At 39.7% G+C, this 72,089-nt stretch overlaps 1 protein-coding gene across 1 annotated transcript; it reads left to right on the forward strand.

Annotated features, from left to right (window-relative positions):
* Positions 1-2,587: 2,587 nt before the first annotated feature.
* On the forward strand, positions 2,588-48,623 carry CLVS2 (clavesin 2). Its single transcript, XM_070739651.1, has 5 exons — positions 2,588-3,033; positions 9,730-9,904; positions 41,596-41,706; positions 42,908-43,128; positions 48,353-48,623. The coding sequence occupies exons 1-5, from the start codon at positions 2,645-2,647 to the stop codon at positions 48,438-48,440; spliced, it is 984 nt and encodes a 327-aa protein (XP_070595752.1). The 5' UTR covers positions 2,588-2,644; the 3' UTR covers positions 48,441-48,623.
* Positions 48,624-72,089: the final 23,466 nt, after the last annotated feature.

Here is a 72,089-nt window from a genome sequence, read left to right on the forward strand (position 1 = left end):
GGTTGAAGCTGAAGTAGTCATTGACAGGAAGGACGATAGGGATAGATAGATAGATAGATAGATAGATAGATAGATAGATAGGTAGGTAGGTAGGTAGGTAGGTAGGTAGGTAGGAAGGTAGGAAGGTAGGAAGGTAGGAAGGTAGGTAGGTAGGAAGGTCAGTAGGTAGGTAAGTGGGTAGGTAGAGGTAGGTAGACAGAGAGAGAGAAAGAGAGAGTGTGTATGTGTGTGTGTGTGTGAGAGAGAGAGAGAGGGCTGAAGGGGACAAGGGCAAAGTAGATTTGGCTTCATTGTGATGGCAGTATGTAAGCTTTGCCCCAGATACCATTTCTGAAAGATTAAAAACAAGATGCTGTCAATGACAGTTTCCCTTGTCATTTTTCCACATGCGTGGCTGGTTGGAATCGGGACAAACAATATACCTTCACAATATTGAATCGTGTGTAGTGGGGGGTGGAAGGGGGAGGGAGACTCGCTTTTTCTTATTAGAAACGGCACGATAAGATTAATCGACCAGGCCTCGTTTCACCCAATGCCCCCCAAACAGCCTTTAGCAACTATATTAGATCTCTGGCAGTCAGGGCATCACAAACAAATGGGCGGCGGGGGTGCGGGGGGGGGCGTGAGAGACGGGGGGGAGGACGGGGAGGGGAGAAAGGGGTTGAGACTGGAGGAATGGGTTAATAGTAAGATAGACAAGCCCTCCGCTGCTTGAGTAAGAAGTGCCGGAGAAAATCAATGCGGTGGAAGGCCAAGCTGTGGTGGGACTTGGGGCGGCGGGCGGGAGGTTGTCTATTATTGGGAAACTGCTCTTCTCGCCTCCCGCGCAGTTCCGCCGAGGCTATCCCCACCCAGCCCCGTACCCACAAACCCAGCCTCCGGAGCCAGAGAGGAAAAGAGCGGGCGGGGGATTTGATCTGAAGTAAACTTGCCCCGGCGGCTGCCGCCCAGGGAGTCTTGATTGACGTTAGACCTGCTGGAAGCGGCGCATCCATCACCAGGCTGAGAGCCACAGCAGAAGTCGCCGGCCGCTCCTCTGCAAAGGAACACAAAGGCGGGCGGGTAAGCGGGGAGGCTCTCAGCTGCCCCCCCCCACCCCCCGCCGGCCGCCCAGCTTCACCTCTCCTCCGGCAAGTAGGCTCCGCATCCCCCCACGCACACCCCCGCCCGGAAGAGAGACCGGCGAGGAGGACACGCCGCCTCCACGCCCTGATGCCTGGACCACCATTGCGCAAAGGGGAGCGGACGGCAGAGACGAGCTGGGGAGCGCTCAGCCCACAGGCCCGTCCTTGATTCGGATCGGCTGCTGCTCCTTTCTGGACCGCCGCTGCTTCTTCTGCATCCCCATCCGAAGGAGTTGCCAGCTTCGGCTGATGGATGCCGGAGAAGTGCCGCATTGCCTGGCGTGTGTGTTTGTTGGCTGGTAGGCACCGCTTGGATGTCCCTTTTTGTCTCCGAATGCCTTTCTTTCCGGCGGGTGGCTGGGATCCCCGCCAGGCGACCAGACCGGCTCACCATCAGTGAGTGAAAAGGACCCTGATTTCACCCCACCATCACGACCTCTCCCCGTTCTTTCCCGCCCCCCCTCCTTTGCTAGAGGCGACGGAGAGGGACAGACGGCAAGCCTGGTTGATACTAGATGAGGTCACTGTGTAAGTGGACGAGGGGGTGGAAAGACGTGGTAGAGGAATCCGGAGATTAAAAGGCTTGGGGTGGGTGGGTGTATCTGAAGAAACAGCTAATTGATTAAAAACAATAATCCAACTTATCCGGCTGATCAGCACATGCTTCTTGAACCCTACCACCCATTGATTTTTAAATGCTAGACTGGAATGGCTCAGAGAGAGAGAGAGAGAGAAAGAGAGAGAGAGAGAGGGAGGCAGGGGGAAAAATCACCTTTCCTGAAGGCTCCGAATTAGATTTTAATTTATTGAAATTGCAGTTCTTTAGCTCTTTCAGCAAGCAGCAAGGTGACGATCTCTAATTTGCAGGTAGAAGTGGGTGGGAAACATTAGTGTGTGCCTGTGGTGGAGGGATTAATTATCTCAACCTCTTCTGCACTCCAGGCAAAGTCACTGTTAGGGCTGTTTGGCCTTGTTCTGGCCGGCATCTGTATCTGCTGATCAAGGCTTTTTTTTTTTAATGGGTGGTGGTGGTTTTTCTTTTGCTCACTCGATTGTTTAAACCACTGTTGAATGGGAAGGAGGACGCTCCATTCTCTTTGCTTGGGCCCTGTCAGAGCCATTTATTTCTAGTCATCAACAGGCAATTGCTGTAGAAGGAGAGTAATTGAGTTCCATTATATTTGAGTTATAGTTTTGCTGCAGCTTCAAGCTGTGGACAGATGTTGGAAGGGTGGGATTTGGGACAGAGAAAGGAGAGTAGAGCAACGGTATAATGTGTGTGTAGTTAATTGGGAGACGGAAAGGATAAATTGGAATTGAAGCACATATATTAATTGAATCGTATTAGGCAATAGTGTTGGAGAGGTTGGTAGCAAAGAAATACCTAACTTTTATACTAGAAATGGAAGGGAGGGTTTCATAAAATCGAAACAAGAGACTGAATTTCAGGCTTCCTGGCAGTTCGGAGGTTCCACCCCTTCTTCTGTACTAGAAGAACCACTATCGGACCAAGTGGCACGATGACTCATTTGCAGGCAGGTTTGTCTCCAGAGACCTTAGAGAAGGCCCGATTGGAACTGAACGAGAACCCAGACACTCTGCACCAAGACATTCAAGAAGTTCGGGACATGGTGATCACCCGACCGGACATTGGCTTCCTTCGCACAGACGATGCCTTTATTCTTCGCTTCTTGCGGGCCAGAAAGTTTCAGCATTTTGAAGCGTTTCGCTTGTTGGCCCAATACTTTGAGTATCGTCAACAGAACCTTGACATGTTCAAGAGCTTCAAAGCCACTGATCCAGGCATCAAGCAAGCACTCAAGGATGGCTTCCCAGGAGGGTTGGCTAACCTCGATCATTATGGCCGGAAGATCCTGGTGCTGTTTGCTGCCAACTGGGACCAAAGCAGGTAAAAGTTTTAACTTATGGGGGGAAGGTGGGGTAGGCTAAGATGCTCATTTGAATCCACCATAGTGCTGCAGTCTATATGTTTGACTTCAACATAATGGGTTCATATTGCCTTTGATGTCAATGATACTGCATTACAAAGTTACAATAGGATTGGCATAAAAACCTTTATTTGATTTTAATGTGCAGGAGTCAAACTACTATTGTTGTAATCTAATTCAGGGGAAGGAACTAGATTAATTTTAAGAAAGTTCTCCCCAAACTTGAAATTCTGGCAAAAAACAACATGCATAGATCAGTTGTGCCTATGGAGATTCAATCATAAGATGATGGTGAAAACAATAAATGGAAATTGATTTTAATAGAACCTTTCATCTATAACCTTGGTTTCTCGTCAGTGAGATGTTCATTCTCAATGAGTTAGATGTTCCTCAGACCTGAACAGCAGGTACTAATGCAGTTAGCAATTTGTCCCCTGACCTGATTTGCCAACTATTTATGTATTCAAAAAATTTTCTAACCTGCCCTAGATCCAACTGATATTAGTCAATAACAGCAACAGTAAAATATTGAAACAAAAGTACAAGTGTCAAAAATAATGGCAATGGCAAATTAAGGATAAAGTTGGCAAGCAATCTAAGACAGTACACGACAATCCTTGAAACTTAATTTTAATTTAAAGTTGTAATACTGGTGCCAGTTGGGTATCTCTGAGAAGTTCATTCTTGAATTATTCATTTCTTGATGTATCATATTTAGAACTGTCCATCTCCTTCATAGTGACTCTTGGTGGTGTATAAATAATCCCAAAAATATAAAAACCTATATATAAGCAATGAAAGTTAAAAATAAGAATGAAATAATTAAAATTCAAAAGGGAAGGGAAAGACTTCAGATTGCTAACCAGCCCTATGGCTGCGTGCTTCTCTGTTATCCTTAGCAGAGCCAACTTTTCAAGAATTTCCAAAAGGCCAAGAGAATGGGGAAGCCCTCGTCTCTGGGGGAGAATATTCCAAAGGGCAGAGAAGGCTTTCCTCCTGCCAGTTGAAAATTTTTAACTGGTGGAATATGTAGCCTACCTTCCCTGCTTGACAGAGTAGGATGGTCCAATATAATAGGCCATAGATCACTTGTCAGGTGATCTAGCTTGTAGGACTTTAAAGATCATAACCAACATCTTGAAGTGGATCTGGAAGCAAACTGGCACGCAATGCAGCTTGCACAGCAGAAGTCTTACATGCACCATCTTTGGGACGCCCAATATTGCTCATGTGACCATAATCTGTACCAACTAAATTCTCCAGGTACTTTTCAAGAGAAGTAACTAGTGGAATATGTAGCCTACCTTTCAAGACCACATTGCAGTATTCCACATGGGAATTAATCAGGGTGTGAGCGACAGAGCAAAGGATCCACTTGTTGAGGAAGGGCCATAAAAGATGAACAAGGTGCAGTTGAGCAAATGTCCTTCAAGCCACAATGTGCCACCTGCTCTTCAGGCAAGAGCATTGAGTCCAGGAGGACCCTGAGATTATGCACCAGGTCTGCCTGGATAGTTCAATCCCATCAAAGACCAAAAATGATAAACTCCCAGATGTAGAGGGGCTTCACACCCACAGCCACTCCATCTTACCAAGTCTCTGGTTCCCTGTCCAGGCCCCCATAGCTTCCAGGCATCCCAATTTAGGCCTCAGTCATTGAGGCAAGAATAATGTGAGAGAAATAATGTCTTGACAAAGTTGTTACCCATGTTGCTGTTTTGTACTTTTCCAAATGAGCTAGGTTCCCCAATGTTCAGCAACACTTATAAAATTTAAAGGAAAATTTTACATTTCTTCTTTCTTGGCAGATTCAGTATCATCTTCTTTAGCAGAAACATGTATACAAGGGCTTATCTATGAAACAGAGAAGTGATACACTTAAACCTGCTTTGGCAAAATTTCTATTAATTTTAATGTCCCTCCAATTTATCCTAGCAAAATGATGCATTTTGTGAATGTCACACAGCCTGAGGTTTGTCCACTTTTGAGTTAAAGAGTTCTGATTCATGAACAAGACTATACTCACTTCTCATCGATATATTTTACTTTACTTTCATTTATACTTCCTTGAAGGCGTTCAAGGCAGGATACATCTTTTATATTTTACAATAGTGTCTTGAAGTGGTTAAGCACTTGAGGTTGGCTCAAGGTAGCTTGCCACTTGAAATGAAATGGTAAGTGTCATCTTTTCCCACTCCCATACTTGCTTTCCCTCAAGGATCACAATACACCAGAATGATTGAATTAATTGGGCATTTGTGGGCCATAATGCTTGTTTCTTTCTTCTGAGAAGTCAATACTGTATAATCATAATAAATTAAATTTGTTAGCAGTAGCTAACAAATAATACACTGTCTTTCCTATCAAAAAAGCCATTACCAGAAAGGATTTCATGGAGTATCTACAGTAGATACAGAGTCCATTCCGGAAGACTGAAAAAAAAATGAATGTCTCATTTATAGAGGTTTCATTTTTGGATAGAGAAGCAAGGAAAGTTGCAATGCAGTGAGATAACCCACCCCTTTTAGACTATGTTGTGATGTCACATGCACAGACAGTAAGGGTGGAGCTCATTGCACAATGCCATGATGTTGCTGTCATCATTCTGACACCTTTTGGCCTCATATCAGTAAAGAAAGTTTTATCATTCTAGTGAAAACATCAAGCTCCAGTGGGTGTGGCTGTGATTGGAGTAGTGATTTGAAACCAGCATATTATAGACCAGGACTGTCAAACTCCCAGCCCACAAGCCGGATGTGTGATGCACTGGTCACATCCATGCCCAGTTTAGCAAAGGGGGATGGGAAATGTGTCAAGTGATGATCCGTGATGACATGAGTTTGACACTTCTGTTCTAGACTGATCTTCTAGTATTTACACTGATCTTATAGCAGTGCTTACACTGCTCAAATTAAAATTTCTGTTGTATCTGCACACAACCCAGATGTTTCTTCATAGAACAATTGTTCTTTTCTTTTGACCATGCCTAACTTTATATTGGCATAGCATGGCTTCCAGGTGACCTAAATAGTGTAGGAGTTCAAAAATAGGGTTTCACCTCGTTTGAAGTTGGAATCAGAATTAATTACCCAGAGTGTTGCCCAATGTCAGATGCTGCAATTCCTACATGGGGTGTTGGTAACAGGGTAAAACACATGGTATAAAAATAACCGTTGAATTGAACCTTTTCTTAATAATCATCATTTTGCTCAGGGGAATATGATTGGGCTGCTATTGTATGAAGGGCAAGAAACCATTGTTGACAAAACACTAGTAGTTTGCACAAGGGTCACACTCACTTTTGATCTAGTTTCTTGTAAAATCAAGAACCATGTCTCAGAGCCACAGAGTCTGCCAATGAAATATCTCAAAACTGATTATGTGCCATCAAGTTGGAGTTGACTCTTAGTGACCATATAAGTCATCCATTATGATCTGTCCCAGGCCTGGTTTTTCATATCTTTCAATGATGTACGCATTGCAGCTGTAATTATCTTAAAATATATTGATGCATTTCCAATAACACAGTCTGCTAAAACGTTCTTTAGTCATGAGCAGGAGAAAGCTGATGAATTAAAAACAGAATGAAAAACAAAATCAAATAAATAAAAACTCATAGCAGGAAACTGAACTATCAACTCCAAGTAATGCCATTAGAATTCTGTAATCCTGACAAGATTAGTCTGCTTTCTACTGCATTTAGATGTCTCCCTCATGCTGATCCTATATCTGTCTTGCAATATTAGATGAGTGAAATTAGAGAATGTATCATATTGGCTTATTCCTCTGGAATGTCTCCTTTGCTGTGGATGGATCTGCCTTAGCGATGCATTTTCAAAGAGAAAGTCAGGTCTACATATGTTAGGGCTTTGCCCTCTTATCTTGCCTGACATCTCTCTCCTTTTTTTCCATGCATAAGGTGGAATAGCTCAGATGTTTCTGTTCCATCAGTTAACTTTTTCCACTCTTTTCAAGTCTAAGATAAAAGAAATGTGCTTGTCTGTAAATTTATTATGCATGCATAATTGTCTGTTGGGTCATAATTACAGTGAAGTGACAGTTGATTGTAAAAGGAATAAGAACCATGATATAGACAATCTGTTGCTGCCACTATCAGCTTCTCATTTAAATAAGTCCAGTTAGCAAATTCCTTTTCAAATTAAGTTGGAAATAGATTTTGTAGAACACTCATGTCTCTTATACATCCATACATAAATTGCAGATCATGTCCTCATGCTAAACATTTAAAATTCAGGTTGAGTGGTAGGAATAAAAAACTATCTTTGACATGGAAATCCATAAAAATGACATGAGAAATAGAATTCAGCAGATTCTGTTTTTCTCATCAATATACAGCATCTCTATGCTTTAAAAGCACAGCAGGTTATCTTCTTGGCAAGGGGTAGGCAAAGTTGGCTCTTCTAGGTCTTGTGGACTTCAACTCCCAGAATTCCTGAGCCAATCATGCTAGCTCAGGAATTCTGGGAGTTGAAGTCCACATGTCATAGAAGAGCCAACTTTGCCTAACCCTGTTCTAGGCTAAACAAAAATCTCAGAGAACTCTAAGGTAGAGTACTTGGTGCTTTCTGAGCTTCGGTTGTTTGCTTGTAGATGTTTTCATAACCCAATGATGTAACATCATCAGCACTGATGATATTATATAGTCGGGTAATAAAATATCTGCAAGCAAATAATGAAGCTCATAAAGAACTCCATAGTTCAACAGTGAGCTACATATAGTTTCTTCTAAAGATATTTTAAGTATTAATCCTCACTTACCTAGATTTATGTGTATAATAGTCAAACAGCAGTGCTGTGCTAAGCTTTGAAAAGATGCTTTGCTCTAATTGAGACACTCTGTAAGGTTATCATTACATTCTTCCTTGTAACTAGCAGGCCTGAGCAATCCCACTGCTTCGGCTGCCGGAATGATCATGAGCTAGGCAGGCAGTTCAGGCAGGACAGGCCTGCCTTGAGATTTCTCACTAAGGGGTCAGATGAGTGTTATCTATGCCAGTGTTTCCCAACCTTGGCATCTTGAAGAGATTTGGACTTGTAATTTTCTTAAATTTAAATATGTGGAAAGCTTGCTTAAGAAAACTCCATAACAGGCAGGCATTTCAAGTCCTTAAAGCCTGCTTTAAAATATGTATATGTTGTGGTTCCATGTTCAGTCGGAAAAAAATATAATGAAATCTGTCAGATGTGGCGGAACTTCAATTTTCAATTCAATTTAAATTCAATTCAATTTTCAATTTATTAGATTTGTATGCCACCCCTCTCTGAAGACATGGGGTGGCTCACAACAATAATAAAAACAATATTCCAGAGAAAACAAATCTAATATTAAAAAGCACATAAAACCCTATCATATTTAAAAAAGCAAACAACATATACATACCCAAACATAAATATAAAAAAGCCTGGGGGAAAGGTGTCTCAACTCCCCCATGCCTGGCGGTATAGATGGGTCTTGAGTAATTTATGAAAGACAAGGAGTGTGGGGACAGTTCTAATCTCCGGGGGGAGTTGATTCCAGAGGGCCGGGGCTGCCACAGAGAAGGCTCTTCCCCTGGGGCCCGCCAAACGACATTGTTTGGTCGACGGGACCCAGAGAAGGCCAACTCTGTGGGACCTTATCGGTTGCTGGGATTTGTGCGGTAACAGGCGGTTCCAGAGGTACTCTGGTCCAATGCCGTGCAGGGCTTTAAAGGTCATAACCAACACTTTATATCTGCCTCTCCATCAGCACCACTGTCCCTGTGCTGTCACCATAAATAACAATAAGGATCATTGGTTTCACCCATCCAGGTCAATAAATGTTGCATATTACAGATCTACAATGAATATGAGATAACCTTTTTTTTTTGTAAATAGTTCATCACTGGGCAAAGATTTTAATGCAACTACTTTCATCATAATTTATTCTGTGCTGTTATTTTTATAACAAAATTGACCATTGCAGTTCAAAGGTGTCTACCATAACCACCAAACGTTTTTCAGGAAGTAAAACTATTGGGGGGGGGGGATTGTTATCCAATGCAAATGGTACCAACATTTCTGATGTTACACTGAATCGCTGTTTTATGACAAATTCTGATGTGGATTACTTTTTTTCAATGCATAGAGAAATCTTGTTTACTTTTAAAGAACACTTTCCCTCTCTTCATCTTCCTCCCAGCAATGACTGATCTGATTATTCAAAGGCTGATTCATACAACCATTGAAAATGTGGTTTGTCACATTTTGGAGATTCCACAGGTTTTGTGTTAGCATGTTCAGTGATGCTGAAGGTAACATAAAGACATTCTAGATGAATATTGATTCAGTTTATTGAACAAAATGTAATGTAGTTTGAAAGAAAGAGATATTGAGTAGCTCAAATGATATTAGAGCTGGACCATCTGGAACAATTACTGTTATGGTATGGTCTCATCTGAATAGCTGCTGTTTAACTTTCCCAATCTTAACACTATTAAACCTAAAGAAATATTATATGTGTATAGTTACAGTAGCTACAGTAATCGTATTTCATGAAATCTTTATCACTTGAAATATTGAAATGTTGCCTAGTGATAGCAAAATAATGGCTTATCTTCTGTCCTCTGAATATTATTGGTTAGCTGAAGGCCATCTTTGCTTTTATCTGTTGACAGATATACACTGGTGGATATTTTACGTGCCATCCTTCTTTCGTTAGAAGCTATGATCGAGGACCCAGAACTTCAAGTAAATGGATTTGTTTTGATTATAGACTGGAGTAATTTCACTTTCAAACAGGCTTCTAAGCTGACACCAAGTATGCTTCGACTAGCCATAGAAGGCCTTCAGGTAAAATGGTTTTAAGCATTATTCATATTTCTTTTACTCTTCTTGCTCCAGGCATCTCTCCTCAGTTCTTCCTGTTTCTTGTCTTTAGTAATCTAACAAGCTTTTTTATTTTTTGCAGTCTAACAATTGAGATTTTAGATGTCTATGTATATTGTGGAATTTGAGAATGAATTATGAAGAATCAGTTTGATATCTAAGTAGTTCTTCAAACTTACAATGTTCAATAATTAAAGATCTTATTTGTTTTCTCAAATTTAAGAGCTCTAAATTGTTATTAAGAGTTGGAATATAACAAAACAGGTCAAGAAAGTAGATATACTACTAGGTTACATATCTTACGTTATTATTCTCAAGTGAGGTTCTTTGTACAGTGAGAGATGTCATCAAATGCTATACATATGGATATGTATTTATACATATTTATACATTGCTAGTAGTCCTATTCAGGGAATACATTCATGTATAGATCTAGAAATACAAGGATACAATACAAATACAAATACAAGATACAAGAATCAGCCTTTACTTTTTTTTCTTTTTTGAATAAAAATTAAAAAAATGAGGAAAAATGCAAAAAAAAGGTCAGAAATAATAATATAACTACAAGATAAATTATATGTGTTCATGTATAACTATGGACTTCATGTATATACACACAGACACATATATATATATGTAATTATATATACATATATTTATATATTTATTAGATTTGTATGCCGCTCCTCTTCGAAGACTCGGGGCGGCTCACAACAACAACAACAACAACAACAACACAATATACAGAATACAAATCCAATATTAGATAAAAGGCTGAATTTAAAACCCATAAATATTAAAATCAATCGTTACTTCACAATCACATCATTCTCATGTATTACAATCAGAAAAAAGGTGGTGGTGGGGGAAGAGATAGTTAGTCCCTCAATGCCTGGTGACATAGATAGCTCTTCAACATCTTGCGGAAGGCGGGAAGAGTGGGGGAAATTCAGGGGGAGTTTTATTCCAGAGGGCTGGGGCTGCCACAGAGAAGGCTCTTTCCCTGGGTCCCGCCAAATGGCATTGTTTAGTCGATGGGACCCAGAGAAGGACCCGGACATACAGTATATACAGTATTTACATATGAACACATTTTTTTATAATAGTTTCGATAAAAGATTACTACAAATATTTAGTTATTTAATATATATATAGGACCACCTGTAAATTTCTTAAGCAACTAACAGATAGTTGTTATCAATAAAGGAGAATATTTGTAGCTCATAATTCAAATGGTGGTCTTTGGGACTTTATGAGCTTGGTTGTTTTCTTGCAGATGTTTCATTACCCAAACTAGGTAATATCATCAGTGCTAGTAAGGGTTAATCAAACAAGTAAGAAAAGTACAGGATCACTTTCATCAACATTGACAGGGCAAACCACTAGAATGTAAATTGAGTGCAAACCCCATTCCTTACAGATGATGTTACCTACTTTAGGTAATGAAATGTCTGCAAGAATACAATCAATCTCCGAGACCATCAAGCACCCTTTAGATACTTGTTAACCATTTTTCATTGCAACTCACCATGCACTTTGTATGCAATATTGACTGATGTGCAAAGGAGTGGAAATGACCTTGAGTAAAAGCCACTCTCAAGTCAAACAGTGAAGGCATGCAGCCCTCCCCCAGCGGGTCTACCTCTAGGGAGGCACAGCATGCCATGATTGCCACATCAGAATGAAGCGACAGAGAAAGTTTTCTCGATGAGACGACCTCGAATGAATCAAGATCTCTCCTTTTATTGTATTTTACTCCTCCTGACATGTGGTACAGAATAACCAATTCGCGAACGCCACATACATTAAGCCATCCTCCAACTACTATTCACTCTTGCACCATATAAGGCAAACTTCTCCTGACTTCCCTATAGATAATTAACGGAAGCTCCATTCTTTGCCTTTTTCCTGGATTGGAATGAAAGTGAGGCATATATTTCCTTATATGGAAGTTAGCTATAGGTTTTGTTCATATTGCATACCAAGTTAAATGCTTTCCATACATGGTCATGAATTCTGCAGCTTGCTTACTCAGCCTGGACTTTGCTGCCTTTCCATAGAGGAAGAATTAAGGTTTTATTCAGCACACAATTAGGCTTAAAACATCACTCTCCAGTAATATTTTATTCCCAAATTTCAGTGCCTATAAACCTATGATTACAAGAAAACAGATTACATAAATTAAATATATATAAATGTACAAGTATTCTAGAAACAAATACTTTAAATAATAATAATAAACATTTTCCTCATCTATTGAACAACTGAAATAAACTGTCTCTAAGACATTGATGCACCATCAATGAGACAACGTGAACAACAATTAAGATACTGAATTCTTCTATTTTTCATCATTCATTAGTTATGTTTAATCTCCTGCCTCAAAAAATACTTCCAAACATAATTATGCCCTTTCATTTCCTATTATTTTTTAAAAATAATTTCCACTATAAAATATTAATGAATTCTTTCCAAAAAAAATTGTATTGATACCTACTAATCAGATGAATCCAACTGATTTCATTTATGATGTCTTCTCATTTACTAGCGTATTGTGAATCTATGACCTTATATCTTAAAAGTCACTTGCTGTATCTGAGCAAAACATTGATGACAGGCAGAAAACACAGGAAATGTTTTATGCTGTTCCTTTGACACAGTGTTCAACATGTACACCAGAAGCTTCTCTATCTCTATACCAGGGCATGCTAGAAAAATATTGCTGCATAAAACATAAATGTTATCTTGATAAATCCTCATATACTATTTCGTGAGTTAATTTGAATTTGATTTGCCTCACAAGACTTTGCAAAGCTCAAAATGGCTGGCTGCATACAAAATATACCATTCCCAGAAATTAATTGCTTTTATAGGAAAATAAAAAGGAAACAGAAATTGTAACAGACTTAGGATTATCAGAAAGAGGGAGAGATAGTTGTCTCCAGAGAAATTGCAGAGCGTGCAGAATAATTCAGACTGTTCAAGGGGTGGTACCAAAATATCTCAAAACTTCAGAGCAAAATTGCAATGTTTTAATGAAAGTATTGTGAACTGCCTAGAATCAGTATTTAAGATAGATGGCTTTATAGATCCTGTAAGTAACCATCAGACTCAAAAACAAAGAAAGACATGAGTTGATTCTTTCAAGCTCTTTATTGTTGCATACCTTTAGACAGAATCTTGCCAAACTGGAGCAGTCTGCTCTCTGCATCTACCATATAACATGTTTAAGAATCTGAACTACTAATGATTAAATCAAATTGGCGGTAGGTAAGAGATAATGGAATTCAAGGTAGGCTGGACTTCTTTTGTGGGTGCAAAGGGATTTGAGGTAGATGATGCACGTAACCCTTTCCTTGGACTTTGCCTGGTCATCACGTACATCTGGTTCCTTATTTTATTCATTCCTGTTTCAGAGCATGGTGCATGAAACTTGAAGAGAGGAGTTTTCCCTGACACAGGCAGAAGTTTTAAGTCCTCCCTTCTCTTAGTTATTTTTTTTCCCAGGGATCAAAAAGCTGCTTCATAGGTTTTACTGTTCCAGATTGAAAATATAGATGATCACACAACTTGAACCTCCCAAGTTCTTGGATGTCCTCCCTATATCAAGTAAGCAGAGATGGGGGGAAAGTGAATAGGGATGAAAAGGATGAATAGAATGAATATGAAAGACAGACGCAAGATGTGAAATGGTTGTTGGGCACAGGGAAGAGACAGATAAGGGGCTATACCAGCCATCCTAATAAGTTATTCAGCATGTGACCACAAAACCTGTTTTCAGCACTCCTGCTGAAGAATTAGTCATTTTTAATCACAACATAAAACAGTGATTTCTGGTTACTAAATTTTATTAGTCAATAGCTCAAATAAACTTTGCTTTTGTTATTGGACTTCTTTCTAAGCTGAATTGGTAGATGAACTAGGCAAATATTTATTTAATTTATTTATTTTATTTGTCAGTCAAGTATAGGATAGTAGTTTATATTGTAGAAGCATAACATAGAAAGTAATGATAAAAAAGACAATAGCATAGTAGACAGGGACGGTAGGCACAATGGTGCACTTATGCATGCCCCTTAGAAAAGGGGAGAGGTCAACTGTAGACAATCCAAGGTTGAAGATTTTGGGGTTAGGAGAAGAAACAACAGTCAGGTAGTGAATTCCAGGTGTTGATCACTCTATTGCTGAAGTCGTATTTTCTGCAGTCTAGTTTGTAGTGGTTTAAATTTAGTTTGAATATATTATGTGCTCATGTGTTGTTATGGTTGAAGGTGAAGTAGTCATTAACAGGAAAGACATTTTTGTATGTGATTTTGTGAATTATGGTTAGATCAGTTCAGAGGTGACGTAGTTATAAATTGTCTAATTTCAGAATTTCAAGTCTGGCAGAGTAAGGTATTTTGTTGCGGGAGGAGGAGTGGAGGACTCTTCTTGTGATATATTTCTGGACACTCTCAATTGTATTAATGTCTGATATATAATGTGGGTTCCATACAGGTGAGCTGTATTCTAGAATTGGTCTGACAAATGTTTTGTAAGTTCTGGTTAGCAGATTGATGTTACCAGAGAAGAAGCTATGTAAGATTAGATTGACAACTCTTAATGCTTTTTTGGCAATGTTGTTACAGTGGGCTCGAGGACTTGGCTTTAATAAGTTCCCCAGACCAGATGTTTAACACTTTTCATAACAACAGTCTTCTGAGAACATGTTAAGAGAACAAATACTCAGGTGACTGGTGGAACTTCAAAAAGTTCCCCTTATTACATTTATTTTGAGTACAAATTAAAGTGGCTGGAATTATGATTTTGCTCTGTGGGTAGCCCGAAAGACTGTATTTGTGAAATAAATAGTGATGTCAAAAGTCTCTCGCTGACACTGTTCTGCTAATGAAAAGACAAAGACACAAAGGAACATGGTGTGCAATTCTTTTTCAAACTGCCATCAAGAGCAAACACATCAGAAGAAGGGATGGGGAAGGGGAAGGAAAACAGCTGGGGACCAGCTTCTTTGTTTCTCTGTTCAAGAATAAAAAAAGCAACATACCAGAAATCTCAGGTCATATTGGGCTGCTTCAAGGCATTACAAGCTTCTCAGGTGTGAAACAAGATTTCCCCACCATCGACAACCAAAAGTGAATCCAAACCTCCCAGAAGCTTTGAGAATGCTGCAGTGTGTATTAAGAGCTGAGAAAGCCATAGCTTAGCTCTCCTGATTTAGGCTTGATTTGCCAAATTCTACTTTTTAAATTAAGTTTATATGATTACAGGCAAAGTAGAAACATTAATATGAATATATAATAAGTAGAAACATGGGTTTGACTACATGATATTTTTCGAATACATGGGGGCTCTAGAACAGGGACGGTAGGCATATTGCTGCGCTTATACACACCCCTTCCAGACCTCTTCGGAATGGGGTGATGTCACTGATAGACAGTTTAAGGTTAAAGATTTGGGGGTTTGGGGAAGAAACTACAGGGTTTGTATTAGAGGCATTGACCACACTGTTGCTGAAGTTGAATTTTTTGCAACCAGGTTTGGAGTGGTTTACACTAAAATTATGCGTCTGGTGGAAAAAGGTATTGTATTGTGAATGGAGGAGTGTAGTACTTGTCTTGTGAAATATCTCTGGGCAATCTCAATTGTATTACTGTAGTCCAATATGTAGTATAGATTCCAGACAGAAGAGCTGTATTCAAGAATTGGTTTAGCAAATGTTTTATATGCTCTAGTTAGAAGTACAATATTGCCAGACAAGAAGCTATGCAAGATTAGGTTTACCACTTTTAATGCCTTTTTAGTGATGCTGTTGCAGTGGGCTCGGCCATTTAGTTCATTAGAGATGAGTACTCCAAGGTCCTTTACTGAGTGAGAATCATCCACAAGGTCGTGATCATCTAGTTTGTGTCAATATATAAGACTGAACATTTAGTGATTGAGATTTGAAGTTGCCACTTGATTGATCATTCTGATAAATAGTCAAGGTCTTTTTGAAGGGTAGTAATATTGTCAGTGGTGTTGAATAGAGGAGAAAGAGTAGCTGCATCGAGGGAGGGGAAAGGAGAAAGAAAGAGAAAGAAGAGAATCAAACAAGGATAAAGATATTGTGAGAAGAAGTAAATTGGAGCAAGAAAGAATAAAAGAAGAAAGCTAAATTCAGCATGCAATCCACATCTCTATTACCTCCGAAAACCTCTATGCTTTTCATAAGCAGAATGTGCAAATCATTTCTATGCTGGTTTATTTGCTTACAACACCTTCTATTTAGTGAAGGTAAGATGAATTGTTCTTTCCCACCTACTCACACTTAATTTGGAGGTGGGGAGATGGGGATTTCATGCTCCTATCATGTAAAGACAGCATGGTTTGATTCTCAGAAAGTTCTGTTCCTGGTCATGTATATCCTTTCCTCATTGATGGTCAAAGCAGTCTAGAGATTTGAATATGCTCAAGTGCTTCAGCCTAAAGAAGCCAAGATGGGTCAGGGGATAGAACAGCCGGTGCAGTTCCCCAGATTTTGACTTGTTTTGATGAGCTTTTTCCTTGGGGCTAGACATATGTTGTCATGTCAGAGTTTGGAACAGAATCATCAATCAGCCTATAGGGCAGCTTTGGTGACAGTAGCAGTGTGGAGAGAAAAAAAAACATGGCCACCTGTGGAATGAAAATTAAATAAAAGTGTTTGTAATTTACTTCCATTTCTGCCAATTAAAGCAGTAAACTTTACATTCCTACCAAGGAATAGGTGTCACTCAGGATAGTAGGATTATCTTTTGGCTTTTTAAAAGTAGATTAAAATTATTCTACCTCACCACAGCAAAACAAAAAAACCCCCACAGATTCATCTCATTACAGGTAGTGCTCAATTTACAACAGTTCATTTTGTGACCAACGGAAGTTACAACACTGAGAAAAGTGATTAATGACCATTTTTCACACTTACGATCATTGTGGCATCCCCATGATCGTGGGATCAACATTCACATGCTCAAAATTGACCCATATTTATGACAGTTGCAGTATTCTGGGATCACATGATTACCTTTTCAGACATTCTGACAAACCAAGTCAATGGGGAACCCAGATTCATTTAACAGTCATGTTACTAGCTGAACCACTGCATTGATTCACTTAGCAAATATGGAAGGAAGGATTTGTATGCCGCCCCGAGTCTACAGAGAGGGGCGGCATACAAATCTAATAAATAAATAAAATGGGCCAAAATTCACTAAACTAATGTCTCACTTAGCAATGAAAGAATTGGGCTCTACTATGATCTTGAGTCGAGGACCTCCTGCACTATAAAGCAAAATAACTTGGATAAGCATTTGTATGTTGAATCCTCATTAGGAAAGTCAATACAGTATAGGAAAGATTTTATACCGATATGTGTACTCCATATTCATGTATCTTGCAATTTGTGGTTATGAGTTTATGGTTGCTTTCCTTTCAGAATAAACTGATCATACTCTGCACCATACTCAAGATAGTGCAGTATTTTGTGTTGTTGGATTTTTTGCATGTTTTTCAACTATTTTTCAGTTGTAAGGGGAGGAAATGCTGTTTTACTTCTCTGGGTGGCTACATTTTAAGTATATTTTCCTTCTCCCCTAGAAAATACTTATTTCTATTAGGCAGATTTCTATTTTAAGTTTAAATTTCAACGCATCTGATTTAATTATTTTTACAGATAATTGCCCATATATGAAGATTTTTTTTTCTTTTTAGGGATCTGCCCTTGCCACGAATTGATATTTCAGTTGACAGAAGTACTGTATAGGTCAGTGCCATCTTTTCATTTTGAAAGGAATTAAATTGGCTGAAGAAATTAAATCTACACCTCTGAATCTCAGATGCTGTAATTAGGAGTATCGTTTTCATGCATGCATAATTCTTACAAGTTGTTCATTCATCTATTATGTACTTAAGAAAAACGCAAGTTGACCAAAGTAACCCACCTGCTACTAAAATATTGATAACTATGTGGCGTACTTTGTTCTTTAATTTCTTCTGGAATTATTCAATCCATATTATATTATGTCAGGCTTTATTTTATGTGATCAGCTTTTGATCCCTGTGATCACTGATGTGCTTTATTTTATGCGATGAACTTTTGATCAACTTTTCCATCACTATGTGTGCGTGTGTGAGTGTGATGCACAGGTTTGGCCCAAGGGTGAATTCTACTTACCTTCGCCACCGGTTAATATCGCATACTCTTTTGCAATTTCGCTTCCATGTGTGCTCAGTTGCAGGATTCAGCCCCAAACATAGCTGAGAAGCTGATCAGCTGTGTTTCGGGCAAAGAAATAAAGGTCAGTATTAACCTGGGGATGGGCAGGAGGGCCCTTTTTCAAGCAGCAGAAGAGGAGAAGCCATCCAAACAGGGGAAAATTCACAATTTTTTTTTTAAAAAAGATGGTGGGGCCCTCAAACTGACATTGACCAAATAAGATCAATGACATCACCAGTGGGTTGCTACCTATTTGGGCAATCTGGTCCGAACTGGGAGGAACCCATCCCTGGTTTGGCCTAATAACTATATATGGTTACATATTTGTGTGTAGAGTATAGATGTATGAATATGAGTTGAACATTAGTTTAGTTTTAGTTTAATCAGATTTGTATGCCGCCCCTCTCCGCAGACTCGGGGCGGCTCACAGCAACAGCAATACAAGACATGTTTCTCTTTTTTTTTTTGTAAATATTTTTATTGATTTTTAAACAATTTTTATATCACACAACATAAAACAGTGCATAGTGAATTGTGCCCACCACCCCGACACACACACATTCCCCACCACCATTTAAAAATAGTATTGAATATTTATAAATATAAAAGACAATACAAAACAATATGTTGACAAAACAAGATGTTCATGTCATGTGCGTATAATCATCGTTTTCAGTAATATCGAACATGCCACATCAAACAGTAACACCAAACACCCCTCCCCCCCCCCCCCGCTGCCAGTTTGCAGCTATATTTTATTTTATTTTCCCGGTTTTTTGTATCAGCGAAATCTTATCTCTTTAAGTTTGTACAATTGTTAATCTCAGTTTTCCTTTTCTAAATATTGTGTTTGGTATTATAATTGTTATACAGTTATATTTGATTTTGGTCTGAGAAGGAGTCAGCGAATAAATAAAATATTGCAATTGTTAAATGATTATTTTTGTTCAGTTCTTTGTTTTTTTGTTCAGTCTTGTTTTTGTTTTTTATTTTATTTTATTTATTTTATTTTTTTTCCTTATCTCTCTCCCTTGCGTTGATCCAATTGTAGAACTTATCCCATGTGGCTATGTTTTTTATTTCCGTGTTATCTTTCAATTTTTGTGTTAAAGAGTCAAATTCGGCACAGTCTAATATTTTTTAATCAGGTCTCTGTCTGTTGGTACCTCTTCTCTTTTCCAATTTTGGGCTATTGTTATTCTGCTTGCTGTTATAATGTGTCTGAATTTTCAAGAGTTAAATATTAGCAACCAAAGTTAGACAGAGGACAAAGTTAAAATGTTTCAGAAGAATCCATCAATGCTGAAACTCCTGAAAAGTTTCCAACTTATTGTCTTCCTCCCACACTCTCTTCCGTCCTGCATCCTTTCACTCATCCTACCTACAAACTGTACATGCTGTTGGTTTATGACAGAAGGAGAAGAATCACTGCATATAGCCTTTGAACTTTCTGCGATTGCTCAATGGATGTAGTGTTGAATGAAATATTTAATGGGATGCAGAGACGGAATATCTGCTTCTCTTTCCAAACTAATCTTTGACAGTAGACTTTTAACTTGACATATCCCCATTCATCAGTCATTTCAAAGACTTCCCTATCTGGAATAGTGCTTTGGGAAGTCTACTGCTATTTATGCTTTTTGCCAGCTTTGAGGAATGAGCCCAGAAAAAAAATGAAAATTCATCCATGAAAGGCATAGCATACATCAAACTCAGCAACAAACTATCTTATACACTAAAGGGCTGACGATTTTAAAATGCTGCTGCTGAAAAGATTATAGAAGACAATTTTTGTAACCTCTAGCAGAGAAGGTCATGCTTGGGAAAAGCCATTCAAAGGGTTACACCTCTGACCAAATTAAGTTCCAAAGAGCTCAAAATGGTCCATAGCACATTTAGAATATCATTGCTTATATCATGTAATTAAGAAGGCACATGATAAAACTGGTTTTCAGATTTTTGGCTTAAGGGGGAAAAATAGAGGCCCTCAAGCTTGTTTTACATGCTGGTTTGGTAGACTAAGTTCCACCAATATAAAGTTCCACTTAGCCTGTTGTCAACAATTCATTATAGCAAATCAATAACAACTTTTGAGAGCTTAATTCCTCAGAGAATAACAACTGCCTTTTCTAATAACTGCATGTACAATACAGTACTTCTTAATGTGCCTTGGTTTTTGCTCCTTGTAAACCCATTGAAGGATAGACAGATGAACTGTGCAGAACAACCTCTTGTAAAAAATGATCTGTTTCTTCTGAGAGGAACATAATTGTATTTATTTTGTTTGGTTGGATGAAACATGATTTGAATACACTGAGCTAGTGAAAGCAAAATCAACACATCTATCAAAGTGAAGCACCAATGTTTTCAGCAAAGATAAATTTAATATCACATACCAAAAGACTAAACAGATGGAAGAAAATGATGCTCATCTATTACTATACTCATTATATTGGGGGGATTTTGAGGGGGGAGGTGCTTTCAAGTCAGTCATGATTCATGGTGACTGCCTGAATTAGTCCTGTAGTTTTCTCAGTAAGCTTATTCAGAAATGGTTTGCCTTGTTTGAGAGAGATTGGTCCAGGGTAATCCAACTGCTTTCCTGGTTAAGGCAGGTGTCAGGGTTCCAAATAGCATCCAAAATTAAATCAGAGTCTGAGGTAAAGCATTCCTCAAAGTTTAAATTTATTAGCAGAGCTATGTTGGCATATCTGGGAGACACCCAAATCTAAAGCTGCCGGGGGGGGGGGGGGGTTCCACCCAGTTTAAAGTTCATTCCCTTGTTTCCACACCCACAAGTCCATCACGTTGACCAGACTCCTTCTGCCAATGTGTCCGTTGCTCCCATCAGCTTCCGGACAGATGCTGAACAAAGGATGACCTTGAACATTTGAAAGGAATTTGTTATGGCTATATCTCTACATCCCTCATGCCGCAGCCCCTCCTAAATTCTCACAGCACGAATACAGTTTAATGCATAATATGTGGCAGGCCATAATATGTGGCAGACCAAAGTCAATGATGGCTTCAGCCTGACAGCGGGACTAGAACTTCAGTCTCTTCGTTTCTGATCTGGTGCTTAACCACTACACCAAACATGTTCTGTCTGTGTTGGATGACTAAACCTTTATTCCTGGCAGGGGAAAAAAGAAGTCACAGTCCTTTCACCTGGAGCATACCAAATAGGTGTAGGCCAATATATTCTGACCACATAGCTTACTTTAGAGAAAACACTGATACCGTTGATATGACATATGACATACATGATATATCAATTGACAGGTGGGGACGGAGTTTTTCACATTGAGAAAAGTGCTGCCAATGCAACACAACTCTCACTGCTCCTGATCATTATACTCAGTGTTGGGTTCCTACAGACACAGTCAGGTACACAGAACCGGTAGGAAAATTTTGATTTTTTTTTTCTTTTTCTCCCTTTTGGGCTCTGGGTATGTTTTCCTATCGCAGTAAATGAGGTTGAATGTGTATGATTTTAGAAGAGTTGTGCATGCGTGCATGTGTACATACACATACAGTTTATATAACAGATAATTTATATTTTTGTGTGCCTGTGTGTAATATGTGCACATATGGCATATATACATAGAATTAAATAGTATATTTTGGATGTTCAGTAATAGTAAATAGATAGGGAAATTGTATCTCTTTGAGGCAAGGAGAGGCCAGGCACCCTAACCCAAACCCTTGACGTGAATGACATCAGGTTGGCCACCGTTAAGCCAGTCCCGTGACTTTTAACCCACCCATGGTCACATGATCATCAAGTCATTCCCACATGGCTAGCAAACCACATCCACAAAACTTTTTGCATCCCTTCACTGATTATACTCCTAGTCAGACTAAAAATACAGTATATTATTAGAAAGACAACAAAGTCAATGTGTTTGTTGGAAAGAATAAATCAATGGAAAGATATATTTCATACTTTATATTCATGTTTGATTTTTACTTGCTAGATTTTTTTTTTTAAAAAAAAACTATATCTAAAATAAGTAATCTTGAAAAGACTAGCTGCTTCTTCACTCTGGTTCAAATGACAAGCTGTCATCCAACATATACTTCCTCAGGTTTCACATGCATTTCATGTCTACCGGATGGAAAAGTAAATAATCATTGTTCTTGACTGTGAAGAATTCACTGCTGGTGCTTGTTCCACATTCACAGCATGAGGGACCACAGTAAAGGCATCCACATCTGCAATTCAAGGCAGAACAGTTAATGATACTACTTTTAGGTACTAGAGAACAGGGATAAAAATTACATCAGACACATCCCTGAAAAACGGTGAGCTATCAATTTAATTTTCTATGTTCTTGAATGCAAACCAGTTCCTTAGTAATTTGACAATTACCCTGGCGAACCTGGTTTAGTTAATATGCAAGCATGCATTAAATTGTATAAAGACAGACAGATCTTAGATATTTATGTGAGGGGCAAGCAGAGACTGTGCCAAGAAGATTTCTTTTAATCTGTAATGATTTTGAAGAGCAGTAGGTAAGAGTCTTTAAATGTAATAAAAAGCATAAAAATGGAATCACCTGCAAAGCCTGCTTGTTTCCGGGCATTGAGCAGATTTAGCAGACCAGATTTTCATCAAGTAAGAAGTAGAATTCTTCTTTTGGTCAGCGGCTTCCATATTTCTGCACTAGTAGGGTTGAATTGTGGGGTCATTGCAGTGGTAGGATTATTATTATTTTTTTTAATTATCGGTTGTGTGGGCATGGCTTGATGGGCGTGGCAAGGGAAGGAAACTGTAAAATCTCTAAGACATCCTACAGAGCATCTGAACCTTTTTCCTTTTGCATTTCATAAATCTCAGGATGCATTTATTTATTATTTATTAATTAGATTTATAGGCCGCCCTTCTCCTTGCGGACTCGGGGTGGCTCCCAAGGGTAAAAATAAATATAATGGCAAAAATACAATTAAAACATGAAAAATACTAAAAACACACAATAAAAACAGACAATCATTCCTCTTTCATACAAGTGGACAGAACGAAGCTTTCGCTCACGGTCCCCAGGCCTGCCAGCATAGATGTGTTTTTAATGACTTTTGAAAGGCAAGGAGAGTGGGGGCAGTGCAGATCTCCGGGGGAAGGTGATTCCAGAGGTTGGGGCCACAACAGAGAAGGCTCTCCCCTGTGGACCAAACCGGTTGGCATTGTTCGGCCAACGAGGCCCAAAGGAGGCTGACTGATGAATGTGTGAGGATTTTTTGCATGGCTTTACCTCAATTTAAAATTCCCTTTTGAGAAATAATGTTCTAGCATCCTGTTCTGTGGCATGAGGATCTTTTTCCCCCCAGTCTATAATTGTTAGGACTAATTGCTTAGTCTTGGTTCTCTCTGGAACTTAGCTTCATTGGCAGATTTTTAAAGTGTATTTTAAATATACTTTTGAGACACTTATTTTAATTACTTTGGAATGTGATTAGAGCCCTTTTCCTTACTGTTAGCTGCATTGGTGATTTGTATGTATATTTCCATATGCCTAAGATACCTCATTTGATTTTGCTACTTTTTAGTTCTGTACTGCATCCGTTCATATTTGGAGTGAAGTTTCTCATGACCATAGCAGGTATTCCAATAATTTTGTGTCCGTCTCTGATACAGAAAAACTAGATTATAGAAACATAGAAGACTGATGGCAGAAAAAGACCTCATGATCCATCTAGTCTGTCCTTATACTATTTTTTGTATTTTATCTTAGGATGAATCTATGTTTTTCCCAGGCATGTTTAAATTCAGCTACTGTGGATTTACCAACCACATCTGCTGGAAGTTTGTTCCAAGGATCTACTACTCTTTCAGTAAAATAATATTTTCTCATGTTGCTTTTGATCTTTCCCCCAACTAACTTCAGATTGTGCCCCCTTGTTCTTGTGTTCACTTTCCTATTAAAAACATGCAAAGTGTCCAAAATATGTGCTGGATAATGCAGGCAACCGTAATGGTAATGTTGAGACACACAATAAGACCATTAACAGAAAATATCAATTAAATTTACTGATAAAAAATAATGATAAAATTTCCAGTAGTAATAAGGTGGCCTTGTCGTAGCAGTCTGACTTATGGCAAAAATGTTCCTAGCTAAAAGAGATTGCTAAGAAGAGACTATCTCACAAAACTGTGACATGTGTGTGTGTGTGTGTGTGTGTGAGTGAGTGAGTGAGTGAGTGAGTGAGTGAGACAGACAGACAGACAGACACAGACAGACAGACATGACAGAAACAGAGACAGAGAAGCATTTCAGACATAAACACTCTATAAAATGTCCAGAGATACTTTACTCCACTTACCACTCCACTCCTCCACTCGCAACCCTACGCAATCCTAGGTTTAAAAAGCTTAGAACTATGTTGCCTTAAACACGAACAAAGCATAGCCCATAAAATCATCTGCTACAACGTCCTTACTGTCAATGACTACTTCAGGTTCAACCACAACAACGCACGAGCACACAACAGATACCAACCTAAAGTAAACTGCTCCAAACTCGACTGCAGGAAATACGACTTTAGTAATTGAATAGTTAATGCATGGAACTCACTACCTGACTCTGTAGTATCATCACTGAACCCACAAAACTTTACCCTTAGACTATTGAATCCCTAGCGCCGCGTAATGCAGTGAGCTCCCGCTACTTGTCTCAGGTTCTGCCAACCTAGCAGTTCGAAAGCCTGTAAAAATGCAAGTAGAAAAATAGGGACCACTTTGGTGGGAAGGTAATAGGGTTTAGTCATACCAGCCACATGACCATGGAGACAGCTTCAGACAGCTCTGGCTCTTCGGCTTTGAAACAGAGATGAACATCACCCCCTAGAGTTGGGAATGACCAGCACATATGTGAGGGGAACCTTTATCTTTAGTCAAGATGTAAGGATAAAACTGCACTTGGTCACTAGCAACACATTTGAAACAAGTTTAAAAAGTCTCCAAAGAAAAAAGTAGCTACCGTAGTTTATAAACATTGCTCCAATAATTGTTCTGACTGTGAGAACTTTGGAACTTTGACTCTCAGAGACTTAATCAATTCTATGTAAGATCATTAGAGTGGGCCACGAATGAGTTGTATTGATAATCCAGAAGGAATTTCTTGGTATCTGATACTCCCAAAAATTGTCTCATCTGAAAGGCCTTTCTCAGGGTTGGATGCCTCTGTCCTCTAAACAGATTTCCATTCCACTTCAGAGTCTCCAGGAGTAAATGTTGCTTCATAATTTTATAATTCAGGAACCTCGTAATTTTTCTTTAAGAGATGTCTGAGGAGAAGGCACCATACATTACAGTATACTAGAACAATTGGCCATCTGAATCATTTCCATTCCTTTGCTCTCAAAGCTTTTTCACACAGCAAAGCATATGAGCTTTATATTAAAATAGGGCTTCTGTCGTGTGTATATGAAAGAAATGATATGCCTTAATTATAGGGAGCATGCAAGGGTGAAAAGCTTCATTGGTTAAAACTTTTCATAATACGTATCCAAATTCTTCAAGATCCATGTTATTACAGTGGAGTTCAGTCTGGTTATGAGAATATGCTTCTTGTGGTTAGCTCTAGCCCAGCTCCTGCCCCAAGGACTGTGGATGTGGGGGAGACATCCACATGCTGCAGGCCTGTTTTGCTCCCGGTGGAATCTGCTGGTGAAGGCTCCTCTGATCAAGAAGACATGAGTGACAGGGAGGAGGAGAGTGTGGCAGCTCAGAAGGAGATCAATTATCCCTCTCCTCCTTGGATTTGGAACAAGAGTTAATGATGCAGCCACGCATGCGGAGAGCGATGCATAGGCAGCAACAACTGAGAGATTATTATCAAAGAAAATGAGGCCACCTGTGGTTGGGTGGGGCTGTGGTAATTAGTGAGGCTGCTATAAATAGCAACCTGTGGGTTTGGCCATTGTGGAGGATTATCTGATTGTTGTGTTACCTGCCTGCTTTGCTGACTTTGACCTTTGTTTGCTGATTTTCCCCCGCTTTGAAACTAAACCAGAGCAAAGTATGTTTCACTTTGTGAAAGAAGAAGGACTGTGAATTGCCTCACAGCTGCAAGCTAAGTATCACAGAACTGATAAGGGACTTGTACAAATTACCTGTTTGTTTGGAGACAAGTGCTCTTTGCTATTATACAAAAAGAGTGCTTTGTTTATTTGCATTTTCGGTATAAAGAACATTGTTTTGAATTTTCAAACGTGTGTGTGTCTGAAATTGTATCTGTGCATTTTCGGGAGGATTCTACCAGAGAGCTCGACAGAACAATACTATATGTATAATTCAGGGTGTAATATTAGCATAAAGGTCTTGTATGCCACTGATATTTGACTTCAACATACTTAACGAAAGGTTGACAACAACTAATTAAAAAGCTTGGGTATCCTTTTTATTGATAGACTGCTGGAATGTCTTCACCATTATTATTTGTACAGTTATGTTCCATGGATAGGTTTATTGCTTGATAAATTTGCCTATATTACATTACAGTGCTACATGAATATACCTGGATTTATTTATCATGGCTGTTTTATGTTTGACATTTCCAAAATTAAGCATTCTGTATGACACTTGCAATGGCATATTATGCGTATTTTGTACCTGAATGGTGCCGGAGAGACTAATAGTATTATGAATGTTTACCATCTAGTTTAAATTCACACTAACGCTCTCCATGGTACGTAATTTGCTCCAATTGTAAACATTACAATTTCACTGGTAAAGTTGTCACAAAGCACTGCTGCGTAGATTTCCAAAGGGCAACGATTTACTTTTGTGACCTGTCATCCAAATCTCAATACATATTTTTATAGTAGATAACAAATCATCTTGAATAATGTTATGTAATGTGTTTTTATTACTATTTATCAGAACTTTTTTCATGGTAGACTAAAACAGCAATCAAACACTATAAAATTACAAATGTAAATAAACCACAGGTTAAAATAATTCCAAAATGGCCATGAAAGGTTGTCAAATCAAAACTGTGTAAGTTTAGAAACGTTTTCTGAACTAAAGCGCATAAATCCAAACATTTATGATACTGCAGCAAAGACAGTCTTCAGAGCATTTTAATCAAGACATACAGTTGTATATAAATTAAAACCTTCCAGCAACCGGGAAGCCCAATTTTGAGTGAACCAAATGGGCGAACTACTGGGTCAGTCCGGTTTGGACTTGTGATTTAGAGAACTGGTAGCGATAGCTGGCTGGCCATGCCCCCAAACTGGTACCCCGGTCGCCAGTCGAGCTGCCCCACCCAGTCTCTGTTCTGCAGCTTGCTTGCCTGAAGCGCTGCACCCCTGATGTGCCTGCCAGGTAAGCCTGTTAAGTGGCAGCCTACTTCCTGTTAAGTGGCAGCCTACTTCCTGTTAAGTGGCAGCCTACTTCCTGTTAAGTGGCAGCCTGCCTAGCTCCTCCTGCCCTGCCCAACTTTCCAGTCTGCCTTCCCTACTCCATTTCCCACTGCCCACAGTCCCGACATGCTTTCCTGCCTTCCACGTGGCCTTCCTTATGTCCTCGTGGCCAACTTGCAAAGGCAGGCAAGCAGAAGTCCACATGGAAGGCAGAAAAATATGTTGGCTTGGTAGGGACAGGAGGTAGCAGCTTACTCCTTTCCCCACAGCCCTGACATGCTTTCCTGCCTTTCACGTGGCCTTCCTTATGTCCTCGTGGCCAACTTGCAAAGGCAGGCAAGCAGAAGTCCACATGGAAGGCAGAAAAATATGTTGGCTTGGTAGGGACAGGAGGTAGCAGCTTACTCCTTTCCCCACAGCCCTGACATGCTTTCCTGCCTTTCACGTGGCCTTCCTGGTGTCCCTTTGGCCAGCTTGTGAAGACAGGCAAGCGGAAGGCTAGGTGGAAGGCAGGAAAGCATGTCGGGGCAGGCTGGCCATGCAGAAGGGAGCTAGCAGCCTTCCTGGTGGTCTCCCATACCCGCTTGCCTTTTGAGGTTGGCGTCCAGCCCAGCCTGACCAGTGGGTGGGCAGGCAGCCCTTGGTGGAGATGCAGCTGATGGAGTGGCACAGTGTTTAGAGTGCAGCACTGCAGGCTACTTCAGCTAACTGCTAGCTGTAGTTCAGCAGTTCAAATCTCACCACTGGCTCAAGGTTAACTCAGCCATCCATCCTTCCAAGGTGGATAAAATGAGGATCCAGATTGTTGGGGGCAATATGCTGATTCTGTAAACGGCTTAGATAGGGTTGTAAAAGTACTCTGAGAGGGACGGTGGCTGGGATAGCCAGTTGCCATGCTCTTTGCCTTCTTTTCAAGTTGAAAAGCTGCCAGACACTTTGGGGAGAAGGATCGCTGCCGAGCGTGCTCTCTCCTGGTGCAATTTGCCAGGTGGATTCTTTCCCGACCCTATAATTAATAATAATAATAATAATAATACTAATAATAATAATTTATTATACTTGTATGCCGCCCCTCTCCGAAGACTCGGAGCGGCTCACAACAAAATACAAAGCACAAATCTAATATTCAAAACAGTTATAAAACCCATTATAAAACAGTCATATCATCCAATTAAACCAAACATAAAATGAAACAGCTAAGGGTCAATTATGTCCCCCAAGCCTGGCGGCATAAGTGGATTTCAGTAGTTTGCGAATCCAATCCATCCATGCCCCGACCTGAACTTTAGCTGCCCAGGGGAGCCACCCAAAGCTTGGAAGCTACAAATATGATTTGAAAGCTTGGGTGCAAAAAGGGGGAGAGCGCAACTGCTGAGGTTGGGGGGGGGACACCGGAAGCGAGCAGCCCTTGGTTCTAAACGTCGCCAGAAATTTCCAAATCCTACACGAGAAGAAACCCAAACATACCAAGACCATCATACATGTACCCGTGAAAATCTACGAAAACATATATATATATATATATATGTGCCACATTTTTTTTGCTGAATTTGAAAATTAAGGGACACTAGGATAGATCTATTTAGGCCTTATTTTGGCCTCATCAGCTAGCCATACCCACTGGGACTTGAACTTGCAACCTTTGCCTTGTAAGGCAGAGAATTATCCTCTAGGCTACAGTATCCAATCCCTTCATGCATATATATATATATGCACATAGTAAAATACATGATGAAGGTTATAGAGGAGATACTCATAGTAAAATATATCTATGAAAGAATAGAAAAGAAGATATAGGAATAGAACATATCAATGAAAGAATAGAAGAATAGATATAGGAATAGAAGAAAGGTATAGGAGATATAGGAGAGCAATAGGACAGGGGACGGAAGGCACTCTAGTGCACTTGTACTCGCCCCTTACTGACCTCTTAGGAATCTGGATAGGTCAACCATAGATAATCTAAGGGTAAAGTGTTGGGGGTTTGGGGATGACACTATGGAGCCCAGTAATGAGTTCCACGCTTCGACAACTCGGTTATTGAAGTCATATTTTTTACAGTCAAGTTTGGAGCGGTTAATATTAAGTTTAAATCTGTTGCGTGCTCTTGTGTTGTTGTGGTTGAAGCTGAAGTAGTCTCCGACAGTTGTGCCAGGAGAACACATGCTCGGCAGTGATCCCTCCCCCCAAGAGGGAGCTGAAAAGAGGTCAAAGAGCATGGTGACTGGCTAGCCTAGGCGGCATCAATGTCAGGCACTAAGTGCCGCCCTCGCCCCTAATCACATGTTCTACAGATTTCCTCAATGAATGCATAATATAAAGATTAGACGGCTCTTACTGTGTAGCTGAGCTTTGTGTGCCAAAAGCAGTTACAACCCAGATGAATCATAGAAATCTGGCTTTTATTGAGCTAGATGTTTTTAGTCCTGCCAACTCCCTATTATGTATGCTGATCAGCATTCACTTTCCAGAGTAAATATTCAGCAAGTCGAACATTTGATCTTCTGTTGATATGTGGCTCTCATTGATCATTCATGTCATTGCTTGAAATGCCACTGACTCTTGATGTAGGCTGCAATGCTAAGCAGATTTCCTATGCACAGGAATTAAACTTTGACTCCTCATAAAATATCCCCACCACCACCAATGGAGTTTTGGTTTGGTTTCAGCTTGGATTTATTCAGTTAACTTGAAAGCAATTTTCTGGGAAAATTGAGAGCCCTTTTGTGTCAACAGGGACAGATTTGATGCATGGACTACATGTTATTGTGTTTCAGCACCCAGAGGCCTCTGGACAGCAATAGCATAACTAAGGGTAAGGAGAATCTATTAGACTGGAATGTAACAAAAATGCTCCCCACAGTTTTGTAAGTAAATAATTTCCCCAAAATATATTATATCAACATTAAATGTCATAGGTTTTCTGAGACTTTAAGGAATACTAAATACTTATTTTTTTTAGATATTATCATTTTTGTGCTGGTGATCAAGGGAGCATACATACATTCCGTTTTTTCTTTTCTTTTCATTTTTATTTGTTCACCATAACAACTTTGTGAGAAAGGATATGCAGAGAAAAAGTGCCTGGTCCAAAGGCATCCACTGAGCTTCCATTGCTGAGAACGAATATTGCTATTATATCATTACTTGTTATTACTTGCCAATGTTGAACAGGAAGTCCCAATCCTGTGCTTATGGTATGTTTGTGTGTATGCTTGCTTTTAATAATGGGGTTTTTAGTGTTTTTTTAAATTATTAGATTTGTTCTTACATTGTCTTTGTTATTGTTGTGAGCCGCCCCGAGTCTACGGAGAGGGGGCGGCATACAAATCTAATTAATAATAATAATAATAATAATTATTATTATTATTATTATTATCATCATCATCATCATCATCATCATCATCATCATCAGGCCTGTGTGGTGTACTGACTAAGGCAGGGATGTCAAACTCAAGGCATGGGGCCAGATCCAGTTCACAGGGTGCTTAAATCTGGCCCAAGGGGCCACTCTACAAACAGTGAGTGACCGGCCCAAAGTGCCTTTGCCAGAGAAAAATGCATTCAGCCCTCCAGAGCTTCATCTTCACTGGCAGAGGTTTGCAGAAGGCTATTGCAGCCTAAACCGGAGCTCGCAAGGGTCATGGGCAGCACTCCCAAGCTCCGTTTCACTGGCATAAGGTTGCAGGAGGTCGTCAACAGCTGAAAACCAACCTTGGGAGCCTGTTTTAACTAGAAGAGCACTCGGGTCACCATAGGCATTCCGACATCACTGATGTCAAGCTGGCCACTCCACCCTGGCCACGTCCACCCCAGCCCCCCAAGATCAAACCCAACCCTGATGTGACCCTCAAATCAAGTTTGACACCCCTGGGCTAAGGTGTTAGGTTAGGAGTGAGATGACCCTTACTCCTGTCCGTTCTCAAGACATAAAATTTCAGCAGGTTCAGTGAACTAGTCACACTTTCTTAGCCCAAATTACCAACTCAGTTGTTGTGGGAAAAATAGGAAGGAGCACTATGTATGCCTCTGTCAGCTTTCCCGGATAGACCAGACAGGAAACACAACTAGAGAAATGAATTCTACTTCATTGTAAAGCTATATTAGTCATCCCCAGATGCCTGTTGTACACTGCCTAGAATCATTTCTCATGGGATGGCTGGCTACATACATTTAATTAATTAATAAATATTTAATAATATTGAAAGTCTGAAAGTACAAATCTCCTACCATTTTCTTTATGCTCTGAGAATTTGGGGATAGGTCCCTTCTGAGATACTTCCTTTACCCATTATACAGTTTGGGGCTATAACCATTCTTATCTGACATTTTTTAGGAAGCATATCCTCCCATTTTCCAAACTTATTCTCCCCCCTCCCATTTCCCAAATTTATTTATTATTATGAGAAGAAATTACAGCCTACTCGTCCTTTGTAATGAAAGGCAGGAAGTACATATAATGCATGAAGAATAAATAAGCAATAACTTTATTGTTAAAACCTTCCAGGGTTTTTTTACTTTTTTTCCCAAATACACTAAAAACAGACTTTGAATTAAAAAAAAATATTCAAATAAAACTGCAAATGCTCAGAAAGCAACAGAGAGAGAAAACATGTCAGGCGGTAGAAGTGATGCGCCCATTGAAGAAGCATCAGACAAGAATGGAGACAAAGCAATTAAATGCACACACAGGAACAATATACCCACCCCCGCTCCCCACAGTTTTATTAAATGAAGCATATAAACAGATGGTAACTCTGAGACAAGATACATATACATTGTTATGCATTTCTGAAGAGCAATGACAGATGGATAACAGAATAAGTTTCGATTTGTATGCCAGAGGCCAATTTTTTTCACACATTGATATCCCTTCCTGGATTTGAGCACAGGTCATTAGAAAGGGTTTATAGTAATCTCCCGTCACAGTTGCTACAAAACAATAAGATGCAAATATAGTCACATTATGGATAGGCCAGATTGCAGCTGATGGATGTTCAACATGATTGACTCAGAAGAAAATCCAATACTTGATGGTAGTTACTTCTCTGCAAGGTTGCGTGGGATTTCAACAGTATTCCACAACTGGTATATGGAAATTTTCCTATGCAGGATTTCCTTCCCAGAGCTCAGCATTCAATCTCCCAGCTCTCCTTTCTTTAACGCTTTATATTAAAGGCCTATTGCAGGGGTCAGCAACCCCTGGTCAGCTCTGGAACCTCATGTGGTTCTTTCACCCCTCTGCTGTGGCTCCCTGTTGCTGGTCGGCTCCACAATTGAGAGGGCTTTCACTTAGGATAGGTAGAGAAAGAAGGATGCCGTGCAGGGGCGGGTTGCGCTATTGCCGCTACTGGTGCAATGCGCAGGCAGCTTCGCTTCTCCTGCGCACCTGTGAAGGGACACGTGTGTGAAAGATTTTGGGGACTTTTTTGCTTCCATGCATGCGCAGAAGGAAAAAAGCACCAAAATTTCACACACGCACATGACCTCTCGTGAGTTTTTGCTTCCTGCGCATGCTCAGAAGCAAAATCTTGCTGGGATGCTTGTACGCGCATTCAGGGAAAGTGAAACTGCATGCACAGCTCAACTTTCGCTACTGGTGCAGCATCCTTATCCATACTGGTAGCAATCCACTACTGATGCCGTGCTAGGAGGAGACTATGATGGGGCAACCTGACTTCCTGTTGGCTCCAGAATGGCTTTGTGGCACTTTGAGTGTTTAAGGTTGCCAACCAAGGCCTGATTGTTTGGACTCCAAATAGCTGATATTATTATTATTATTATTATTATTATTATTATTATTATTATTATTATTTATTAGACTTGTATGCCGCCTCTCTTCGAGGACCCAGAGCGGCTCACAACATACAATACAAACAATATGTATACAAATCTAATAGTTAAAAACAGTAAATTAAAATCCCATTATGTAAAAAACAGTCGGTCTACTCAATCACATCCACACATAACATTTAACGATAAGTAGGGGGCATGAGGGGGCAGATAAGTAGGGGGCATGATGTAGCTGTCCCAAGCCTGGTGACATAGATGGGTCTTAAGTGTCTTGCAGAAGGCGAGGAGGGTGGGGGCAGTACAAATCTCCAGAGGGAGCTGATTCCAGAGGGCCAGAGCCACCACAGAGAAGGCTCTTCCCCTAGGCCCCGCCAGACGACATTGTCTGATCGACAGGACCTCGAGAAGGCCAACTCTGTGGGACCTTATCAGCTGCTGGGATTTGTGTGGCAGAAGGCGGTCCTGTAACTAATCTGGTCTGTAATCTGGTTTTGCTAGGGTGTTAGGATGGCTCACTGTATTTTCCATGATACATTATAGATTCAAAAAGAAGAGGGATTATGGTGCTGTTTTTCTACTCACAAAAATCAGTTATTCAGAGTATATATCGACAATCTCCAGATCTGTCTCTACTAGAAAGAATTTTGGCAGCCTGGATCTTGCATCCAGCTGCCTTTTCAGCCCTAATGCTTTGACAAACTACAGATTGGGGAAAAAATGCAGCCATGAGTTTGCCTTGCCTCACTGGAAGCCTTGCACGTTCTCTGTCTGTCAAGAAAAGAGTTGTTCAATATTGATCATTGCAAAGTGCAGATCCAAAGTCCTGGGAGACTCCTGCACAAATACCAACTTCGGGGTGTTCTGTTGCTGTTTTGAGGACTCCTACCATGCTAAAAATTGGTATATTTTTCTCTGTTAACTCTCTGAACATTTATTCAGTAAAATCCTCTTTGGCATTTTACTCTGATCTGTTGCCTAAAGAAACCCATTGGTTTTAGAGATTCTCAGTCATCCAGATCATGGTTGTTCCAAAGGTTCTTTTTCAGGAGGCAATTGGATTTTCTTGCCTTTTCTTTGAAGATGTTTTATTTCTCATCCAAGGATCCTTGGATGAGAAGCGAAACATCTTCAAAGAAAAAAACAAGAAAGTCCAGTTGCCTCCTGAAAAAGCACCTTTGGGACATTGGTTTCTCAGTGAGTTTCCAACACACAGACTCTGTAGCTAACAGTTGGCCTCTTATGTTGCGTTACTGCTTTTGAAGGAGAGTTACTCTATCTTGTTCTCTACTTTTCCTATCTCCATGTTTATTCTCTTTGAAAGCTAACGTTTCATTGCTAGAAACTTTCCATCAGATGCCCTTCCTGCCTTCATCTTCTTCATTATTTCCTCCTGTTTTCTTAGTGATAGAAATTAACCCTTGTCTGACTTTCTTTCCATACTGTAATTAAAAAGCCTCTAGCAAATCCCGAATTAAAATTTGCTGAAGAAGTGAAAAATGTCTCCCTTAGGTACTTCCAATACTGTACTTCTTCTATATGGGTAGTCCTCAACTTATGACCAAAACTGGGACCTGATTATTATGGAAGGCAATTATTAAGTGGGTCACCTCTGATTTTATTATCTTTTTGCCATGGTTGCTAAAGAAATCACTGCAGATGTTATGTGTATTGTACAAATTGTTAAGTGAATCCAGCTTCTGCCATTTGATTTCTCTGGTGGGAAGCTAGCTAGGAAGGTTGCATATGGCGATCACATGGCCCTGGGATGCTGCAACAGTTGTATGTGCCAGTTGCCAAGAGCCCAAATTTTGATTATGTGACCATGAGGATCCTGCAATGGTTGTAGATCACATTTTCAGTTCCATTTAAACTTCAAATGTTTGACAAATGAATGTAATAGTGTTTTTTTTATTTATTTATTTATTCATTCATTCATTTATTATTTGTTTATTTTGTCCAATACATAATACACATTGAAGAGAATAGATATGTAATAATATAAATAAAGAAAAGAATAGAGGAAAAGATATAAAAGTATAGGTGAATATATTTGAAAAGAAGAAAAGATAAATAAGAAAATCTTCCATCCTTGTCTTACTCTCCCTAAGGAAGAATGTTTTTCCCTCTCCATTTTTATTCTTATCTTTTGCTACAGTAAGTGTTAGTCTGGCCTCTTGCCAATCAATAATTATTTCATATAATAAGTAAGGGATTGCTATGACTCTGGAAAATTACTAAGGAGGTTTTCTTCCAGCTTCCTGTGAGGGGATTTTTCTCACTGGCCACTCCTTAATGGACTTCTTAACTGCAGTCATACTTCTTGTACTGTCTGTTCTGTTTCATTCAGAATTATTCTCAGAAGGCCAGACTCCCCAAATAACAGAAATTTTATGAAATATGTAGGCACATCCATAGAAAAATTGGAGTTTTTATGGAAAGTTTGGTTTTTCCAATAAACCAATTGGGTGAAATGTTAAAATAAGATATCTTGTTCCTTCTAGTAATTCTTTTTGATGTCACAAGGATTGAAAATATTATGATTTATGGATTTATTTATTTATAGATAAGAGATGGGATATGGGAAGAAGAGATATGTGTTTGTAATTAGAGAGGGGAAGAGTTATTATACTTCGTATTCTTGTGATAACTGCTGGAAGTCATACATTTCATTTCTTTTTATTATATTCTTGTTTTTCTTTCTATTTTCTCTCTTTTCCTTCTCTTTTCCACTTTTCAATCTTTCTGTTCTTTTCGTTCTTTTTTTTGTATTAGATTTTACTATTGTAATACACACACACCTAGACACCTCCCCACACAGTTCAAGGAAATGAATGAGAGTCTCAAAAATACCTAACGTATTTCTTACAGGCTTGTCACTTTCATAGTCTCATTCAATTCATCTTTCCAAGCTTCTGTTTCATAGGTAATTAAATGTATTATACATTTCTTTTGTTCCAAAACTAATAAAATGTACAACAACAGCTGTTTTCTGGAGGCAATCTTTGACCTTGTAACAGACCTAATGACCTGAGATATGGGTGATATCCAATTAAGTCCTCCTGCCAATCAGCTGACAAAATTGAAGGGCTCTTTTTAGAACAGATGGTAGGACAGAAGCTATGGAAGATAGCTCACATTATGTTGGGTTTCATCCAACCTTTCTCGATTGTATCTTCCTAGGTTTCTTTTTAAGGATGTGGAATTTATTGATTTGGTTTGATCACCATTATGTCAATCACTATATATTAAATCTAAATTGTAAAATAACAGGCTGATAACACCACATAGTTTATTATAGCATTAGTAACGTTGCATGTGAAAATAATGGTGTTTTGCATAGGTTTTTGTATAGACTAATTATACCTCTGTGAGACTGATGCTTCTAAAAGCTTCAAAATAATATTTGCCAGCTACCCTTGCTTGTTGTGTACATAATACCTTTAGTAGATTTCTAAAAATGTATTTTATTATTGTTTCCTTTCTGGGTGTTAGATTAGAGGTATTAATAAATTACAAAAGGCTACACTGCAATTCAGAGCTGTTGCAAGAAGCATAGCTAGACATTATTGCTTACCCCAACACAATAGCACATCAACTCAGATAAGGAGTAAATAAGGAGCTTCTCAATTTGTCTCAAATTTTCAACAAAGAAGTTTGATAGCATGTCCTGCCCACCTCTGTAAGGGTGTATAAGCAGACACCAACAGAAACCATATCTACCTCTCGATCTATGATCACAATTGAACCTGTTATTAAGTGAGAAATTTGTTAAGTGAGTTTTGCCCCATTTTACGATTTTTCTCACCACATTTGTTAAGTGAATCACTACAGTTCTTAAATTAGTAACATGGCTTTTAAGGGCACCTGGCTTCCCCATATTGACTTTGCTTGTCAGAAGGTCGCAAAAGGGGATCACATGATCCCGAAACGTTGCAATTGTCATAAATGTAAATCAGTTGTCAAGCATCCAAATGTAAATCATGTGACCATGGGGATGTTGCAACAGTCGTAAGTGTGAAAAATGGGCATAAGTCACTATTTTCAATGCCATTGTAACTTCAAATGGTCACTAAGTGAACTGTAAGTTGTAAGTTGAGGACTATCTATAGATCCTATTGAAAGCCACCACTCAGCTTTGAGTTATGGCTTACCTCACTGCCAGTTTGCTTTCTCACACACGGTGGGCATGCACAGTGCTAAAAACCTACCTTATGTGCACACGCATAAGCACAAAACAGGTGCAGAAGCAAAAAACAAGATGGCGGTGCCTGTGGCGCCAAGGGAGCTGGTTTGGGGGCTTATCCAACCAGCCATCACTGCACATTCAGTGAGCAGGGGGAAATTTCCACTTCTGATTCCATAGAACTGGTCCAAACCGGCAGGAACCCACCTCTGCCACCACTATAAAATAGCAATAGTCTGCCACTAAACTGCTTTGTTCTCCAGATGAGCAGCTACCAAAGCAGCAAGGGGAAGACGAAAAGCTCTCATCTCGTTAATGCCAATGGGGAAGCATTATAATTTGGTGAATAGAGGGTTTATGTAGAAAAGTACACGATGCTCAGTGTTAGTGTCTAATCCTCCATTTGTTACTTTACAGCCACATGGAAATAAATGTTTATCTTCTGAGAAATGAAACTGAATTTCTGTCAGTTTTCTGAATCTCCCGTGCCAATTTTTCAGGTTAGCTTAGGATAAAAGCTGAGCATCGCTTGGAACCTATACTGGCAATCCTCGACTTGGGACCAGAATTTCTATTGCTAAGCAAGGCGGTTGTTAAGGGAGTCCTGCCCAATTTTACAGCCTTCTTTTGTCAGGGTTGTTAAGTGAATCACTGCAATCCCATGGTTCTTAAGCGAATCCAACTTCCCTCACTTACTTTGCTTGTTGGATTCAGTCTGGGAAGGTTGGAAATGGCGATCAAGTAACCTGGGACACTACAACAACTATTAATATGCACTGTTTACCCAAATTTTGATCATGCAACTGAGGATATTACAATGATCATTAAATGTGAGGAACCAGTCCCAAGTCACTTTTTACCACAGCCATTGTAACTTTGAAAGATTGTTAAGCAAAAGGTTGTAAGCTGAGAACTACCTGTAGCACCAGTTTCAAATGGTAGCATGGAATAGAAGTAGAAATAAGGAAGAACTTCCTGATGGTCAGAACGATCAACCAGTGGAACAACCTACCAGCGGACGTTGTGAACTCCAATACTCTGGACATTTTTAAGAGGAAGTTGGACTGCCATTTGGCTAGGATGCTATAGGGTTCCTGCTTAGGCAGGGGGTTGGACTTGATGACCCGCATGGTCCCTTCCAACTCTAACAATAAATAATAATAAAAATAATAAATAGATGAGCTAACCTGGTATAAAAAGGCCTATGGGCTCCAAATTTCATCTAGCATCAGGGAGAAAAATATAAAGATGGAAATAAATAGATGTTGCCAGATTACTTTCTTGCTAAACTTGTTCATTTATATCCATATTGGTTGGCTTTTTCTGTTTTTGCTGAGCATGCATCCTACAGTTATTCCATAGCTTTTTAAAAATAAAATAAAAAGTTAATTCAGAAATATCAGAAAGGTCATTCTTGATATATCCTGGCTTCTGCTAAAATGAAAAGGGTAGACATTCCCGGGAACATTGCAAAATGTCACGTATAACAATTTCATAAAATGTAAGGATTGGAAGAAACTTGGAGATTGTTCTGTCTGGGTCACTCCGGAAGCCAAGACCAACCCAAAAAGAGAAGCCAGACACACTGGTAAAAGGCAAAGGCAGTTTATAAAATTCAAGAAAAACACAGGTAACAGAAAATGTCCTTACAAACAGGAAAACGCTGGATCTTCAAATATATCCACGAAGGCAAAAGTCCATGCAGCAATACAGGATTCTTGCTGCCAAGACGAGGCTGTAGATAGCAGACCTACCCCTCCCATGGGTCTTCCAAACTGCTGGGCCACAAGCCAGGAACAGAGATGCCGAGAACAAAGCAGGACAACCAGGACACCGTAACTCCAATTGATAACACTCCACATGGCTTCAAGGGCTTGCCTGCCTTTTAAACCCTGCTAAGGAGGACCACACCCAAGCCCAGCTGTTCCTAATTCAGTGCTGATAATACTTCTTTAATTGCTCCTTTCTATGATCTGAATGTCTCTGTCGCATGTCAATGACGGCTTGTGCGTCATCACCTAATGACTCCAAGCTACTGGCTGGGGAGAGCCCCCCCCCGCCCCCGGGGCTCTCATGCTGTTCTCCTTCGTCCCATTCCTGACTTTCCTTTCCTCCGTCCGACTGTTCAGCCCCCTCCTCTTCGCTGTCATCCTCCTCCAGGCATGGAGCCAGCAGAGACACAGCCGGTCCCTGAGCAGCCTCAGGCTGAACCACAACAGAGATCACAAAAGTCGCTTATACCTTATAATTGCATCATACATACATACATATGGTGATGGACCGTAATTTTTGAAAAAAAAATTGCTGGGTGGGTGTGGCCATGGGGACTTGGTCTACTCAGGGCTCTGCAGGCTCCGGGGCGGGGAGGAGAGGGGTGGATGGGTCAGAGAATCCTTGGAACAGCCAGTTCAGTGAACCAGATTAAAATTAACATCTGGTTCACCTGAACTGGTCTGAACCAGCTGAATCCCATCCCTTCGTACATACATGCTTGATCCATCATTCAGGAAAACAGTCAAGGGCTGAATTTAACTCAGAAATATTAATGTAATATTTTCAGCAAACTAAAAGGTTCTACTTACAATAAAGGACGGCTCTATTCTTAAATTTAGAGCAGAGGAAGATTAGAGGATTGAAATGATTGAAGGAAGAGGATTGAAATGAAAATGAAGGAACTTCAGGCCAAATATTTAGATTAATTTCTTGACACTAGGAGCCATTGAACAATAGAACACACTATGAAAAACCTCACTGGAGGTGTTCAGCTAAGAACTAGAAAGATAATGACAAATAAGCATGCTGTGTTCACACTTCAGTTATTCATCTGAAACCCAAGTTATATGCATAAATAATTTAACATGGGATAATCAAGCTGCTGTTTTCATTTATTAAAGCATGTAATTCATCTTCTTCCCTCCTCCAATTTTTAATCACTGATGCCTAAGATGCTTAAGAACATACTGTATGTAAAAACATAATCGTTATTTCAAATAAAAATAAATACATGTGAATTTGTGCATATGAAATGAAAAGTTTATATGGGGCGAAATCATAGAGACAATAGCATAGACTGAAAATATGTGCATTGTTGCTTGGTAGAAAACCTCCTCTCACTTTATTATGAGTTTTTTCCCCAAATTTGTAGTAGGATGGAGAATTACTGTCCTGGAGTGGAAGACAACTTTTGTTTAATGGGCTTGCAAAAGAAAACCACTAGTCAGAAGACATGATCTTAAACAAAAAGCTTATCTGTAATGGTTTGTATCCTAATTATTATAATGAAACCTGGCTACAAGTTTATTGTGAGGGTGAATTTATGTGATCCCCTACAGGTAGTCCTCAACCTACAACGGTTCATTTACTGACCGAAGTTACAACCGTTACAACTGACTTTTGACAATTTTTCACATAAACAGTGCGCTAATCCCCATGGCCACTGGAACCAACTCCCCCCAGAGATTAGAACTGCCCCTACTCTTCCTGCCTTCCGTAAACTCCTTAAAACCCACCTTTGCCGTCAGGCATGGGGGAACTGAAACATCTTCCCCTGGGCATGTTTAATTTATATATGGTATGCTTGTGTGTATGTCTGTTAGTATATGGGGTCTTTTTTAAATCTTTAATATTTTAAATTGTCAAATTATTTATGATTTGTTTCCACGTGTTGTGAGCCGCCCCGAGTCTTCGGAGAGGGGCGGCATACAAATCTAAGTAATAAATAATAAAATAAATAAATAAATAAATAAATCATAATTTAGACGCTTGGCAACTGTCTCATATTTATGATTGTTACAGTGTCCTGGCATGATGGGATCTTTCGAGAAGCAACTTCAATGGAAAACCCAGATTCACTTTACAGCTGCATTACTAATTTAACAACTTAAGTGATTCACTTAACAACTGTGGCAAGAAAGGGTCTCACTTAGCAACATAAATTTGCTCACTTAGCAACATAAATTTTGGACTTAATTGTGGTCGTAAGTGGAGGACTACCTGTTTTCACAGAAGTGCTAAAGATATAGAGAAAGTAGCAAATAAGATAAAATATCTACTATTTGTTATATGCTCTTCTTCTAGGACAGTTTCCCAGCTCGATTTGGAGGAATTCATTTTGTCAATCAGCCATGGTACATCCATGCTCTTTATACAGTTATACGTCCATTTTTAAAGGAGAAGACAAGGAAGAGGGTAAGTTTATTCATCTTTGTTTCCATCATATTTCCTAACTTTATGAAAGGACTGACAGCTTTGAAAACTGAAGAAACAAATACATATTTTCACTGCCTTGTTTTGTGGTTTTAATTATATACATTTGCCAGATAAAACATTAATAGAATTGGAATATTCTTTATTGGTCAGGTGTGATTGGACACACAAGGAATTGGTCTCTGATACATAAACTATTTGTGTACATACAAATACAAACATATTATAGAATACAGCAAAGGATTAAAAAAGGATTTTTGACTTGTTTCTTGAACGACTCAAGTCAGTTCCATTTATTAAAAGCTGAGTAGTTATTTGCACAGCTGTCAAAGCAGACTTGGCTCATCTTAAAAACACTGTTCTGAAATGAGAGAATTAAGCTATGTAATCTTGGTAAAAAGTATTATTGCTATATATTCATGCAGTCCGTGACAGATGTGTTCATTGAAATCTCATCCAAGATCTTAAGGATAAGCAGTAGATTCACTTTGTTTCTGTATTTGTTGTCTGATGCTTATCAACTCAATATGTAAAAAATAGTAAAAAAAAAACCAAACCATTATTATTCTTTGAATTTGATCCTAAGCACAAGGTGAAAACGCAAGTAAACCCCCACACAGTGTGATATGCACGCATTCACCCCAAAACCATATCTTTCACAAAAATCCCAAGGTCTCTTTCTTTTAGCTGTGGCTAAGTTTCAAAAGCATCTTGAAATTGAGAGTTTAATAAGCTTGCTCTTTGGAAGCATAATATCAAATTCTACAGAACCTGAAGGCAGTTAAATTCTTTGGTTTTCTAGTTGCTTCTCTTTGAACCCATTTTAAAAGTTCCTACATCGCAACAAGTTAGGTGTGTACTATTTTCCCCTTTCAGCATCAGGCACCCTGACATGTCATAGCCCAAAATAGCTTGGATGTTCCCCATAATTTGGTTTGTACATTTGAGGAGAAGTGTGCTTAGAGTTATTTGAATTCATTTCTATTTGGAAGTAGAAACATGGGTAATCTCTCAGCAGCATTTTTAGGTAACCGATCACATTTTAAAAAATCTTCTGAAACATTTGGAAACTCTTCTGCGGTAAAAAAAACAGAATGTTGAGCTGCCCAGCTGTTCAGATAGCTATATTTATTAGTATAGAGTCTGATACTTTTACTATGCATTATATTCCCTTTCCCCCTAGATATTTCTCCATGGAAACAACCTCAACAGTCTGCACCAGTTGATTCATCCTGAAATTCTCCCTTCTGAATTTGGAGGAATGCTTCCACCTTACGACATGGGCACATGGGCAAGAGCGCTGCTAGATCATGAGTATGATGATGACAGTGAATATAGTGTGGACTCCTATAACATGTCTGCAAAAGAAGTTGAAAAAGAGCTCTCACCCAAATCCATGAAGAGGTAGGTTATTGATGCCTTTTGAAACAGGAAATGCTATGGGGACCTCCTATTTACCTGTTGGTAAATACTGATGCCTCTCTCTGACATGATGGGGTCATTCCAAAGAATTAGGGATGGGATACTTAGTAAATCTTTGTATAAAATTGCTCACAGAGCAGTCTTGAATTCATTTTCTCCTCCCTGAATACCATCCTCTGGTATTCTTTTTTTTGCTTGGAAAACAACTAAACTCTCCTTCCAGTCCTTCTCTATATGATGGACTGAAGAATTGTTTCCAATCTTGCTCAGATCAGAACAGTTGTTTTCAGCTCCCATTTGTAAGCATAAAACTCCCTTTATCTACATAGGAGGAGATAAAACAGTATTATGGTTGAAGATGCCCCTTCTCTGGATATAGAGATTTGTTTATTTGTTTGTTTGTTTGTTATTTTGATTTTGATTTATATGCCGCCCCTTTTCAAAGACTCGGGTGATTTACAACATATAAAAAAATAATGGAAAACATCCTAAATCCAAATTGAAAATTAAACTAACCTAAAACCCCAATTCCTTTAAAACTAATCATTCTCATTTAGACAGTCAAACATACATTTCATTCATTAGCTAGGGGCTAATATCTAATGGCCCCAGGCCTGTCGGCACAGGTGGGTCTTTAGGCTTTTATCAAAGGCGGGGAGGGTGGGTGTTAAGTTTGTCCAGAAATGAGAAAGCAGAAGGCCGGGAACATTCAACTAGGTTTATTGTGTACAACGGCAACATGCAAGTGGAATAACGAACAATAACATCGCCGTGCCTGGCAGCTATTTATATCTCCTGTAGCCAGGCTGAGCCAGCCAATCCAGGCTCAGTATTTTCCCACCCAAGGATAAGGGGTGGGCCACATTTCCTAACTGTTCTCTGGACACAACAGTCGGGGCAGTACGAATCTCTGGGGGGAGTTGTTTCCAGAGGGCCAGGACCCCCACAGAGAAGGCTCTTCCCCTAGGCCCTGTCAGGCGGCATTGTCTAGTTGACGTGACCTGGAGAAGGCTGACTTTGGGACCTGACCGGTCACTGGGACTCATGCAGCAGATGCTGTATACTACTCTAGAAATACATTTACAAGGCATCTATGCACCATTATACTTGTGGATAATCAGAGAGAAGATCAACTTTTCATTCTTTAGACAATTTCACCAAAAAAAAAGAGAGGGAGAAAAACTACTTTTGCAAATTGATGAGACCTGGGAAATTTGTGGTGCCTACACAAACCACAATGCCCTTCCTGGAAAATTTAGTGAGGTTTATGCTCTCCAGGGCTTTGGACTGAGCCCTCTCAACTGTACTTGTTGCTTATCCTTTCCCCACCCCCTCATTGTGGATTAGTATTCCCTCTTCATTTGCCCACAGCTGTCATTCTCACTTCATGATCTCTAGCCTCTGAACATGGAGGCCAGAACATCCATCAATTGGTTTCCATTGTTAGAACAACATTAACATTTAGTTAGACAATGAGAATAAAACTGATAAAGGGGACTATTTAAGGATGAGGTGGAGTGGGAAATCAGTTGGTTTTAAAGGTCAGCTTTGAAGCTGAGTGCTAGCTTGAAACCAATGCAAACAGGCAAGTTTTCTCATGCATACAACAGATTTTCCTCGCTTTACATTAGGTGAATTTACTTTAGGCAGGAACATGACCTTAGCACAAAGCAAGAAAAGCCTGTGCTTAGTATGCACAAGGGTATGGTTAATATGCATTCATCATACCAACTTGCGTCTCCCACGCCATTTATCCAGATGCCATACAATTCTTTCAAAACTGGGGTAACTAATATTACTGGTGAAGGAATTGCACATAGATTTGCACTTCTATGCTGGCATCTGCATGTAGAAGGGACTTATGGTTCCACAATGGTTGCAGTTTGTTGCTGAGTTGCTAAGCCCGTGATGGTAAACTTATGGCACATGTGCCACAGGTGGCATGCGGAGCCATAGTGGAGGGCCCGCGAGACTTTGCCCTGTGTCAGCTCCAGCGCACATGCACACACTGGCCAGCTGATTTTCAGCCTTGGAAAAGGCCGTTTCACCCTCCAGATGCTTCAGTGAAACTTCCCTGAAGCCCCGGAGGCAATAATATCATTCATTCATTCACAACAAAAAAACACAGTTCAAATCCAATAGTTATAAAGCAATTTAAAACCCTTAATATAAAAACAGTCATACATCCCAGACAAAAACCATACATGAAACGGGAATGGCCCGGGGGAATCAATTTCTCCATGCCTGACAGCAGAGGTGGGTTTTAAGGAGTTTGCGAAAGGCGAGGAGGGTGGGGGCGATCCTAATCTCTGGGGGGAGTTGATTCCAGAGGGTTGGGCCTGCCACAGAGAAAGCTCTTCCCCTGGGTCCCACCAGACAACATTGTTTCATCGATGGGACCTGGAGAAGGCCCACTCTGTGGGACCTAACCGGTCGCTGGGATTCGTGCAGCAGAAGGCAGTCCCGGAGATATCTGATCATCCAATGGACAAATTGGAAGTTTGAAAAAACCCACTTCCGTTTTGCCATTGTGATAGTTTTTGCACTCCAGGGGATTCAGGGAAGCTTCCTGAAGCCTCGGAGTGCAAAAAACAGCACAATAGGCAAACTGGAAGCGCATTTTTCCAAACTTCCGGTTTGCCCGTTTGGGCATTTTTTTCACATACCAGGCTTCCGCAAGGCCTTTGCACATGTGCAGGGGGCAGCATGTGGAATGTACAGGCATGGGAAAGGAGGGAAGGGATATGGGCATGTGCACGCATGCTAGCACACCCACCCACCCTCTTTTGGGATGCAAACCAAAAAAGGTTCACCATCACTATGCTAAACTGTGAAATATTCCAAGTTTGCTGAGTTGAACTTTGCTGAGGGACAGCATCTATGCTTAATTTTCTTTGAACTGTCCACTCCGCTTTGGGCAAGTGCCGCAATACCCTCTTTTAGATCTTATTTTGTAACAGAACCTGTGATTCCCCCCCTTTCTATGTACAGTATTTATATGCAATTTCATGCACAATAAGCTGTGGACTGTCCCTCATAGGAATGTCATCTTGCGCGTAAAATATTACATAAGTGGTATTTTACTCCCATTCAACTCGCACACTTTCAGCAGAATGTCAAGGGTATTTGTTGGCACAGGTAACAAGATAAAGGAGTGTTTATGCATATGTTTTGGGAATGCCCGATAGTGCAGGAATTTTGGCAAAAAGTGCAAGAGGACATTAATAGAATGCTAAACATACAATGGACAATCACTAAGGAAATGGCAGTACTAGTTAAAAGAAATGTGATGGGAGAATTTAGAGAAATAAAACAAGCAGCAATAGAAAGCGCTCAGGCGGTAATAGTTTTGGGTTGGAAGGATGCGACAAAATGAACAATGCAAAATTGGTATAGGTACATGGTGGACCATATTCAATTTGAAATTATGGATAAAAGGATAAATCTGGATAATGAAACTGAATTGAGACAACTGATGGGACGGTGGGATAAGGTAAGACGATATATGATGAGTAGAATCCGAGACCAAGCTACAAGAAATAAATTGGAATCACTCTATAATATGTAAATAGGTACAGTGATACCTTGTCTTACAAACTTAATTGGTTTCGGGACGAGGTTCTTAAGATGAAAAGTTTGTAAGACAAAACAATGTTTCCTATAGGAATCAATGGAAAATCAATTAATGCGTGCAAGCCCAAAATTCACCCCTTTTGCCAGCCGAAACACCCTTTTTTGCACTGCTGGGATTCCCCTGAGGCTCCCGTCCATGGGAAACCCCACCTCTGGACTTCTGTGTTTTTGCCATGCTGCAGGGGAATCCCAGCAGGTGAATCCCAGCATCACAAAAACGAGCACTTCACTGGCAAAGGAAGTCCAGAGGTGGGGTTTCCCAGCGAAGGGAGCATCAGTGAAATCCCAGCATCGCAAAAACACCGGTCCTCGAAACCCCACCTCTGAACCTCTGTTTTTGTGATGCTGCGGTTTCACTGAGGCTCCCCTCGCTGGGAAACCCCACCTCCAGACTTCTGTTGCCAGCGAAGCACCCGTTTTTGCACTGCTGGGATTCCCCTGCTGAGATTCCCCTGCAGCATCACAAAAACACGGAGGCCCAGAGGTGGGGTTTCCCAGCGAGGGGAACCTCAGGGGAATCCCAGCAGCACAAAAGCGGGTACTTCACTGGCAACAGAAGTCTGGAGGTGAGGCATCCCAGTGGCGGCAGTGGGTTTGTAAGGTGAAAATAGTTTGTAAGAAGAGGCAAAAAAATCTTAAACCCCGGGTTTGTATCTCGAAAAGTTTGTATGATGAGGCGTTTGTAAGATGAGGTATCACTGTATATTGCTCTTGGGTCAAAGTGGATTATATAAGAAACACCCCCGATTGGTGGTGGTGGTGTGTGTGTGTGTGTCGGGGTGGTGGGCACATTTCACTATGCACTGTTTTATGTTGTGTGTATATTAAACTTGTTAAAAATAAATAAAAAATATTTTATTTTAAAAAAAAGGAATGTCATCTTGTGCAAGCTCTCAATTGCTCATCAACGTTTGATGGAACCACCCCCCACCCCCGCTCAAAAAACCCCATTCAGATGTATGGTATATGTAAAAGGCTGCTCCCTAATCCACCTTTGCCCATTCCTCTGAAGACTTTCAGCTGTAAACTTTCAGATGCACTTTTTTCTAGTTCATCAGCTTGTCTTCCCAGCTACAATGAAGACTTTTGAGCGAAGGGCTCCTGGGAATGAAGAGCAGGAGCCATACAGAACGAGAGGCAGAAAAGTGTTCCCTAGCAACAGGGAATAAAACTTCTCTAATGGGAAAGGCAAGGTGTGAGGGTAGTAACTGGGAAGGATATCCCTCCCACCCCATATGGAAGTTGCAATTTCAAAACAAACCAGCCCCCCCCCCCTTTTTTTAAAGAAGGTTGGCATTTAGGTGGGGAATGCATGTCAGCAAAAGCAACAATAGATTGAAAGGAGAGGCCTGCTGGCCAAATCTGACCTTTAAATAGCGCTTTTTTTTTTTTTGTCATCACTGCTTTAGGAAACATGGCTGGATTTCTTTTCAGGAGGGTCTTGCATCATCCATCATATTCCCCAAGCATCTTTTCTGGTTGCAGTATTTCTTTTTTAAATAATGCGAAGGAGCTTGCCTTTTTGTTGTTGCTAAAATGAGTCACAATAGGTCTTTGCTTAATGTTTTTCTAGGTCTCAATCTGTTGTGGACCCCGGAGTGCTCAAGCGCATGGATAAAAACGAAGAAGAAAACATGCAGCCATTGCTCTTGCTTGACTAGAAGTCTGAGCATTAAATATGAATTAGGGTAGAAGGTATTGCCTTTCAGAGCCATCCATTGAGAAAGAATGTACAAGTCGGAATCCTATTTTTCATGTTAACGTAGCATATTCTAATGAGGCAGCAGGTTTTGCCAGGCATCCTAGCTACCACTGAGCTGGAAAACAGGGTGGGGGAAAAAATAAACAGGAGAAAATATCAATAATATATTCTCTTAAGTGCCAACCTGTTTGTAAATAGTCCTTTCCTTCTCTGTGCATTTGTAAGTAATGTTTGGAAAGATATAGTACAGGGGGGAATGACAAAAACTAAAGTGGCCATTAACGTGCCAGATGAAGGCACTGTAAAAGAACAGAATGAACTCAACAGAAAATCAGACCCTAGATAGATGTCATCCTTTTTATACAAAGCCATATTTCAACTGCCACACTGCTTCATTCGTCTCTCACAGTTTCCATTTAGCAAGATAAGATCCGTAGGCATCGTAACTCAGATTTGCGGGTTTAAAAGATTGCCACAAACCTTGCCAGAGCTCATCACGGGGATTATAAAATAATTCACTGTGGGAAAGAAGAAGAAGAAAGAAAAAAAATAGTTATAGAGACAAGGAGCTAAATACCATTCCTTGGTATATTTTTGGAGGCATCTGATTTTCACAGTCTGAATTTTGAGAGCTGTTTGGTTCTTGAAGATAAAAGAAGCCACATCTAGGTTCAGTGTCTGAGAAACTTTATCCTTTTGGAACCTATTTCATAATCCTCTGCTCCTCCTTCTACTTCGCAGATGGATGAATGATTTCTAAACTGTACGAAACAAACGTCTGGACACATATCTATATATTTTTACCAGTCTCTATACATATAAAGTGTCATTGGTAGATAAGTATATTTAATCAAGGATTTATAAAAAAAAAAATCATACCTATTTGGTGTGTTTAGAGTTTATTATATATTGTATATTAAGGCAATGTCATTGTTAACTTAGTAAAATATTAAGTACATCATCCTACTTGGAGCAAAACCTAATTGTTAGAAGAATGGTGTGCTGCAATGCCATGCTAAGGCCATCTTTTGTTTGTGATGTAATTGTGTAGATGAGATATGTGCCATATTAGACTGAAATAACATTTTTACCTCAGAAGATCAAACAGTACCTGAAGTGGGCTGTAGTTTAGGAGTGTGTCTTCATCTTTGATTGTGCTGATATGCATGTGTATTTCTGCTGTACATCAAAACAAGAATTGCACCCTACCACAGTCTTTCCTTCAGAAAGATTTAATATTATAGTACAGTTGAACAGGAATGACAAGATCTCTTGCTTGCAAAAAAAAAAGTGTTATGAATAAGCTTTCAAGGACTTATTAATCAGTTAAAAATACTTGAGATCCTTGACACAATGGGATTCATTGAAATCCTAGCTTTAAAGATCTTTGATTGAAAAGAGGGAGGGGAGTGTTAGTATGTTTTGAACATTCTGTTCCATTTAGAGATTACCTCTGCAGGTGATAGTTCAGGAATGGACTATTACCTCTCATGTTGTCTCTACCGTTGTTTTGTGATGCAGATTCTTAGTCTTCACACCAGAAACACGTCTTTTGGTGAGTCATTTCCATTACAAATTACTATTAATATAATGTGAGGCTGTAGTACACGCTAGACCATTTTGTGTGCCGTTGGAATGCTAAGATAAGATAGGCGCATTTGCCTTAATTTCTCTTTATCCTGTGTACATTTTTGACACTCGTGTTCTTCATATTCATGGATAATAATAATAATAATAATAATAATAATAATAATAATAACAATAATAATAATAATAATAATAAACAAACAACTATTATATTATTATTATTATTATTATTATTATTATTATTATTATTATTATTATTATATCATTGTTATCATTATCATTATTATTATTATCATTATTATCATTATTTATTAGATTTGTATGCCGCCCCTCTCTGAGGACTCGGAACAGCTCACAACAGCAACAAAATCCAATATGATACAAATCCAATATTAAAACTAATTTAAAAACCCATTATTACTAAAAAAAAACCCATCCAATTCTACACAAACACGCTATTCTCAAATGCTAGAGTCAGAAAGATGGCGGGGGAGGGTTAGTCTCTTAATCATGTTATTAAATCATCGTTTTTGGGTAGTCTAGGGCTACATACAAAGTTACAGCATTAACTTCCATCTCTCTTGTGTGCTTCCATCTCTCTTTTGTGCACCTTGTAGGGGTGAGCATAAAGCTACAGTGGGAAAGGTCCACTAGGAGTGTATGCTTTCTACATCCAAAATGTCCTATGTACCGTATTAAAAGCAGAAAATTCTCAATGGAAGAATGTTGGAATTAGTGCATCAGAACCAATCGCTTCTGATAGAAATGATTTAGCAAGACTGATGCTGATCACATCCGAGCTCAAGGCATGTTTCTGCAACAACACTTGCCTCTCTTATTAGATTTGTTAGATTTATTAGATTTGTATGCCGCCCCTCTCCGAAGACTCGGGGCGGCTTACAACAGCATATAAAAAACAGTATAACAATGGGACAAATCTAATAATAAAATATATAAAAACCCCAACAATTAAAAACCATACAGCACATACACACCAAACGTGAAATATAATAAGCCTGGGGGAGATGTCTTAGTTCCCCCATGCCTGGCGATATAGGTGGGTCTTACGATATGCTTCAGCTTCTTTGGAAGGGTTACAAAAAGTAAGCCAAAAGTTATGTCTCCTTCACATTGATTCTTTGACTCATGGTGATTATCCATGACTGTTTCCAGAAAAATCACTGCTTCTGCCTTCTTTTTCATTTCTTTATTTTTGTTTCCTAGTCTAGTTCACAGTTGGAGATATCCTAAGGGTCATTAGGTCACAGTTATTAAGTGAATCACTGCAGTTGCTGAGCTAGTAACCCAGTTGTTAAGTGAATCTGGCTTCCCCACGGACTTTGCTTGTCAGAAAATGATCACATGTCCCTGGGACATTGCAGCCGTCATTAATACGAATCAGTTGCTGAGCATCTGAATTTTAATCACATGATAGGAGAATACTGCAACAGTTGTAAGTGTAAAAAATGGTCATAAGTCAATTTGTTTTACTGCTGTTGTTTGAACAATTATTGTTCAATAAATGTTTGAACAATTACTAAACAAACTGTGATAAAACGACCCCATTCTGTAACCTGGTAGAATTAGGATGGTAGGAAAATGATATTTTTGGATACAATGCTCATCAAGACAAGTGATAATTATACAGATACATTTTCCTCCTGTAATATAAGAACAGAACAAAGCCCCTCAGCTTGTCAATGCGCTACTGGTGACTTTGCAAGATTTTGAGGGCAACCAGTAGGATACCTTCACAAATTACATCATAATGTTTATGTAACAGAAGGCAGAAAATGTTTAATATGTAGAGAGTTATATTTGATGTATTTCATTAACTCTATTTAATTTTAATTTTATCTTAATTTATCCATTTCATCTAGATTAATTAAATCAAATTTAGTGTTCTGGCTCTGCCCAGTTTTTGGAATAATGCCATTCAAAAGTCAGTTGTGAAGATTGATACAGAAAGGAGTGCAATGAATGATATTTCTGTGGAGTGAAAATGTGATTACATTTCCTTTTAATTCCAGATATGGTTTGGGATTAGATATAGCACCCAAGTCTTTCTCAAATGATTTGAACACCTTATGATATTCACTTGAACTATATTCTTCAAATACTGAGAACAAGTTAATCTCTTCTGTCCTGCTAACTGATCATAAAAAGGTAAAGCTAAAGGTTTCCTCTGTCCACTTGTCCCTGACTCTAGGAGACAATGCTGAGCCCCATTTCTTAGCTAATTTCCATGGTCATGTGGCCAGCATGACTATACACTGGAAATGCTGTTACCTGCTCACCAAAGTGGTACCTATTTATCTACTCACATTTGCATGATTCTGAACTTCAAGTAATGAGACTCCACTTCATCACACAACACTCGGGTCTCAACCCTGGGATCTCAACATTGCATCTGACAAGCTCAGCGACTTTAACTGCTGAATCATTGTGCCCACACAACTGATCATTAGGTCCCTGCAAATCTATCTATCTATCTATCTATCTATCTATCTATCTATCTATCTATCTATCTATCTATATCTATCTATCTATCTATCTATCCATCCATCCATCCATCCATCCATCCATCCATCCATCCATCCATCCATCTATCTATCTATCTATCTATCTATCATCTATCTCATTCAGCTCACACCAACCTTGGAGCAACAGAAACCCTCTTTACCTTCATTCAAACCTGAAAAAATGGCCTCCTCCTTTTTAGAATGTGTTGTCCAGTTCTTGTCAAAAAGAAAGAAAATTCTTAGGAAGAAATTCTTAGGAAGGTGGAATGATAAAATATCTCCCATTTTGTAACCCATTTCTTTCAGCGCTTATAGTGGCTATTGGCTGAAGCATGGCAATATGTTGTAAACAAATTTCTTTTAACTGTAAGAAGTAAAGTTCATTGCAATATAAGTAGTCAGTGATCAATACCACATTTGAACAGTTCTGCATAGACCAAGACAAAACTGCATCTGATATTGTTTGGGATTTATTTTTTGCGTTTGAATTCTCAGCTCTGGGTGTGCTTAATTGCAATTTACAAAATGTCTAATTGATCAATTACTAAAAGGAGCCTTTGTAAATATTTCTTGGGATGTAACAGATTGATCATGCATAATTTATCTTCCATGTATTAACAACAATACAGATATTCCAGAGGAATACTTCCCTTGCAGAAAATATGCTCTTCTGAGAGCAGTGGCAAATACCATTTGGATTGTACATCCTGTATAAAACAGTTGCAGATTGGCAGATGGTGATGCTGGGGATTGAGGAAATAGAGATCTTGATACCTTATTTAATTCACAAGTAGATAGACAGTTTTAAAGATACCTGTGCCCATCCATCCTCATGGCTTTTATAGACTCCCAATGTCTGTCTTAGTTATTGTTGACTTGATCAGGCTAAAGAAATCACCACTGCATTCCATCAGCACATATATTCTTACTCTCCCAACAATTTTACTCGAATCCTTACTTAGCAATAGCAATAGCATTTAGGCTTATATGTCACTTCATAGTGCTTTTACAGCCCTCTCTGAGCGGTTTACAGAATCAGCATATTGCCCCCAACAATCTGGGTCCTCATTTTACTTACCTCAGAGGAATGGAAGGCTGAGTCAACCTTGAGCTGGTGGTGAGATTTGAACTGCTGAACTACAGCAGTTAGCTGAAGTAGCCTGCAATGCTGCACTTTAAACACTGCGCCACCACAGCTCTATTCATGGGCAACTTCTTCCTCCAGTATCAACATGGGGCATGTCTGTCCTCCCAATTTGCTACATAACATCCCATATCCCTAGTTGTGATCTTCAGGTCTGGCAACTGCTATGGGGCAGGGGGTGGGGCAGGACATATGCTTGCTTATAATTGGCATAAAGCTTACCACCACCATTGATGGCATTACTCCTGGCTCAAATTTACCTCCTTCAGTTTTCAAACAATAAACAGATTGAAAAAATGGACTATTGGAGGAGTGGATGCGGACAGCTATGGTACACTCTAAGTTGCAATTTGACTTTAACTTATTGAACCATAATTAACTACAGTTCTGAAATATGGAAAGAGTTCAAGAAAATTTTGGAAGCATTTTGAAAATAATACAAATAGACCTTGACTTGCAACCATAATTGTGAATGGAACTTGTGTCATTAAGAGATGCAGTTATTAAATGAGTCACACCTGGTTATACAATGTTTTGCCAAAGTCGCAAAGCAAATCCAGCTTCTCCCATTGTTTTAACTTGCTGGAAGCCCCCAGGAGATGTTGCAAATGGGGTGATCACATGATCCTGTTGTAAATACATAATCAGGTTCCAAGTGCCCAAATTTTGATCCTGTAACTGAGGAGTTAGTGCGAGTTTGAACCTCACACTCGTGACCGTAATAAGTATGAGGATAGGTTGTTAGTCATTTTTGTCAACAACATCCTAACTTTGAACAATTACTAAACAAATAGTTGTAAGTCAAGAATACTATGTACTATACTATATACTACTGTACTGTACAATGTATTATCCACATCTAAGAATTCTGCATGTAATTCTGAGAAGCGATCACATTTTGAAGTATCCAAGAAGCCAAACTTAGTTGTTGCTAATAAACCACCAATTTCTGTACCCCATTCAAAACTAAAACATTTTTATTACCTATTTCTCTCATACTTAATCTACTGCAGTTGTGAATAACAACAAAAGTTTGGTTTCATAAATATATACTATATGCACTATAGCTACCATTGTCCACATTTCACTACTCAGCAACTTAGTTTACTTTTGTTTTTCTGTGCTTCACAAAAGTTCTATCACCTGCTGCTCAGATCATCTGCATATACCAGTATGGTGTGGCCGTTACAGTGTTGGATTAGGACTTGGCTATTGCAGTTCACTGGTCAAATTTGAATCATTCACTCAGTTTACCCTACTTGATAGGTTTTTCCAAGAATAGCACAAAGAGAAAGCCCTATGTAAGCTACCTTGATCTCAGGGAGAAAAGTTGACATAGAAATCTACTAAAGAAAATAAAAAATTGCATGGAGAGAAGACTGAGTAATTGATGTTACAAATATTATACTTTACAACATGGAAAATCCAGAATTGTTATCAATGTTATCATTAATAACTGTCCCCTGTTTCATCTTATTTAAAAAAGCAAACCAAGAAACCTTTGATGGTTATCCCAGTGCCAAATAAGAAAACAAAAAAACCTTAATATAAATTGGGAAAAAATATTCTCTAACAAAAACCTACTATAATTGGAGATGGAAGAAAATAAATAAATATCCATGTTTACAAGTTAATAATTTAATAGTGCACAGCTTAATCTTGACTTCAAGTACCTTTCATGTGTTAGATTTTCTGTTATTTTTAGCTATTAGTTATATCCATCAGCCACAGTTACCTCAAATGGTACATATGCCATGATGTCACATTGCAAATAAAGCAATTGTATAACTATATCATCACTTCTGTTGCAAATATGTAATTCATGTCATTTGCAAAAAGACATCAGGATATCTGCAGATACTTTTTTCCCCCTATCCCCAAGACATCTGTAGTTACTTTTCCTTGTTTGATTTTTTTCTGGCTAAAACAGAGCTAAATACAGGAAAGAAATGGTACAGAAAATAATGTTTACATTTTCTTTATGTAGAACATTTTTCAGTCTAATTATATGTAAATTTTGAATCTTTCATGGTAGGTAGCAATGACCTTGGGGGCAAAAGATGTCATTTCTTCTTCACGAAAAGGTTCAAATGTTTTATTTTCAAATCAGACAGAATCCTGAGATTTAAGGAATTGAATCTGTTCTTATATAACACTTCTAGTTGAGATCAAATCCCCCTGTATTTGATGAAGCAAAAGTTTCACAAAATTGCTTTTCCCCCCCATGCTCCTGAGGTGAATTATTTTATGAGATGCATATTCATGGGATGCTGTTGTGACACTTAAAAGAAAAAGGAAAAAAAAGGCCTGAGAGTGATTAACTGTCCTAAAGTATTTCAGGGCCCCAGGTAAATTGATATTTCACAAACTGACAAAGTAAAATGACCTTTTGAATGTTTGTGTGAATTGGGCCCAAACCATACCACAGACAAGAATTTTGCTGAAAGAGATCTTGTTTATTGTTCTGTACTATTTGGGGAAAAATGCAATTTATTGTACTACATTTGTGCCAAAACTGATCAGTATATGTACATGAAATAGAACTTTTTCATAACCATTTATTCACACAAAACTCTTTGAAAAATTGTAACAAGCCTTTTCACTGTTTATATAAACAATATATATTTGAACAAAAATAAACTGCTGAAGCTAATGAGTGCAGAAGGCTTCAATTTTGTCAAAATAAAGCTTTGATGAAAAAAAAGCTTTAGAGAGTCCTGATTTTATTTGACGTTCAATATTTCCCAAATCTTTCCATGCTATTATTTCTGAAAACCAGCATTTTGTGTCTAGATTTTCTGAAATGTCCGTACATGAAATTAAATCAACATGCATTAGCAGATCAGGATAGAAAAAAGTTATATATATAGATTAGCAATGTGATATTTTTCCTTTAACTGCTACATTAGAAAACAGTTATTTTACCTTTTGCAAAATCCCTAATAATCTACCTTTTCGGTTGTCATTTAAAAAGCATGCCATAAGGAGAACAGAGGCTGCTACATTGGTAATTCCTTTCCTAAATTTTTCTAACGACTGAATTGGTAGTTTCTGCCATTGTGGCAGCTAACATTACTGAAGTAGACCCAGAGACAGGGTTTTGAGCAATCGGTACTTTTATTCAGCTCAGAGAACAAGTGACAGCTCAGCAAGGTAAAGTGACAATTCAGCGAGTACCGACTGGCTCTGCCGGGAGAAACCGCTTCTTTTATACTTTTGCGGTTCCCGCCAAAGCTAGAGCCGGCCGCGTCTGAGCCAATCAGGAGCGACTTCCTGCTTGGGCTCAGACAGCGCTGGAAAAGAGGAACAAACTATTTACAGCGTTACAAGGTAGCCATTCCAGGATACAACACCCCTCCCCTCATAGTTGGACTCATCCATCAAGAAAGCCATGTGACGAAGTCGTCCAATCGGTGAGGCCTCCGAGGCTCTCGCGCTGACCTGCGCAGTCCAATTTCTCCTTCGCCACTGACTGTGGAGGATGGCTCGCCGCTGCTCTCCCGGTGCGGCGGACTTGGCCTGGCGGGCCCAACGAAGGCTTCGGAGGACGAGGATGGCTCGGCGTCGCTGGATGGTTCCCCCTGGCCCGATAAGTCTCTTTGCGTGTTTATTAGTTCGGGCAATGTACTAAAGTCTGTTGAGGGGGGAGAGTCCAAGTCAGCGGTTTGTTGCAATTGATTTTCAGTTCGTTTCCGAATGTGGTCTATGTGTCGTTTCCACAAACGACCATCCTCCAGTTTAACAACATAAGTCTTGGGTGCGTTTTGCTTAACAATAATTCCCTTCATCCAGTTTACATTTCCATCAAAACATTTTACATATACATTTTGTCCCAAATACATTTCTCTTTCTGGTTTCATACACATTTGGTTATTATTAACACAGAACCTTGGATTTAACCTGTCTAATGGTGACCTCAACTTTCTTCCCATCAATAACTCTGCAGGGCTTACATGTGTGTGCGAGTTAGGGGTAATGTGCTGGGTTAATAAGAATTGGTCCAAGTTCTGTTGCACATCCCCAGGGCCTGACCTGTGCAATGCCTCCTTTGCCACCCTTACGTAACGTTCTGCCAACCCGTTAGCCCAGGGCGAGTAAGGCGAGATGAGGGCATGCCTGACCCCTAGGCCATCTAGGAATAATTCGAATTGCCTGGCTGTTAGCTGTGGCCCATTGTCAGACACTAAGAGATCAGGGCAACCATGGGATGCAAACAGTCTGCTCAATACCTTGATAGTGGCACTTGTGGTTATGTTGTTCATTGCTATTATTTCCAACCATTTGGAGAAGGCATCAACCACTATTAGAAAGTACTGAGACCCCACTGGGCCAGCAAAATCAATGTGGATCCTAGACCAAGGACCAGCAGGCTGTTCCCACTCAGCCGGAGTTGTTTTGGGGGGACTGGGCCTTGACTCTTGGCACGGGTCACACTTTGAAACCCAACTTTCAATATCAGCATCTAGCCCTGGCCACCATAAATGCCCCCTTGCTAGGCTCTTCATCCTGACAATCCCAGGATGGCCCACGTGTAACATTCTGAGTACCTTTTCCCTTAGGCGTTTGGGGATGATCACTCTATCCCCCCACAGCAAACAACCTTTTACATATGATAATTCAAGCCTTTTGTTTTTAAAATCACACAATTCAGGTTTAACAATATCATTTTGCCATCCCTTTAGAACACAGTTCACCACTTGTTTAAGGATTTGGTCTTGCTGCGTGTGTGCAGCTACCTCTTTTGCTGTGGTTAGTGGGTTTTCCTCGAGTTCTATCATTAGCACATCTGTGGCAGGAACAGGGTCTTCTACTAAGTCTGCTATGGGGCATCTGCTGAGGCCGTCTGCATGATTGATTTCCTTCCCCCCCTTGTGGGTGAGGTCATACTGATACCCTGAGAGGAAAAGGGCCCATCTGATTAGTCTTGGAGACATAAAAGGTGGAGTGGGCTTGTTGGGGGCTAGCAGGCCTAGTAGGGGTTTGTGGTCAGTGACTAGCTCAAAGCTTCTTCCAAAAATGTAATTGTGAAACTTCTTTACCCCTGCCACTAATGCTAGAGCCTCCTTGTCTAACTGGCTATAATTCCTCTCCGTGCTGGTCATGGTTCTTGAAAAAAATGCTATTGGGGCCTCTGTCTTATTGGGTAGAACGTGAGCTAAAACTCCTCCTATGCCGTACGGCGAAGCGTCGCACGTGAGCCTAATGGGTAGTGAAGCACTATATTGGACTACTACACTTTTAGAAGTTAATAAATTTTTTATTTGACAAAAAGCTTCACGTTCAGTTTTCCCCCATGACCAGCGGGCTTCCTTCTGGAGTAAACGATGGAGAGGCTCTGCTACTGTTGCTTTCTGCTTTAAAAAAACGGAATAAAAATTAAGGAGGCCCAAAAATGCCTGCAACTCATTCTTATCTCGTGGCTCTGGGGCTTCTCTAATTGCTCTCAGCTTCTCTGTTGTGGGGTGGATACCTTCTTTATCTATCTTATACCCAAGGAATTCAATACTGTCAGTTCCCCAGACACATTTATCAGGCTTGATTCGTAACCCTTTGTCCTGTAGCCTCTTAAGTACTTCCCTTATTCTTTTGTTCACTTGTTCCTGGTTTTCCCCTGCAATTAAGATGTCATCAAAATATGGAATTGCCCCATTTACCCCTGACAATAGGCGTTCCATGATGCTCTGGAATATTCCTGGGGCTATGCTTACCCCGAACTGTAACCTCGTGCATTTGAAAGCCCCCCTGTGCGTTACAATCGTTTGAGCGTTTGCTGTTTGTTCATCGACCGGAAGTTGCTGGTAAGCCTGCGCCAGGTCGATCTTTGCGAACCTTTTCCCCTCCCCCAGGGAGTGTAAGAGTTGTTGCACAACCGGAATGGGGTAGGGGTGGTGTTGGAGTGCCTTATTCAGGGTTGATTTGTAATCAGCGCAAACTCTTAAGGAGCCATCTGGCTTCAGGGGTGTCACTATGGGAGTTTCCCATGGCCCCTGTTCCACAGGGACCAAGATACCTTGACTAATGAGTTTGTCCAGCTGTATGTCTAGCTTGGGGAGAAGCGGAAGGGGGACCCTGCGAGGTTTCAGTCTAACCGGTGGGACCTTGGGGTCAATAGAGAAAGATATAGGGGGTCCCTTATACAATCCCAAGGTGGGGCTGAACACTTCAGGGAACTCTTTCACAAAGTTAGGCATAATATCACAGTTTACATTACACACACCCGAAATTTCGATCCCCAACGGTTCCATCCACGCTAGACCTAGCAGGGAGTGTTTGGCCCCCGTCACAATAAGCATGGGAAGGGTACATTTAACATTCTTAAATGCAATAGGTACATTTGCTGTTCCCAGGACCGAGATTACCCCCCCTTGGAAGTCTCTGATCACCAACGAGGTTTGAATTAGGTCAGCCTTAGACACATTAGGCATATATAGCTTAAATTTTTCCCAGGGCATGATGGTATATCTCGAGCCCGTATCCAGCTCCATTGAGCAAGGCTGGTTATTTAGTAACAATGAGATAACAATTTTAGCCCCCTTTTTGGTTGCCGTGTTATTCACGGAAAATTGAGAGTTACCTCTATTGTAGTCTCGGTTAGCGGTGGAGTAGTTCCTTTGACCCGAGTTGCGGAACGGTCTCCTTTCTCGCGATTGGGGGTGGTGGTTTTGAGGTCGCTGGTATTGTTGTGTGGCAAAAGTTTCTTCTGGTGCCGTTGCCCTGCATGCGATGGCGATGTGGCCTCTCCGGTTGCAACGGTGGCAAGTAGCGTCTCGGAAAGGGCATCGATGGCGCTGGTGATTTCCCCGGCAGCCCGCGCAGGGGGCTGGGTGAGTAGCTCTAGGGTGTCTCGGCTGGTCTTGCAGGAGGAGGCAGTTGTCCCCGTTGCTAGTTGGCTGGCTGCGGTCGTCTGTTCCCATGGCGCTGGGAGACTCGGCGTCGATTTTGGCAATGATTTCTCGCCTTCCGTGCTCTTTTAATTCTCTTGCCGCTGTGTCGGCTGCTTCCGCGGTTTGCGCTAATCTAATCACGGTTTGTAGAGTCGGCTCTTCTTCGGTGAGGAGTTTATTTCTCACTGTGTTGCTCCTCATGCCGAAAACCAAGGCGTCGGTGAGGCGAGCTTCCGGGTATTGAAACTTGCATTGAGCAAGTACCGTTCGAAGCCGCGTTGTAAATTGGCTGATCGACTCGGTTTCTCTCTGAGCCATCATGTGAAATTGATGCCGGTAAACCATGGCTGGTCTGGTTGGTTTGAAATGGCTCGCTAGTTTCTGTTGAAGGACGTCCCACGCTGTGGTTCTTGCTTGTTCTGGTTCGGTGAGAGTTTGGGCAAGTCTACGGATCTCTGCGCCGCAGTAGTTGAGAAAAATAGCCCGTCTGCGATCGGCTCCGGCGTCCTGCATTCCCGCCGCCTCGAGGAATATCTCGAAGGTGGCCATGTACTCGTCCCATGTCATTTTCTCGGGATCGAAGAGTTCCGGAGCCTGGCCGATCTGGATTTTGTCCATGTTGCACGCGAAGTTTCTTCCGTTCGTTCGTCGCCAGTGAAGTAGACCCAGAGACAGGGTTTTGAGCAATCGGTACTTTTATTCAGCTCAGAGAACAAGTGACAGCTCAGCAAGGTAAAGTGACAATTCAGCGAGTACCGACTGGCTCTGCCGGGAGAAACCGCTTCTTTTATACTTTTGCGGTTCCCGCCAAAGCTAGAGCCGGCCGCGTCTGAGCCAATCAGGAGCGACTTCCTGCTTGGGCTCAGACAGCGCTGGAAAAGAGGAACAAACTATTTACAGCGTTACAAGGTAGCCATTCCAGGATACAACAATTACCTATTTCATTTCTGTAATATACAATGAAAGAAATAGATGGTTTTTTTCCTTCTTCCGCATATTGCAACACAATAATACCACATCTCGGACACCCATACCACATCTCAGACATCAACACCCTTGAAAATGTCCAAAGATACTTCACCAGAAGAGCCCTTCACTCCTCCACTCGAAACAGAATACCCTACGAAAGCAGACTATCAATCCTAGGTCTAGAAAGCTTAGAACTACATCGCCTAAAACACGATTTAAGTATTGCCCACAAGATCATATGCTGCAACGTTCTACCTGTCAATGACTACTTCAGCTTCAATCGCAACAACACAAGAGCACGCAACAGATTCAAACTTAATATTAACCGCTCCAAACTTGACTGTAAAAAATATGACTTCAGCAACTGAATTGTTGAAGCGTGGAACTCATTACCTGACTCAGTAGTGTCAACCCCTAACCCCCAAAATTTTTCCCTTAGACTATCCACGATTGACCTCTCCAGGTTCTTTAGAGGTCAGTAAGGGGCGTGCATAAGTGCACCAGTGTGCCTTCCGTCCCCTGTCCAATTGTCTCTCCTTATCTCATTTATCTTCCTTTCAAATATGTTCACCTATACTTTTATATCTTTTCTTTTATTCTTTTCTTTACTTATATTATTACATATCTTTCTCTTCAATGTGTATTATATATTGGACAAAATAAATAAATAAATTAAATAAATAAATAAACAATATTCTCTAAAGGAAATTCCTTGTTACTGCCTGGGCAATTTTGTGACAATGGCCCCATTTCTCCCTGCAGAAGTTTTCCCGGCTTTGGTCATGTGGATATGATTGACATACTGACTTTTTGACACATCCTCTCTCCATTTCCCAGACATCTTTGTTTATAATGTATTCTCATCCAGGTTGCTGTGACGAAGAGTTAGTGACCAGAGCTGAGTCTTCCAACATAATTCTTAGTGACTTCATTACAACAGTTCTGCTATTTTTATTTCCTTTAGATTGTCACAATGTTATGGAGAGGATGTTTGTCCTAATAACAAGAAGGAAAGATTTTTCAAAAATGAAAAAAAAAATCAGAATTAAGAAAAGTTTGCCTGTTTTTATTTATTGTTATATTTTCTCTCTTAGCAATGTTGATGGCAAATAATCTCTTCCATGTTTGGAATAGATGGTGCCTTATATCTACACAGTATTATTCCTTTATTTCCTTTTTACTTATCATTTCCTCATGATCTCCAGTAAATGCTTACAGATTACATTGGCAGTAAAAGAATCTTTTCTAATCTTGCTAAACAAGCATCAATATGGCAAATATGACTCAGTATATGTCAGCTATCAGAATGTTGTCGAGAAAATAGAAGATCCAATTCAGCAAATAAAAGTGGGTGATAGCAGAGGTTGGATTCAGCAGGTTCTGACCAGTTCTCAAGAACCGGTAGCATAAATTTTGACTAGTTAGGAGAACTGGTGAATACCACCTCTGCCTGGCCCCACCCCCCATCTATTATCTACCACCCGAATCCCAGCTGATCAGGAGGAAATGGGGATTTTGCAGTTCTTCCTCTGGAGTGAGGAGGGAATGGAGATTTTGCAGTATCCTTCACCTGCTATGCCCACCAAGCCACACCTACCAAGCTACACTGTGCCCACCAAGCCACACCCACAGAACAGGTAGTAAAAAAAATTGAATCCCACCACTGGTGATACTTCGGGTAAGGATATGGTGTCCTAATTGTCCCAAGTACAATCTACCAAGATAACGGATCCGTCCCTGAGTATTAGAATAAAAATGTACAGGCCAGAAGAATAAAATCATATGTTTACATGCATCTGTGTTTACATGCATCCAATGCATAACCTAATCTGATTATCCCAATGGTGCTGTTTCAAGAAGCAACTGGACTTTCTGGTTTTTCATTGAAGATGTTTTGCTTCTTATCCAAGAAGCTTCTTCAGCTCTGCTTCTTGGATGAGATACATAAGCGCACTAGAGTGCCTTCCGTCTCCTGTCCTATAGTCTCTCCTATATTTCGTTTTTCTTCTCTACAATATCCTCTATAACCTTCATTGTGTATTATTGTGTATTGGACAAAATAAATAAATAAATAATAATAATAATAAATACCCTTTGCCACTGAAACTGAGCCCATCTATCTTGTTGCTGGTTGTGCTTTTCTATTCTTTCCTGTATATTTTCTGCTTTTCGTCTAGGACTACCATAACATGTCTGCAAAAATCTGGACAACCACTAGATGGAAACAGAGGGATACTGATTTGCTACTATTTTGTGGTCATCTAGGTATTTATAGACCAGATATGATAATGCAAAAACTTTACTATTCATCGGAAGAAGAGCTAGATGATAGAATGGTGGAGTCTGGATTTTAGGCTGGGGGAAGGAAACAGGATATTGTAGCTGAACTGCCAAAAATCCAGATGACCACTGGACAACAATGGATGTGAGTCTATGGCTTTTGTTAAGCCGTGTGAATAATGACTCTGGAGACTGATTTGTTGAACTCTGTTTATTAGGCAACTCTCTCAACAACAGCAAAAACCCTATCTGATAGCTAGCCATTTGATAGTGAACTGTCAAACGCTTTAACCAATAATGTATTCCTCCCACTCAAATGCTGGACCTGAATGAAACCATGGAACTGGAGCGAACCAGTAGCAACCCACCTTTGCTACAGTTATATAAGATATATAACTAGAATGTAGTATCTCTGTTAATGTAACCTAAAATTGCATTAGCATTTTTAGCTGTTGTATCACTTTGCTTGTTCGTGTTAAGCTAGTGGTCCACTATTATAACTAGATATCCAGGTCAAGATTGTCCCAAACGTGCTTTTTCAAGAAGCAACTGTATTTTTTTTCTTCAAAGACATTTCTTGGATGAGAAACAAAATGACTTCAAAGACCAGCATGCCTACCATTCCTGTTCTAATGTTTCCCTCTTGTTAGTATCACCATCATGTATATAAACAGTGTTACATCATTGTATACTACAAATACAGACATGACAAAAAATAAATAAAAAATAAAGAAAGAAAAAGAAAGTCCAGTTATCTCTTGAAAAAGTACTTTTGGGACTACTTTTCCTAGAATCTTTTCCTAGTCCTTTTCCAAGCCAAATCTTCCAATCTTAAACTTCTGTTACATTTCATTCATCCTACATTGGATTTGGCTCAATATGTAAACCAGGATAATCTGGACGCACTGCTTCTAATTGCTGTTGTGGTTAGCTCTGGCCCAGCTCCTGCCCCAAGGACTGTGGATGTGGGGGAGACATCCACATGCTGCAAGCCTGTTTTGCTCCCGGTGGAATCTGCTGATGAAGGCTCTTCTGACCAAGAAGACATGAGTGACGGAGGAGGAGAGTGTTGCAGACAGCTCAGAAGGAGATCAATTATCTCTCTCCTCCTTGGATTCTGAACAAGAGTTAATGATACAGCCACACATGCGGAGAGCGATGCATAGGCAGTAACAACTGAGAGATTATTATCAAAGAAAATGAGGCCACCTGTGGTTGGGTGGGGCTGTGGTAATTAGTGAGGCTGCTATAAATAGCAGCCTGTGGGTTTGGCCATTGTGGAGGATTATCTGATCGTTGTGTTATATGCCTGCTTTGCTGACTTTGACGTTTGTGTGCTGATTTTTCCCCGCTTTGAAACTAAACCAGAGCAAAGTGTGTTTCACTTTGTGAAAGAAGAAGGTCTGTGAATTGCCTCACAGCTGCAAGCTAAGTATCACAGAACTGATAAGGGACTTGTACAAATTACCAGTTTGTTAGGCGACGAGTGCTCTTTGCTATACGTAAAGAGGGCTTGGTTTAAGTGAATTTTCATTATAAAGAACATTGTTTTGAATTTTCAAACGTGTGTGTGTCTGAAATTGTATCTGTGCATTTTTGGGAGGATTCTACCAGAGAGCTCGACAGAAAAATTGCTAGCCCAAGATTCAACTCATAAGGTTTGGTTTAATTGGAGATAAAGACCAGAGATTAATAAATGTGAGGAAAGTTACTCCCTGACCAAACATTTAGAAACTACAGGTATAAAACATTGCATATTTTTCTTTTAACAGGTGAGCTCAAAAAATATTGTTTAGGGTCAGACCTGTTTATTATTTGATGGGATACCACTAAGTAATTTCCAAAATATCGATTAGATTGAAAACTTGAAAAAAGGCAATAACAGATTATTTTCTTATTATTATCCATCTAGAAAAGAACATGGGTGATTTGGTCATCAGAAACTGAGCTCAGTTTAAAGATTTTATGTTTTACACTGCAGTGGTTCATATTAGCCTGCTGCTACTATTAATCTGAAGACTGGTTTATAGTAGCACATAAAGAAATGGCAAGACAGTGTATTCATTATGCGTGATGAGATTTCTGAAATGGGAAAATCTACATTTAAAAAGAAAGAAAGAAAGAAAGAAAGAAAGAATTAAAGATGCCAGAATTCGAGGGAGACAAACAGTACAGGAAAAAATCTAACAGAAAGAAGAAAGAAGGAAGGAAGGAAGGAAGGAAGGAAGGAAGGAAGGAAGGAAGGAGACTGTTAAATTGATAAAACCTTTGTAATTAAGAAATAATTAGTAATGAAATTTGAGTCGGGTTTATTTCCTGGTCCTTCTGTGTGCATGTATCATTCTTATGTCACTCAGGAATAACTGAGACTGGACAGGCCAATATTTCAAGAGTTCATTAATAAGCTTGGAAAACTGAGCACAGAGTACCGCATAGTGATGCTCATACTTTCCCAGTGGGATCAGAATTATCACTTTGAAGCAATCTGGCAAGAAACCAGGGCTTTTTATTTTTAGCAAGGATATTCGGAATTATTTATAAAAGAAGAAAGATAGAATAGTCCCAAGGGTAACACAGGAATGATATCGGTCTAGCCATCACCCACCTATGAACTCAATAACCACTGCAATAAATCTCCAGGTTTATAATCACCAGGATAAAAAGAGCTGATTTTTCCCCAGGCTTCATAATATCTCCCCTTTGTTTTATTCACATTGTGACTATCCCACCAGAATAGTAAAATTGGAAGAAGACACAGGTCAAAACTGGCGTTTATTACACAAAATGCAGTACAACGCAAGGATTAAAGATGAATTTATTATCTGAAAAGAAGTAAAATTTCAGTATGACACAAAGTGGAAAAAAGTGTCTGATTCACTAAGTTCATTAAAAAATACAGTATACTGAGCGCACTTATAGTGACAGGGAAAACGATATTTATTTATTTTTTTAGAATCTTTTTTTAAAAATATTTTTCTATTTTTCTCCACCATACATCAAATTATTACATCCATATAAACCAAACATAATAAAAAAATCACCAAAAATGTCTTGCTTTGACTTCAGTCTAAATTATTACAATCAATATCTGCCAATCACAACTTTCATTTTCTTTTTAAAAATTTTTTTAAAAGAATTTTATTTCAAATATATACATTTAAAGGGACATTTTCTCGATCACTCAACCTTCCTTTCCCTTCCTCTTCTCCTCACCCTTCTACTTTTTAAAACTTTCTCTCCCCCTTGCTTCTCCAACTTCTCCACCCTCTATCTTCTCATACCTTTCCACTTCCTCTGACAGGGAAGAAGTTAGGGTAATATTCAAAGAACCAACATGAAGAATCAGGGCATTTCCATGAGAAGAAAGATATATTTTAACATTGGCTCACATTTTTCAAGCAGCATTCACAGAGGCAGAAAATGTTCAGAAAAATAGGTGTAAACTGGTCGGGGTTTTTTTTTACTAGCTGTTCAGACCCTCTGGATGGTAGATGAGATCATAATGCATTTTTTTATTATTTAAATGGGATTAATGGAAGAGTTGGTTTCAAATAGCTTCATGCATTTTTTAAAAAACTATAATTTAATTTATAATTCCAGTAAGGACTCCTCTAAGCAGCCTACAAGGCAATTTGGACATTGCCCTTAAAAACCGATCTTCCTATCAGATTGGGAGCCTTGAGGCTAATCTAATACACAAATATTAAAAGGATAAGGTCAGATAAACCAGCCAGATTGACGTGACTGTTCGTATGGACATGCACAGTTGTTATTTCTCCCTTTTGGGATCCTTACATTGCTATTCCAATTATTTCTTAACTACTCACACAAATGTAATTTTCATGCCACCAAAAAAAACCTTATATACCTAAATTTCTAGTACTGCACAAAACACTTGACAATCTTGGGTATAGTTCTCTGGAGTTACCAAAAGTAAGCATCAATTGTAATTTTCAGTGTGAAAGAAATTAAGCGCACGATTGGAGAAAAACCTTGTTAATTGTTAGGAAAATCGTCTTCAAGTCTGTTACTTGTGGTGTTTTTCTGAATTTGTCTATGTGTTGTGGTTAGCTCTGGCCCAGCTCCTGCCCCAAGGAATGTACAGGTGGATGTGGGGGAAACATCCACATGCCGCAGGCCTGTTTTGCTCCCAATGGAATCTGCCGACAAAGCCTCCTCTGACCAAGGAAGCGTGAGTGACAGGGAAGAGGGGAGTTTGGCAGACAGCCCAGGAGGAGATCAATCATCTGTATCATCCTTGGATTCTGAACAAGAATTAATGACACATCCACGCATGTGTAGAGTGATGCATAGGAGACAACAACTGAAGGATTATTACAAGAGAAAATGAGGCCACCTGTGGTTGGGTGGGGCTGCTGTAATTAGTGCTACAGATAAAAGTGCAACCTGGTTTTTTAGCCTCATGGCAGTTTATCTGATTCATTGTTTCGTCAAGATCGTGGTTTTTGTGCTGTTCAAGATTGTGTGTGGACTCTCTGGACTTTAGAATTGGACTCAATTTCCCAGTTATTGGGTGAGCAATTGGATTGCATTTAACCTGTGCCTTGTGTGTACCAGAAAATCCCTTTGACATTTAAAAAGGGAGCTGTTTCTGTTTTTCTTTTTATAAAAACTTTTGGGTTTTCCTTTTATTGTGTAGTGTGTGTCTTCCTGGACTAATTACCCTGTAATTATGGGCGGTTGAAACACGCCGGCAGAACACTATGTAAGGAGGCTTTTGACAACATTGTAGAAATGGGTTGTTGTTGTTTTATCATTGTTCATATACCCTGAAAAGCATGGTGGCCCAGTGGTGAAAATGCTCACCTCCCATGTGGAAGATTGAAAGTTCAATCCTTAGCTGGCGGCAGATGCTTCACTCCTGGGATGCAAAGAAAAAAATATACACTGCAAACTCCACGTAGGTGCCATAAAGGACATCCAGCCAAAAAACGCTCTCTTCTCCATCCAGGCGCTCTGATTCTACCCTGTTGTGTTTGGGCCTGGGCCAGCTGTTGCCCCCACAGATGGGGGAGATGCGACCCACAGTGACTGTGAAAGCCTGGCTGACAGCCAGGATGATGCAGCTGACAGCCAGGAAGATGTAGCCAGCAGTCAGGAAGATGGGGCAGAGAGCCAGGACGAATTGGCAGACAGTTCAGGGGAAGGGGCTGGCAATTCGTCAGACAGTTTATCTTCTCTCAGCTCGTCTGCAGGACAATACATCAATTTACGCAGCCGTAGGGCCTTACAAAGAAGGGGTCGCTTTAAGAAGTAGGAGAAACACACCTGGGCTGGGTGTGGTTCCCTTAATGAGGGCTAAACAGCATAAAAAGGGAACGGGGCCAAGGCAAACTGTGGCTGATTATCTGGGTGGTTTGTGGTTTGTTCCTGCTCTGAAGTTCCTGCTCGTGGATTGTACTTCAGCGTTGGGGGAGTTGAACGCTCCGGGACAAGCTGCTGCTTTTGTGCTGTGAATATTCAGAGACTCTTGGACTATTTCTGCTCCGTGACTTTTGTATGGGTTGGCTTTTCACTGAACTTTGTAGCTGATTGAATTTTGCAACGAATCCTCTTGGTTTCTCCTGAAAGTAAGGACCATTTGCTTTAGTCTTTTTTCTTTACTGTTTAAATACAAGTTTGCTGATTAACTATCCATGTGTGTGTTTGACCTTCTTTTCTGGACCATTAATCATTGCTTGAGGCCGGTCAGGCAGAACATACCCCACATTAAGGAACCACAAGGTCATAAAAAGGGAGACTATCTTATAACCCTAGTACAGGTTATCCTCATCTTACAACAATTCATTTAGTAATGCAAAATTACAATGACACTGAAAAAAGTGATTATGATCATTTTTTACATTTAGGACCTTTGTAGCAGCCCAGGGTGAAATGCTCCTGGTCGGCTCATGCCTGTCGGTCATTGGAGAGCTGGTCACGAAGGGAGCATGAGGCTTCGCCCACCTGTGTGAACCCCAACATTTCTGTTCTTTTACCCCCTGTGCATGTGCAAAACATTCTGAGATCCAGCAGTGTCTCTTAGCTGATATCCACTTTAATTATATTTAATTTTCACCATATGCCTGTACATGAAATGATTTCAAACATAGTTTTTTCCCCTTCTCAGCCATTGCACTTGAGTTATAGGTAGTCCTCAACTTACAACAATTCATTTAGTGACTGTTCAAAGTTATGATGGCACTTGAAAAAGTGACTTATAACTGTTTTTCAAATTTATGGCATTTGCAGCATCCCCATGGTGATGAGATAAAAAACCTAGACTGTTGCAGTGTCCTGGAATCACATGATCAGTTTTTGTGATTTTCTTTCATCTTTAACAGGATTTATATACCACCCAACTCTAGTGGACTCTGGATGGGTTACAACATTTAAAATAGTATAAAAAAGTACAATATAAAAATATTAAAAACAATATTAAAAATATCAGAAACAAGACAATACAAACAAATAATAACCTCAAAATAACATATATGCACTCAGTCGTTAATGGTCCCGCCAGAAGAGCCAGGTCCTTTCCAGAAGGCTGGTAGGGTAAGGATAGTGTGGATCTCTGGAGGTAGTTGGTTCCAAAGGATCAGAGCTGCCACAAAGAAGGCCCTTCCCCACTGTCCTGCCAACCAACATTGTTTGGCAGACAGGAACTGGAGAACGCCGACTTTGTGGACCCTTATTGGCCACAAGGAAGTACGCGTAGCAGGCAATCCTGTAGATAGATTGGCCCTAAGCCATGTAGGACTTTAAAGATTGGTCCTAAACCATGTAGGGCTTTCTGACAAGCAAAGTCAATGTAGAATCCACTTTCATTTAACAACTGCATCACTAACTTAACAACTACAGTGTTTCACTGTGTTTCAAGAAAGGTCATAAAATACGGCAAAATTCACTTAACAAATGTCTTGCTTCGCAACATAAATGTTGGGTTCAATTGTGATTTTAAGTCCACCACAATTACCTGTATTATTTCCCAATCCCTCTCCCACCTACCCCAACAAAGATATCTACTTTTCCTTTGAAGAGTCTGATTCTCATCCAATTATTTGGCAGAATTTTGTATAGTGATGCCCTCCCTAGAAAGATGCATAAATAGACAAAGGATAGAGCACAGCTCTATCTTGATAAAGAGCATGCCTAGAAAAAATATATATATTTCACTGCAAAAGTTACCTCTGCTCAATTTTCTATAACTATCTATTTATAGCAGATTAATGAATTTATTGATTGAATGAAATTTGTTTGATGTAATTCAGAATTTTTTCCACACTATTTAATGATTTATGCATAAATAGAAAGGTATGGTATTATATAGACTGATAAACTGAACAAAAAAGGTATTTAAAAAATCAGTATTTTTTAGCATACAAAAAGGAAAACCAGGCAAGACCCTGCAAACAGTTATCCTTGGCCTTTGGATAAATACGCTATCATGGAAATAATATTGATTTATTCAAGAAACTCTGCTTTGACATTTATTCTAAAGCAATGCTCAGATCAAATTCTTTCCCTATAGACTGAAATGATTTATTACAGCTGTTCTCTGACTACAGTTTTTATGCAGAGGGGAGAGCAGGGTAGTCTGATGGCCCTCTATTGCTACGTAACACTGGAAGGAAAGAAGGAAAATATTTCTTTTATTTGTTGATCCTTTTCTTCAGGAGCTTAAGTTAAGCCAGGTTCAGGAAACATTTATTTATTTACTTATTTATTTTATTTATTAAATGTTTATGTCATCCATCTCTCTATTATGTAGTATTATCAGTTATTAACAGAATTTTGAAAGTCTCATACAAGATTTGGCTTCTGCACATGCGCAGCAAGGGAAATCTCACGCGATTATTATTATTATTATTATTATTAATAATAATAATAATAATAATAATAGTAATAATAATCATCATCATCATCATCGCGTGAGATTTCCCTTGCTGCGCATGTGAAGAAGCCAAATCTTGTATGAGACTTTCAAAATTCTGTTAATATCTGATAATACTACATAATAGAGAGATGGATGACATTATTATTATTATTATTATTATTAATAATAATAATAATAATAATAATAATAATAATAATATTTATTAGATTTGTATGCCGCCCCTCTCCGAAAACTCGGGGCGGCTCACACCAATAATACACAATGTACAAATCCAATGTTTAAAACACAATTTTAAAACCCTTATAATAAAATATCACACAACCCA

The sequence above is a fragment of the Erythrolamprus reginae genome, chromosome 1 (genome assembly GCF_031021105.1).
Source record: "Erythrolamprus reginae isolate rEryReg1 chromosome 1, rEryReg1.hap1, whole genome shotgun sequence".
NCBI classification, from domain to species: Eukaryota; Metazoa; Chordata; class Lepidosauria; order Squamata; family Dipsadidae; genus Erythrolamprus; species Erythrolamprus reginae.

Excerpts from the sequence above, each read along its gene's own strand:
- CLVS2 (XM_070739651.1), top strand. The coding sequence starts at position 2,645 with ATGACTCATTTGCAGGCAGGTTTGTCTCCAGAGACCTTAGAGAAGGCC. Across the intron at positions 3,034-9,729 it reads GCCAACTGGGACCAAAGCAG|ATATACACTGGTGGATATTT; the intron begins GTAAAAGTTTTA and ends ATCTGTTGACAG. Across the intron at positions 9,905-41,595 it reads TAGCCATAGAAGGCCTTCAG|GACAGTTTCCCAGCTCGATT; the intron begins GTAAAATGGTTT and ends CTCTTCTTCTAG.